The sequence below is a fragment of the Macrobrachium rosenbergii genome, chromosome 36, assembly GCF_040412425.1.
Source record: "Macrobrachium rosenbergii isolate ZJJX-2024 chromosome 36, ASM4041242v1, whole genome shotgun sequence".
Lineage (NCBI taxonomy): Eukaryota > Metazoa > Arthropoda > Malacostraca > Decapoda > Palaemonidae > Macrobrachium > Macrobrachium rosenbergii.
In genome coordinates this window covers 33,659,207-33,731,295 of record NC_089776.1, presented here as the reverse complement: position 1 = coordinate 33,731,295, position 72,089 = coordinate 33,659,207, and the positions used below count along the sequence as shown (strand labels likewise).

Genomic DNA, 72,089 nt, shown 5'->3' with positions numbered 1-72,089 from the left:
GGCAAATTCTCTATTCTCAAATTCATTACCATCGCTAATGTTTTGCAGTAGAATATGTCCATGTATCCCACCTCCTGTCAGTGTGGGATTCAGCTATGTAATTACTTGGTAAGTTACTTATGTAAAAGTGACGTTTTTATAATAAAATAAAGTTTTATATATACTTACCAAGTAATTATATTATATAATCGGAGTCCCCCCCTCTTCCCCTCACATGGACATAAGGGCTTAAACAAATTGGAGCTCTTTGCTGAGTTGTTCCTCTCTTTCTCCGAAAATGGGCGGGGCTAGTCACGTACACAAAACAAAAGAGCACTACTGCGAATTGCAAAATTTAAGCTACCATGCAAGTTGAAACTATAGCTATGTAATTACTTGGTAAGTACAGTATATATAAAACTTTATTTTATTATAGAAATGTCATATCTGCAGTGTTAATTCAGTCGATTGTTGAACCATTCTCTTTTACTTTTTCCTCATTATAAATCCTTGTCTGCCATTCCTTTCCTCTTTCTCCTCGAAATGCACTCGTTCAACCTTCTGCAAATGTTTCCCCATCCAGTTCTGTCACTGTTATAGAATCTTCAGTTTTCTCCGAGCTAAATGCCATTCTAGCTGCTTTACCTTCAGGAAGTGGTATTAGGTCAGTCGAGACTGTTTCATGTGAAGCTGGGGTGTCTGGTCTCCCCCCACCCTTCATTCCGACCTTCCCTGTTTTCTTTGGCACCTGATGGCGCTTAGGCTCTTCTTGCTCACCCACCTTGTCAGCTCTGTTTAGCTGCAGCAGTCTGCATTTACCTTGGTTCCCCTTCAGTAGAGCCAGAGGTTCATTTTGAGGAGCTGGCTGCTGTTGCCTTGTCTCCCTCTCTGGCAGAAGAGGAGTTTGTAGCGGAGGAGTCTCCTATATTTCAGTGCTTGTTAGTGTTGCGTCTTGCTTTATCACCATTTAGTGGAGGAAGGAGGTCCAGTAGGAACTAGATCCCTGTAATCTTAAAGCATTTTGGCTCCCATTAAGTCTTTAAAAAAACCCAGACTTTCTCCTTAGATTAAATGCATTTTGGTAAGATTTCTCGGGCTCTGGTGCATAAAGCTTCTTTCAAGAATGCCAGCACTTATCTTTTTTATTTTATAAAGTCAAGTAGAACTGCCTCTTATGATACCGGCGTATAAACCTCATTCAGTCAATAATTCAGATTTCTTTGCCTGTCTCCATCTTTTGAAGGGACGTGGTCTTGAGACTTGAGGTGCTTTGGATAGATGCTGAGGCAGAGATTTTCTCCAGGTTTCTGTTTAGAGTTATTGAAGTTTTATCTTTTGCTGAACTTTTGGTCAGAATGAGCACCTCTTTCCTGTGCCAACTAAAGAAGTTTGTGGCGCCAGCTGATATTAAAGCATTAGAGGAGTCATTTGAGTTTGTAACTTATGTGGACAAGGCTATTAGACACTGAAGGCAAATGTTTGCATGTTTATACTAACTCCGTTGTGAAGAATGAGGACAATATTGCACTTATCTTTGAGCAAGGGTTTCTCCTTCTCAGAAGATGGCAGCTGTTTTAGTTTTTCCTTTGGATCACCTCAATCCTACTCTTTTCAAGGTGACAAAGGAGGGTATTTTAGTGTAGGAAATTAGAGATTTTATGTGAGTGACTTACCAAGTAATTACAGAATGGGAGCTATGTAATTACTTGGTAAGTATATATAAAACTTTATTTTATTATAAAAATGTCATTTTTATATAAGTGACTTACTAAGTAATTGCATAGCTCCCATTCTGCAATTACTTGGTAAGTCACATATATAAAATCTCTAATTTCCCACACTTTAGCCACAGTAAAAAGAGTCAGCGAGTTACAAGCCCTGGACAAACAAGTTGGTTTTTTGCAAGAGACAGCTATTTGCTCAAATATTTTAGGCTTCTTAGCCAAAAACGAGTACCCGTCTGACCCTTGGCCTCATTCTTTTTCTGTCCAGAGTCTTGCAGAGCAGGTAGGACCGTCGGAACAAGAGAGAGTATTATGCCAGTTAAAGCATTAAGATTTTACATGGAGAGACCCAAGAATATCGGAGGGGATCCTCATAACCTCTGGTGTTCTGTCCAGAACCCTTCACGTACTCTCTCCGAGAATGCTATCTCTTTCTTTTTGAGAGACATTATTTTAGAGTCTCACTTGGGAATTCAGGAGAATAATGTACCGTTGTTAAAGGTAAAAGTACATGAAGTACGGGCAGTAGCCACTTCTTTGGCTTTTTAATGCAATCTCTCTCCAGCTACCATAATCCAATTGACTTATTGGAAGTGTTGCTCAGTCTTCGCCAACTATTACCTACGTGACGTTGAAACTGTGTTCGAGGACTACAGTGCGCTGGGTCCGATTCTCTGCGGCTGGCGTGGCACTAGGGAATGAGGGGTAGGAGTGATCCTCCTATTTCTCTGTCTCCTAGCCTTGAGTTGTTGAGTTTTGGGAAGCCGGGGGTACTTAGTACCTGGAGCACCCTCCAATCTTATGGATGGGTAATACAGGTATATGTTTTTTAAATGGTGTACAAGTAATATAGTTTTATGGTCATGTGTTAGTCGATGTCTATTTTTCACCCAGGGCAAGGGCAATTGTTTTGTTTAAGCTTTGTTGAGTTTAAGAAGCACTCCCTGACCACAAAGCTCCCACTGAAGTAGGGACAATCCTGACACTACTGGTCATGTCCCTACAGGTCGAGATGAGAAACGACCAAGAGTCAGGGTCTTTCTGCTCTTGCTCTCTCCCCAGGTAAGGTTACAACAAGCATCCCCACAATGCCAGCATTTCTTTTCTATTTCAAATGCATTTCTTTATAATGTTTTTGGAGTAGCACATGCCCATTCTTCCCACTTATCGATGTGGGATTCAGCTATGTAATGACTGTACTTGGTAAGTTTCATATATAAAAATGACATTTTTATAATAAATAAGGTTTTATATATACTTACCAAGTAATTACATGAACAGAGCCCATCCCTCCTCCCCACACAATGACATAGAGCATAAACGAAAGAAGGGGGCCCACTTACCTGCACCAAAACAAAAAGAGCGCTACCGTGAATTTTCAATTCTTAAGCTGCCGTTTAAAGTAGAAACTATAGCTAAGTAATTACTTGGTAAGGATATATAACTCCTTATTTTTTTATAAAAAATGTCATGTTTATGAATTTTATAAGAAGGTATGAAGGTTCTTTGTATATATAAACATTCAAATATGTTACTGAAGAAATAGTTTAATATTTATCACAATAAACCAATGATATCAGAAACATTAGTTGTCAGCCAATCACGAGCTACACATGCTCATATGCCACATCTTCACCTGTGGGTGAACAGTTGAAATGAAACCGACCATAGTAAACATCTTCCCTAAAGGAAGGGAGGTCAAGATACCGTAGCAGTTGGGATCCAGCTGCTATGGTATCTCAGTGTTTGGCTGATCCTAGCACCCTGCAAGGCACAGTCGTGCTGGGATAGGGACATACTGCTCTTACTCTGTCACAAGCAGGAGACTGTAATACACTGAGAAAAGTCAGACCTTAGCCCAAGCACTGGGTGAAGCTCCAGGACTTGTAGGTTGACTTGGTAGTGGCAAGTCTGTCATTGAGACACTTTGAATAGTCAGTTCAGGTAGGTTTCAGTACAGTTTCTATTGTGACAAGAACAACCAGCTCTGCTTTGGCTGCTCATTCTTGGTCATATGTCATTCCTGGAGATGCTTGTCCCACTTGGGCTTCTGCACCTGTGGTTGGTTACTTTAGTGGTGTCTGAAGCAACACTGGCTATTTGGTTCAGACCCTCCATCATTCATTTTACCTATCACCAGGAGGTGAAGGATGATCTGTTAGAGTTCTGCTGAATTTCCTACTTACAGAGATGCAGCTGTTCTTTGACTCATTGAAGGAAGGTGGGGTGCACGATTGAATAGCTTGCTTGTTTCAGATGTGTGGATGAGATGTGATTCACTAGCCTATCATTGATCTCAAGATGGGCATGGCACTAATGGTATAGTAAACATTTTGGGATCAATCAGTAGGCTTATTTTGTACAGATGAGTGCCAGAATGATTGTTGGGGCATATGTCGACAAGCAAGAGAGAACAGTCTCTCTCCCTTTGGCAGTTGGCAATACAAGTGAACAAGAGGGCAGCTTGTCATGTCATAAAGCTGTCAGCTAGGCACATCTTCGTTAGTCAGAATATAGTGGCAGATCAGTTCAGTTGCCTAGAGCAGATTGTAAGGTCAGGGTGGTCCCTACACCAGCAGGTGGTGGAGAAGCTCTCTGAACTTAGGTGAATGCTGGTCTATTGACCTGTTTACCACACATTTAAACAGGAAGCTCCTAGTGTTCTGCTCTGATGTTTCTGACCTAAAGATGGAACTGGATGTAAAGGAAGAAAGTTTCTATCCTCATAGGAACAAATCGTGAATTAAGGAAAATTTTATCCCAGCTCCAACCATCATTGCATCTGTCCATGTTGCCAAAGAAAAAATGGTTCTGGATAGTCAGGTGAGTGCCAGTACTCAGTCCTCTGGAGTAGGATGTGACTTGTGTTCTTTATCCCTTGCTGTCTTTTTGCTGCTTGTTAATTGCCTAATTACCATGCTTCACAGTCTGCCTTATTTGTGCAATGCACAGATTTTTTGACTGGACGAGCTTTTACTAAAGATATATCTGAGTAGAAGACTTCAGGTTTGTGTATACAGGAAAAGTGCAAGTTATCCTAAAACTGTGAATTCAAGTGAAGAGCCCACTGGAAAATGCAACCCAGTGCTCTTTTATAGCTTAGGTTAAAAAAAATAAAACTAGGAAAACAAGGCCATCTTGTTAAAAGTAAGTACAGTAGATTATTATTGCCTACCCACCAGTTATTATGGTACTACTGTAATTTCAAGTATGGCAGTGGTTTGTTTTTCATAAAGATATTTACCATGGTTTGTGAATTTACCTTGCCTATTTGTTAGGTATTTTTTTAAAATGTTCTGCTCTTAATTGTTGTTTCCTTATAGGTACTTTTATATAACCTTCCTTCGGGATCCAGTTCACCGTTATCTCAGTGAATTTAAACATGTACGAAGAGGTGCTACATGGAAGACAGCTCGTTTGTTGTGTGAAGGGAGGCCTCCTACTAGGGTGAGCATAGTTTTACTGCCTTTCATAGTCTTTTGAGTGTAAAGTTTTTAATGAAAGCTATACCAAGTTTCTTTGAATCATTTTATGTTTCTGTTAGTCCATATTCATACAACAAAAGTACTAAACAGTTTTACATATGCTTTTACAGTAAACCCCCTGTATTTGTGGTCTCTCAATTCGCTGACTCACCTATTTGTGGATTTCTCTATGTAACATATATACGCATTATTTGCTGAAAATTCGCCCATTCATGGTATTTTTCACTGAGAAATATTCACTAATTACTGTATTTTCATCTCGTTTTCAAGACTAAATGCATTTTTTGTGATAAAACTATTAAAATACTCAGGTAATGCTCGAGTTACGATAATTCACCTTACGATAATTCGATTATTGCAGTGGGGTAAGCAATTAATACCGATACGACAATATTTAAAAAATATTTTTAAATTTCACGAGAGAGAGCAAATTACAATAGACAACTTTTCCTCCATCTCTTTATCCCATCTTCTAGTTAAAAAAGTAAAAGAGAATGATAAAAGTACAGTATTGTTAGTAACGTTATACTCTTGCGTAAATGCGCACAGCCATAAACAACTGACTGTGAAACTGGTGTTTTGCTTATAACCGAATTGGATAACAAGAGCGTTTACCTAGTATTTCAACCATTGTACGGTAATAAACAATTACCGTAGGTTATAGGACAAATGACGTTAAGTAGAATAGGACTGATATATTTTTACGTTATACCCTTATTCGGTATGGATAAAAAATCTTCAAGGAAATATACTGCTAAATTTAAGCTGCATGTTGTAACTGAAGCTGAGAAAACATTTTTCAAGCTGCTAATGACTATGCTGTAGGTTATTGTGCATCGGCAACATGGATGAAACACGACCGTAATTAAAATTGGAGAGAAAGTATTTTACTCAAAACTACTGGACTTGAAAGAACACATTACTGATATTTTTACGCCGATAAACGATAAATATGAAATGCTTGTATTAGGATGAAATCAAGTGAAAATAGCGAACGGAATCTTGATTTTTTTTTTACACAAAACAAACGCCCCCAAACGGCCATCGTCAATCGTCATCTATTAACAAAAATATTATATAAAGTAATTTCACAACGAGATGTATTTTAGTTATATTTCAACTTAAAAACATGTTTTTTTATTTGGAAAATAACCATTGCCCCATATAAATAAAGTATCTAGAGATTCATTTACACTAACTAGAAGCAAGAAAAGGGTCTCTGAACTGAATTAGATATGGCAAAATAAACACCGCATAAACGATTTCCAAAACCAAAACATGATCGTATTTGAAAGTGTTGATTCGAAACAATTGGTTTTTAGGTGCATTTATAATACAAAGGCAATATAAGAATATATATACTTTAATATTATTGGATACAGTGAATTTGGCATAACATTTCAAAAGATCCTTGGAAAAGATGCATATTCGTTTTTTTATGTTGATGTTTGTATAATTAGGTTGTAATATTTTTTGAATATAGAGTACAGTATAATGAAGAGGAATGAAAAAACACGCGGTTCATCGTATATTGTATACAATATACCATAGTGTAGGCTAAGCTAATTTTTGTTTGTTATTCAATTTCTCTTTGTAGTGAATTATATAGAAGTGTAGGTAAAGTCACTTTACATGAACTTCCAGAATTAGCTGATATTAATAATTACTATATCGTGTATGTTTGGAGTATACTTTATAGTGAAATAGGCTAGGCTACCAGTTATATATATAGCTTAATGGTACCAAATACCCTAGTGTAGGCTAGGCCATGCTCAGATACTACCCGTGTGAGCATTTTTACTTTTTTTGTGTGTGTTTGAACTATCAAAATAGGCAGTTCTAAGTGTTTTTAGAAGGGTTCTAAGTATTCTTATAACATATCTGGTTTCAGCAATTTGAAAATGCAGTGTGTGGGATGCATCCCCTTGCTAAAGTCTCGTGGGGTTTACTGTATTGCCAACAATAGTTGGGAATGAGGATTGTATTTGAAAATGTTGATTTGAAACTAATTGGGTTTTTAGCTGCATGTTATTAATTTATAGGCACAGAGGGTGAGAGAATGAATTGATTGCATCCTTTGAATTAATTTCTGGTTCAGATTCAATGACATATTGTGTACCAATATTTCTCTATGATTTTTGTATCTGATTTGTGTTATATTGGTATGTGGTTTTTTAAATTCCTCTGTTTTTTTGATTTACATTAGGTTGTAATTTTTAATTTTTTGTAGGACCACATGATTAAGTTAATTGAGAGATGAGGAATGAAAAGAACAGTATGGTTCATCAGTCTTGGGGATTAGAATCAAACAATCACTACTTAAGCTAAGTACCTACCAAGCAATTACATAGCTAGTGGCTTTCTATACAGCAGTCTAATGCAATTAAAATTTTCGCTGTGGCGCTACCATTGCTAGTATAGGTAACAGGGTCCCACCCACTTTCGGGACTGACAGGTACAAATCAGCAGAGAAGATCAATTCATTTTCTGCCGGCTCCCGACTAACATCGGTAGTCTTGTGCAGTCATTGCTTCATCTTTTTTGGATTTTGTCCTTAGTTTGTTGAAGTATTCTCTTTCTTTTTTTTTGTGGTGGCTTTAAGAGGGCAGATTTTCGTTATATCGTTAGCTAACGTTATTTCTCAAGATAGTTAATTATGTCTGACTCCAGCTCTTCAAACATTCGTTACTGTAGTGAGGGGTGTAAAACCAGACTTACTAAAGTGACTTATGATTCAACACACTGACACCGTGAACTCATATATCTGATGTAGGGGCATGGATAAAGGAAAGAAGTTCCACAATCTTGCCTTTCTACACTTTCCAGGGCCCATCTTTGCTCTTTCCTGGCTGAAGAGACCTTTCAAAATGGGTCCCGGTCATTGCCTATTTCTCAAGATTTGTAAGAGGCCTTTTCATCTTTGGCCCAGAAAACCTGTAAGATTTAATATCTAAAACCCTCCTGCAGCACCTTCTAAGAAGCTCTCCTCTTCCAGGCACCACTCACCTTCCAGGCACCCAGTGTCTTCATCCGGGTAGATGAATGACCAGTGGCTTTCAGGGAAGAAGGAGGACCAGTTATCTCCTCATGCCTGGCACCAGCCAGACTGTCCAGCCTGGCACCAGTAACAAGACAATTCGACCTTTCTGCCAACCAAGCACCTGACCAAGGCAAAGGTTCTACAGCAACAAGTGTCTTTGATCTTCTGCACTTGAGACAATGGATCCGAATTCCCCAGGATTCCCATCAGGTTATTCAATTGGCAAATTTTATGGGGTTTTGCAGAAGATTGCACTCAACTTTTTGTCAATAAAGCAAAGGTCCTGAAGACCCTCTGTTGTCTCCAGTTTCGATGGCCAGATGAACCTCCAGGAAGTGGATCAAGAACCTTTTCCATCAGCAGTTTCATGTAGCGGCCTGTTAAGGTTTTTCTTGGCCAGTTATCTGACCTTCTTTGCCCCAGCTGATCCAGTTTCTCCTGCCTCCACCTTCCTCATGAGGAATCAGCCCGACGTCAGCTCTCGTCTGCCTAAGATGGTACTGTCTTTTTCTTCTAAGAAGGCTTAAAGGGAAGTTGATGACTGGCTCTCTCAGAAGAGGGAACAGGGCAGGGTTGCCTTTGCCTTCCCTCCTTTGAGACTTACACGCTGGGGATATCTTGCATATGCCATGGGAGAAGCTCCCTCCCTGGAAGTCGCTGCCCCTCCCAGGGGGATTTCTCAGGCATAATTGACGTGGTGTGTCATTTGGCCTTCTCTGTCTGCCAAGATTATGTATTCTGTGGCAGATTTAGACCACCTCATTAGAAATATCTTCAAGGTATTTGAGGTCTTAAGTTTTCTTAACTGGACAGTCAGAGCTCTAGCCCAAGAAGATTGAAGACTGTCTTGCTTGCAGAGGACTTCGCTGCAGACTGGTTAGGAGTATTGTCCTGCTCGTACAAGGCAATTAGAGACGGATCTCTTGAACTGGCTGCACTTTTCTTGGATGTGCTAAAGAAGAGGGAGCTATGGTGCTCCTTCACAACAAAGGGAGTGACTGCAGTGCAGAAATCAGCCTTACTCTTTTCTCCCCTGGACCATTCTTACCTATTTCTTCAGGCCATGGTCAAGGAAATAGCCATGGAACTTCAAAAGAAGTCCACACAGGATCTTCTTGCTCAGTCTTCAAAGCACCCCAAGGAGCCTGCTTTGTTTGGTGCTAAGACTGCCTCGCCTCTTCAGCCACAACCCTTTTGTGGAGATGGACAGAAGTTTTCCTCTAAGTCCTGTACGACTGTGTGGTTCTCAGCCAGATCAGTTAAAGAGTCCTCCTCCAGATTCTCAGCCAAGAAGTGATGTGCATGTCTTTCGTGCACCTGTAGGAGCCAGACTTCACCTTTTTTGGGAAAGGTGGAGCATCAGAGGAGCAGAGCCATGGATCGTACAAGTCTTGAAAGAAAGGTACTCCCCTTCAGGGCGATTCCCCTCTTAGTTACCTTTCCGATTGCATTGATGGAGTATTTGAAAGGCTCCACAAGGTATTTGGCCCTTGCAGAAGAAGTTGCTTCCCTTCTCCAGAAGGAAGCCATAGAGGAGGTGAAGGACGACTCCATGGAGGGGTTTTACAACCACCTTTTTGTGGTCCCCAAGTCATCTCGGGGTTGATGTAAACTAACTACAACAGTAGGTATGTAACCAAATAAATAATTTTATCATAAAAATTTTCATATTATACAATATCATTTTGTTATATAATGGTGAAAGATGGAAAATAATATATAATGAAGTTATGAAATTACCATGCACTGAATTTTTAGGTTAAGAATATTTTCATTTAAGGACAGAACAAACATTGTGCTCATCATTTAAGTAAGACTGGCTGAACTGAAAAGTGTACTTTACTATTTGTAAGTAATTTATTGTAATTAAGTTAATTATTTCCTTCTCTCCCAGTACTTACAGGATGAGAATTTTTATTTTGAAATTGTTTACAACTTTATATTTCAGGAGGAAGTTCCTTTATGTTACAAAGGGAGACATGGGAAAATGTTACCTTGGAAGAGTTCATGGCTTGTAGCAGCAATCTGGCAAATAACCGTCAAACTAGGATGCTAGCAGGTGAGCATACAGTGAACATTATATTTTTATGTCATCCATAATGGTAATGTATGAAACTTGCAGAAAATGTTGGATATTTAACATGAGTGCTCTGCCAAGATTGTAGGTTGCCTTGGTTATTATAACAGGAGCAGTTGAACAAAACCTGATTGAGCTGAAGAGAGGATTGTAAAGTTACTGTACTCAAACAGTTTGATAAGTACAGTATATAATTAAGGTTTGCACATTTTACATGCACCATGAAGTATTTATATACTGTATATGGTTGGTGGTCTTTTTAAGAGTGGCATTGGATAGGTACAGTAATACCTCAGACTACATTGTTAATTTGTTCCGAGACTCACGACGTAAGTCAAAAAACAACAAAGTCATATAAACCCTATGAAAAAATACCTAGATAATATAAACACTTATAAGCAACCCTTTGGTGTTGCTAATACTTTGTATATACATTAGTCGTTTTTAGTTAAGCATTTTTCTATCTTTGTAAAATAGCAAATATATATATGTTAATTTTACAAATTGTAAAATAGAAATTATATGTATGTAGTATTGTATACAGTGTTAGCAACTCCATAGCATCACTAATATTATAAATGTACTGTACAGTAAATTGTTAGATAGTAAAACATTTTGCTGTCTTTTTAGTTCATGTATAGTAAATTTATGCATGTTAAAAAAAATTTGATGTAAATACACCAGCCAGATGGGTGACATCAATGTGCTCAGTGGAGGAGGAAGGTAAAGGGAGAGGAGGAGACTATATAGATGATTTGGAAGCTGAATTTCTTTGTTTGGGTTTGTACATGGCAAGAACTTATCAAGATTGCCCTGAACTCTGTTGCTCTTCTCTTCATCCAAAATCATCCAGGAAGAAACAACTAAGTTGTGCATAGCTCCATTACCTAGGCAAAACATTCAACATTGGGGTCCATCTCAAAAAGTGCAAGGGCTTTGTCATTGTATGGAAAGGCTCAATGCATTTTGTCATTGGCAAAAAGTTAGGGTTCTTGATCTGGTTCCTGGTTCTCTGCGTATCGCTGCTGCTTGTGAAGCTCCATCAGCTCTTTGTTCTTGAATGATTGTTTGTCTGCCTCCGATAACAAGATGAAATCCTCCTCTCCAAGTGTGTTTCTAGCTAACTGCTCAGTGTCACCAGGGCTGTTTTCTTATCCACCTTGGCAAAGCCCTTGAAATCATGAACAATTTGAGAGCACAGTTTCTTCCAGATGCCATTGATACCCCTGGCAGATGTTTCCTTCCAAGTGGCATTTATTTTCAGGACTGCCTTGTAGAAGTCATAGCCCTTCGAAATATCAAGGTTGTTAATTTGTCACTGATGTTCATTGCATCTACAGCCTGCCTGAGTGTTCACTGTAGTTAATGTTGCTTGAAGATGGCAGTGATCTCCTGGTTGCAAGATAGAGGTGGTGTTAGGAGGCAGATAAACAGTATTATTATCATTATTCAGAAAATGAACCCTATTCATATGGAACAAGCCCACAGGGGCCATTGACATGAAATTCAAGCTTCCAAAGAATATGATGTTCATTAGAAAGAAATAACAGAAATACAGAAAGAAGAGATCACTTATTAAAAAAGAAAAAAAAAATTAACAAATTAATAAATAAATAGATAAAAATTTGATAAAGTTGATAATGTTATGAAAAATGAGATATTTAAAGAACCAACAGTTAAAAGAGCCTTTTCCCTTGTAAGACAACTTAGTAATTACTCTTTATAACAGTGAGCTGTTTGATGTATTACCTAATTTGCAAATAGTAGCAATTGGATACTTGATCTTTACTCTTTTTTACTAGACAAATGTAATGTTACAGTATTGTACTTTTTCTCCTCTCTGTTGCTATGGTCAGGTCTTGAAATAAAAACAAAAGGTCAGGATCTACGATCTTTCCTTTCACCTTTTCCTGCGAGCACTTCTTATATTGGAATACAGAGCTAATTGTATTAGGGTAGTAATGCATTGCATCATCGCTTGAACTTTTGAAGTGCCAGTTGCATGAAATCATCAGGGAGGCTGTTACACAGTTGAACAGTTAAAGAAATAAAGAACCTCTGGAACTGAAAAGTTTGACATTGTGGAATATTTACTGCATATTGGTGCTGATGTTCAGCGAGTCTAGTTGCTCTTGGCAGAAAAAGATCTGGGATCAATTGTGAATGTGAAAGCTTTCTGTTAAAATACAAATTATGTAAAAACTGACAAACAAGAGACCACCTCAGTGGTTCAAGTTATAACTGCTAATATTAGGAAACAGAAACCTACCACCACAAACCACTCTACCTAAAAGAGATAAATCTCTGGGAGAAGCAGGCATCTACACTGGAGAGCGGTATTCTAGTAAAGGAAGGACAAATGACTTAATACTGGTTGCATTGATTTTATCACTTTTATAAAAATGAGGCTTAATGTACAATACATTAGCTTAATCCGTGTGTTGAATTTGGTCTGTTTGTCATGCTAAGCTCATCTACATGTATCATAAGTAGTGATGTTTAGATGAAAGTCAACGATGTTTTGTGGTTGGCCACGATCACTGTCCAAAATAAGAATCTTGAAAGGGATGTCCTTTTCCCCACAGTATTTCCCCACTGCTGGTACACAGTGGTTGAAGAATGAATTTTCAAAAATTAATGACCATCACCCAAGCCTTGAGATTCAACATCTGCATAACTGGGAGAGAGGCCCTGGGGATCTTCTTCGATGCTCAAGGTTACCCTGCATAATAAACCAGCAGCAGCTTTAGCGTAAAGTCACCTGCACAATTTCCTCCCAACTTTAGAGTCAAACAGTCTCTTGCAACATTGAAGCCTGGCATAGCCTTCTCCTCATTGGCTATGTTTCTAATTCTGGACAGAATTTATTTTGTTTTTTGGGGGGGTTTAATTTTTGGGTCCTGATACATGTACTCACTCCTTTTTCAGTGTTGGAATCAGCTGTCTTAAACAGGTAGGATTCACATCAAAAATAGATATTTTCCTAATAATATTCATTTTTTCCTTTTGTCATGAATTATCCCCCCAAAGGCCCCACTCATGTGGACAGAAACAAAAACTGAGAACATTAGATGCATGGACCACTGTTCTCCTGATGGGGATGGGTCAGCAGATGTTATAAATAGACAGTCTGGATAAAGTTTTTAGTGTATATACCCTGTAATCCTGCTGATTGTGTTGGAATATATAGCTATCATAGTGGAGGTAAGTATTTAAAAGATATACTGTAGTTGAAAAATTTTGAAAAATTTACATTTTTCAACACTAACTATCAGGAACCAGAGGCACCCTGTGTACATTCTTAATGTATTGGAGCCAGTTGATATTTTTTTTTTTTTTCAGTTTAATGAGATGTATGGGATGCACAGAATAGTATAAATTAAAGTCATGGATTTTGTATCAGGAAAAAAATTAACAAGTACATTTTTGTTTTATTCTGGGACATGATAAATTATTAAATTGTACTTTCAGATCTTTCCTTAGTGGGATGTTACAACACATCATTTTTGGACCCAGAAGATAGAGGGAAAATGCTGCTGATTTCAGCCAAAAATAATTTGAAGAAGATGGCCTTCTTTGGTCTAACAGAAGATCAGGAAATAAGTCAGTATATATTTGAGGAAACATTTAATCTCAAGTAAGTTCCTAGTTTTTATTTCATATATATGATTGTGGTTGCTGAATGTGTTGTAATTTGCTGTATAATATTAGATATCTAGTGAATATGTTAGCTAGAATATAAAATGTTGAAGATAATTTCTGTTTTTTGATAATATACAAACCAAAGCCTTTTGAAGTATTCTAAGTGAAATGGAAATGGTTACTCAAGCGTGATAACTAGGTGGCTAATTGGTGGTTGGTAAGTGAGTGGTAGGGCACTGCCACTCGGTAGAAATCCAGCACTTTTCCTCTCATATCTGGGATTGTGCAGATGTTTCGGGTGGGATTATGATAAAAGGCTCTGGTTTTATATCTAAGGTATGTTATCTTCAAAATTCACTTTTTGTTTCTGTGATAATACAAACCATTACCTTTTATATAGGAAACTAACTCTTAAGGTGGAAGGGTTGGTCCCTTGGAACTCACTGGTGTTGTTTCATCTCCAAAATTTCTAGACATGAAAAATAAGCAAGGAGAAAAAGACTCTGTAACTGCTTATATTGGTTTGCATAAGAATGCAAAGGCTGCCCAGAGCCCAAGTGTGTGCGTTTAGATACTCAGTCTAAGAAATTCAGGAGCATCTTGCCCTTCCTACATTGGAAGAAAAGTACAGATCACTTGGTAACTGTGTTATCCAAAGTTAAGCCAATTATAAAATAATGGGTTCAGATGGTCATGTTCTGTCCCCCCCCTTTTTTTTTTTAAAAGAAGAGCTGAGGATGCCACATATTTTGAACCTCAGCTTTAAGATAAGACATTACCTTAATTAACTCACTTGCAACATAGCTCATTCCAGTACAGAACTTGCAACATAGGTCATTCCAGCACAGGCTTAACCTGAGTGTTGCCTTGTAAGAGAGAAAGGATGAAGGAATCAAGTACCCAGTCACTCAGCCATTCAACCCTAGCCTTATTTTACCTTGCATCATAAGCAAGATGCTTTTTTGTCCTTGTGGAGCTTGGGTAACTGTTTTGCAGCCACTGCAAGTCCTAAGGGGAAGGTGCCCAAGGATTTCTGTAACATCCATCAGGTAGAATGATGTATAGGTTATTTGTTGACACCAGACCCCTTCCCTCATCCCTTGATAAACCGAGAAGTTCCTCCTAAATACCTTGGACAGGGCCAGTGAATCTGACTTCATGAGCTTCTGCCTGTACTGAAAGATTGTTTCTTTTGCTGGCGTGCCCATGCACTTGCTTGATGGTTTCATGAAGCTAGAAAGAATGAGTTCATGGATACCTCCTTTTGCTTGCTGGTACTAACAAACAGCCAGTGAAACTTAGGCTTATGGTTTTGGATTTTATTTAGATAACACTGCAAGGCTTTCACTGGACAAAAGAGCATCTTATCCAAATACCCACTAACCAAGTTTTAGAAGTAGGGGCTAGGGAAACTCAAATCTCTCTTCAGAAAATGACAGGTTCACAGTCTTCACTTTGAACTTATTAATGACCAAGAATGAGAGCAAACCCCAGCCCTCTGAATGCTGAACTTAACAGGAAAGGCCGTGCATATTGCCTGCCTGCTGTGCCAAAGCTAAGATTAAAAGAGAAAACACTCTTGTGCAAGATGTCTCTATCTGAAGTCTGCCCTAGGAGCCATTATGGTAACTGAGACTTTGGAGACCTAAGTTCATAGGTTTGGCAAGACTTTTTAGATCCTCATGAGCAATGATAGTTCCTCTGTAGTGAGATGACCTGGATCAACCTCATACCCACTGAGTACACCATTCACTAATCCGGTCCACTTATAAGTTGAGTCTTTACTACTGTATACCTACAATTGTTGCATCATTGGCATACTCAACAGTCTTGTTTTTCAGTCCAACAACCATATCACTTATATACTCTAAAAATAACAGCTGACCAAGAACATCAAAAGCAACTTGCTGCTGCCTTACTATGAAGAAATCTTGACTCATTCCTTAAACATATTCACCCACTCCAAGTTTCTTAAGTTTATAAATAAGGGCCATGTGATTTACTAAATCGAAAGCAGTGTTAAAATCTATTTGCATTACTCTACATTCAAAACCAATATCAAGGTTCTCTTGCAAATGACCTGTCAAATTTGAAAGAGCATTGCAGGTACTGTACTTGACTGCAAAATATTTGCATATAGACTATCAGCTAACAGTCCTTTAGATTCCACGTACCTATATATTGGCTTAAAAATAAGTTTTTCTGCAACTTTAGAGAGTACAGGGGAGTAGAAATTGGCCTGTAGTTACTGCAGTCTGCACATACATGCCACTCTTTGCAAAGATGCTATGTCAGCATGAAAATCTTTAGAATCTACCAGTCTTAGGAGACAATACACTGGAGACCTTTTTAAAAAACAAAGAGAAGAAACCATCAGGATCTTCTCCACCCAAGCTATCAACACTATCAAGAATTTTCTTAACATCCCTAGAGAGAAATGCCAAATTTGTAAGAATAGGTTGAGGATGACAAGTATCAGGAAGAGGGACATCCTCAGCTGATTGCTTAGCTTCAAAAGCTTAATGAAGCTTTTCAGCCTTTTTGTTAGGACCAGTAACCAATCTGTCATCAGCTGTTAGTAGTGGTGGAATGGAAGACAAGCCTGACCCAAAAGTAGATTTAGCCAATGGGCAGGGGAAGATTAGATATTTTATTCAAGTACTACACTAATGATTTAATGGAAAGAAACATTACAGGCAGTCCCTGGTTATCGTCTGGCTCGGTTGCGATTTTTGGCTGCCGATTTCCGCTTATTGGCGCCAATAATCACATAATGGCGCCGATACATACCTAACAGAGGTGCCAATAACCGAAAGTTGCTGAAAAAGTGCCAAAAATTGCCGATTTTTTATTATCAAAACGGAACCCCCTCCGATAACAGGGACTGCCTGTATAGAGCCCAGTTTTATAGAAGAAAGCTTTTGGGTGAAATATGAATATCAGTCCACATGTATAAGTTTGATTGATTAATATCAAAAGAAATATATACAGTGCTTAGATTTTAAGATTACAAAAAAGTATTGCTAAATTATACTTCACTTAGAAACTAATAGTAATGATGTCGGTAAAACTCATTCTGCTATTGATTTTGAGAATGTAATCATTACCAGAATGCAAATGGAAATCGATTACAATATTTATATTTTTGAGATGAAACTCACCCTGTCATTTGCTTCATCTGCAACTACTTGGCACGGGTTCAACAAGTGTTAAAATTGAAACAATCGTTAATGGACGCTCCCGATAGCTACACCCACTCTTTGGAGGGTAGGGGTCAGACAGCAACTGGTTTGGTTTTCATTCTTCCCTTGTCATTGAAACCGGCAGGTTATATAGAGAAGTTCTCTGAAATTTGGGTTTGCTTTTCTTGGTTAATGAATTGGATCATCTGGCTTTTGGTTTGTATTTGACAGTATGGATTCTTCTCAATCTTCCCTATGAAAATCTATTAGATTTTGCAAAGTAAGTGTTTGTAAGACCAGGTTGGGTTAACTGAAGTATGATACAGACAGTCTCCGGGTTACGAGTTTACGATGCTTTTCAAATATATTCATAAAAAAATTATGATGTTCCAGGTTTACTGACATTCACAACGCCGGTTGACGGAAGAAATATGGCTCCAGAATGGCAGAATGGTCAAATTTTGGAGGTTTTTTGTTGAAGAACTCAATATAAATGCAGGATGCATTGTTTTCAAGACACCCAAAGGATTAAAAGAAAGGTTTTCCTATGATTTTCAACAGTATTTTGGACAACACCAGTCTGACGCCGATCGGAAGAAATATGCATCCAAAACAGTGGAATGGTCAATATTTGAAGGTTTTTTAATGAAAAACTCATTAATAAAAATGCAGGGTTCGTTGTTTTCAAGACACCTAAAGGATTAAAAGTAAGGTTTTCTAGAGATTCTCGACGGTAATATTTTGGATTGATTAAGAGAAATATCATGTAATAATTTTGTGATTTTTAGTGACTTGAGAAGCGCTATAGAAGCTATTCGACGTTACAAACCAAAAATTAATATTGCACAACAAATTAAGTTATTACTCCATAATTTATATAATAATGGGAAAAATGTAGAAATATATTGGATCCCTGCCCATATATGGCTCGAAGGAAATGAAGAGGCTGATAAAGCAGCCAAAGAAGCAACCCATATGACAAGATCAATGATTATGTAACACATAAAAATGGGTATTATAAGTAAATGGCAAAATATATGGAGTGAAGAATCAGAAAATGAAAAATTAAGACAAATAAAACCTGGTGTTAGAAAATGGAATTCATCAAATCAGAGAGAGAGACATGCACAAGTAATTCTGACACGTCTCCAAATAGGCCATACTCGTCTGATGCATGGACACTTAATGAGCAGCCCACATAACCCTGCTCCCGAATATCCAGAATGCAAAGTGATAACAACAATTAAACGTGTTGTGTCAGTGTCCAAAATATAACCAACAACAGTTACCAAGTTTCAGAATCTATAACATTTTCAATTGTTCAAATTTTAATATTGATGAGGAGCTGTAAATTAATTGAAAAAATAAGAAGTAATTTATGAAAATATGGAAGCCCATGGGCCGGTTAATAAATAAAAAAGTAAATATGAATTTTAAAAATCTTAACTTATTCTGATTTTTCTCATTAGTTTTTTTTTGTGGAGATGGAAACGTGAGTAAATATATTTAATGTGTGCGTGTGTTCAGTGTGGAAGCATATGCCTTTTTGCATGTTTATTTTTAAAATTTAATTGTCATTTGTCGTTTAGTCTCAGTGCTTGGCCAATGGCCTAGACCTGGTACACCATTTCATTTTAATCCTTTTGGGCTAGCCATATGAGAGCCATTACGCAGCTTGGTGGTCTGGTTAAACTATTTTATTAATAATAATAGTTCTTGCAGGGAAAGTCCTTGGAGTCCTTGAGCCCAGACCTCTTACTGTACGGTATTCAGTCCCCTCAGATGAGAATTGGGTGTGTGGTTATCTGGAAAGAAGTCATTTCAGGGGTGTGGTTGCCAGTAGAAGTGAGTCTTCACGTTAACTGCAAGGAGTTGTTGGCTATCCAGAAGGGATTTAAGACCAGGATGAGGGTGTCCAACAAAATAATTTCTGTCTTCTCGGATGTTTCTCTGGCTTATATAAGAAGGCAGGGGGGCATGAAGTCTGAAATTTTGGTAGCCATCGCTAGGGATTTAGCCTTTGGAGAGTGGAGAGGAATATTATCCATATGCTTCAGTTTGCACCTGGTGGACATGTTAAGTTGTCCAGGACAGGTACTCTCCCACGATTGATCTTTAACTTTGTAGTTTGCGAGGTGGTTTGGAGTGTTCAGCCAATCCCTCATTGTTATCTTCACAACGAAGCTGAATCATTGTCTCCAGCTGTGTCTCTCCCAAGTTCCGGACCCTGTAGCCTGGGCAGTAGACGTTATGGTTCAAGATTGGACAAACCTATTCATGTATAACTTCCCTATGTTTTCGCTGTTGCAAGGGCTACTCAAGAGTTGAAGGCTACCAGGAACACCACCATTATTCCAATCGTGCCTTGGTGGCCAAGGAGGAATTGATTCCCAGTCCTTCTGGATGTTAATAGAAGTTTCCTGACAATTACCTCCATAGACAAAACTACTTTGTCAGATGGGGACAAGGAAACTTCATGGAAATGTCAAAATGCTTCATGTAACTGCATGGAAACTGTCAACAAGCTCCCCAGCCCTAGCAACTTTTCTAAGTTGTCTAGGGACTTTTTTCTTACAACAAAGGGGAAGTCCACTAATTTCTTGTTCAGTACAGTGGAAGCTTTATAGATCATGGTGTAAGTTAAGTGGTATTTCCTGTCTTAGTACCAATATTAACAATATAATAAAGTTGCTGCACTTCTTGAGAGATGCCAAAGGTGTTTTGGTTTCCTTTATCAAGGCTATAAATCCATGCTGGCTTTGTATTAAGGCATTTTGGGCTGGGTATTTCAGAAGAGATTGACAAAGGTGAAGCTATTCGCTTATTTCAGCTGGGAACGTTGAAGGTTCTGCTGAAGCTGCTTTTATGAAACCTATTCATTGGCTTTTGACACCTTAGAGACCCTCCTTTCGAACCCCTGAGAGAGACTTCTCTCAAGGCTCTTCCTTAGAAAACACTCTTTCTGGTTAAGTATATCTTAGTTTAACCAGACCACTGAGCTGATTAACAGCTCTCCTAGGGCTGGTCCGAAGGATTAGACTTATTTTTACGTGGCTAAGAACCAATTTGTTACCTAGCAATGGGATCTACAGCTTATTGTGGAATCCGAACCACATTATAGCGAGAAATGAATTTCTATCACCAGAAACAAATTCCTCTTGTTCTTCTGGCCTTGTCTGTGGCCAAAAGAGTAAGTGAATTACAAGCTATATCGGTGTTAGTAGGGTGTTTACTTACTGGAGCAGAATTATCTTTTTTGATATCCTTTCATACTAAGAATAATGTCAAGGCCAAAGCTTTTCCAAATTACTTTTCTCTATCCCTTTGCTACAGTTATAACTCTTGAGGAAGAAGAGCTAATTTTATGCCCTATTAGGACTCTAAGGATTTATACATCCCATTTTAACCATTACGGAAGCAGTGTAGGAACCTATTTTGCACTGTCAAGAATCCTGAGGTTCCTATGTCTGAGAATACCATGGCTTTCTTTATAACATCCTTAATCCTAGAAGCACGCCATGCATTGTATCCAGAGGAGTGTCCCCTTTTGAAGGTGAAACTGCACAGTGTCAGAGTAGTAGCTACAAATATTAGTTTCCATCAGCACTTCTCTCAAGACTGTCAAGTTTGGCAGCACAGTGGAGGTGTGGCTCTTTGTTCACTTCTGACTACTTGAGGGCTGTCTAGATCCAGTAGGAAGACTGCCTTACACTAGCACCAGTAGTTCCAGCAGGGGAGATTTCTCCTAATCTTCCCCTTATGTGTTATGAACAGGTATAGGTTCTTGCTATGGACCACCATCCTGAGTAAGTGAGGAACTGCATGTGTTGGAGTTCGTACATGATAATATCGTACTCTACTTTTGTTTTGATTACGTTATTATGCTCACAGGCAGTCTCCTGTTATTGGTGGAGGTTCCATTCCCAACAGCGTGACGATAATATTGGCGCCGATGTCTGGTTATCGGTGCCACTTTTAAGTGGGGATTGGCACCAATAACCGGAGAGCGGTGCATGTTGGTGCCGAAACTCCAGTTATCGTCATTGCTAGACAAGTGCCGTAAGACCGGATCGCCAATAACCAGGGACTGTCTGTAGTTGCATTTGCTTTGTTTCTCTTAGGTAAGGGCAAACAATAGTTCATTAGAATAAGCAGTTTTGGACTTATGTTGCAGAGCCATTGGTCCTTACAGTATTGGAGAAAGCTACCCTAAGCTGATTAAGAACCACCTTTTCATGCAAATTGGTATTGTTTTGGATGTGAGGTGCCAAAGCAACTCAGTTAGGTAGGTGGTAACTCTTTAGGGATCATGTTTAAATGTGGTTTTAGTTCCCATCAGCTCTGCAGGCTTGAGGCACAGAGACCTAACTTGCCATTTTGCATTGCACAATCTCAACCATTGGCTATATTCTGGGTCCATGTTCCCCCTCCTACAGTAGTGGATCTCACCTGATGAAGATCCTCATCTGACAAGTACTTTCCATGATCCTCATCTGACAAGCACTTTCCATGGGATAGTATTCATCAGGTAGGCAGGAATAAGGATATTTCTAATATCTGATAATTTGATTGTAGGGAAATCTCTTACCCTCCTCCGGCACGCAATGTTGGTGTAGGGAAATCTGTTACCCTCCTCCAGCACACAGTGTTGGAGATAGCAAATGATAGAGGGTAAGTTTCACCCCAAAATAACAATTTTTATGATAAAATAAAATCTTTAGAAGAGTACGTACCCTCTATCATTGAGATCCCTCCTCTCCTCTTAAGAGATTAAGAGAAAAATGGCAACCAAAGCAGTGGCTGTCTTACCCCCACCCACCAAAGGATAGGGGTAACAATCAGGAGTATTCAGTAATGTTTGTTTCAGTTTTAACACTTGTCGAACCCGAGCCAAGTAGTCCCAGATAAAGCAAATGATAGCGGGTAAGTACCTAAAAAATTTATTTCATCATAAAAATCATTATTTTATATGATGATGATATATTCTACATAATTAGATAAAGTAAATCAACAGTTTTATAAAAAATTATTATTAATGTAGATCCAGCTGTAGTATTTGACTTTTGCAAATGGATAGTTAGAATTTCAGAGCACACTCTCCAACAATTAAATTTCCGACCTCTCAACTCTTTCAGATTTCGTGTCCGTTTTGAGCAGCACAACCAGACCATATCAGATCAGGCTTTGCATAAAATAGATCCAGAGACTTTGAGACGCATTGAAGAGATCAACTACTTAGATGTGCAGCTCTACAAATTTGCAAAGCAGCTCTTGCAGAATCGATTTAAAGTTATGTCTGAGCAGGACCCTCACTTCAAGGAACACTTTGAAAATATGGGCCGTAGTCAATTTTCGTGGTCTGAAATTGAGAATACATAATGAAAGTTATGTTGAATAATGCTTAAGAAGCACTTTCAGCCTGACATCAACAGTTACACTGATGCAATTTAGTTTAGCAGCTTGTTTGCCTTTCTCATATATGAATGTAACAGTTGATTGGTTCCCCACTAACCAGAATATTGGGTTCCAAGACACTTGGCTAAAGTGTTATTTTGCTCTTTGAATGAACTTCCCCCACCAAACCCCCACACTCATTCATTCTTTATTAAATCAAATTTGGCTTCTTCTTTCCTATTTTTGCCTTTGTTAGTATGCAACATTATCTGAGAAAAAATTACAAATAAATATTGTAGCTTGAATATGCCAAAAGTAAAGGCACTGTAATACTGTATTTTTTTTCTGTCTTTATATGGAACTAAAGTCAAAGTGACTTGTTCAAGGGTCTTCAAAAGATCTTTTATTTATAAGGTTCTAGTTGCTGAGGTGGCCTAAAAGTTTGCCCAGTGATTTTTTTTTATACTCAGGTCGTGTTTATGTTCCAAGCACTAGCAAAATAATTGATATACTGTATGTACCCTGTTGTTATTTATGAAAAAAATTTACTAATACCTGTTATTAGTAAGTTTTTGAGGAGTTTGTACTGTATTTAACAGTATTTTCTGTTTTATAAAGGATGTGAGTATCTATGATTCCTTTGTGGAAATTGTGGGGGCTGGTTAGCAGTGCTGTTAGTAGGGTTTTTCTGTTAAATGTCCACAAATTGAAATACTGTATATTCTTGTAGTATATAAAGATTATTTTATGTATTAGGATCAAAACTGACTGCTGAGTTGGTGAGCAAACTTTTTCTAGTCTTAATGCTGTTGGACATAAGCTGCCAGAGATGATTTTATTGTAAGTCATAAGAAGCTGCAAACACAACTCACATAGATTACTAATTAATTAGGTATAATATTATTACTCTTATTTTAATATACAAGCCATACTTACTAGATTTGACATGCATGCATATTGTCTTTGGACAGAAGTGCTTGTCATTAGCAACTTGCTGTTGAGGCATAGAGCATGTACCAAGTAGAGTACAATTTATGACTTACTTAGATTGTAGGCAACTTCCTGACTTGAAAACCTTAAGTTAAACTCAAACCCAGAAGAAGAAAATGAAGCACTGCTCATTTATTTCACATAAGAAGTATTTTGAAGAAATACTTGTAGCTTCAGTTTATTTTAATCACTGGCATAAAACTAGTGCAGTGTCTGTTTTTTAAAACTAAAAGTTTTATTGTAAATTTAATTTTTATAATTTTATTATACGCTATACCTCAAATGGTAATGCTGTTGTCATCCTCAGTTTTTAAACATTTTTATTAATGTAATTTATAAAAGATTATGTGTATTATATATCATTCTTCATGTACATTTCAATTTTTACATATGTGATACATTACTTTAATTCTCACAATTCCATAAATAATGTAAAGTAAGTGAAAGCTGTGTCATAGCCTCTAGGTCAGGTAATTGAGAGAGAAAGAGTGAGTGTTTTGCCAACAAAAATACAATCAAGAGATTGAACATAATTTTGTTAAAACTTCATTATAATTTGATATCTTGAAAGCTGCTAGAATAGTACTATCTTTTTAAAGATTCCACATTGGAATTTTTTGCACATTTAGTTGATAATTCCAGAGATATTCTTGAAGCTTTAATCTTCCTGATTCATCAGGAGTTTCAAGAACATTTTGTCTTGAATACTTTTTGCGAGAGACCCCAAGGGTCTTACCCTTGCTCTAGGCTCTTTTAGTGCCACTCGATATACGAAGCTTCAAATATTGATGCACTGATGAATATGTAAAAAAGCTAGACTCTCAGAAGCTCAACATAGTTATGAAAATTTGAAGATGAAGCATACTGGTAAAGTTACTGAACTGAGAGGTATAAAGAAAGGCTGAAATTATAATCCTACAAGTTTGTTCTTATTACATGTATACTTATCATAAACTGGGAGTATGAAATCTTGAAGAAAACCATAGAGTGATTAGGGGAAGGGCTTGTGTGGGTTGTAGGAATGAAAGGACATACTCCACTTGAATTACAAGCAGGCTAAGACATATAATTAATGTCTTATCTTAATGTCATCCTGGCACATCTTTGGAGTTGGTGCTAAGGATTGAGAAGGTATTCATTTCCCAGGGCTCTTCATGTGATTGACTATTTCTTATTCAGAAAAAGAAATAGCTTGCCCACATGAGTGATTAACTAAAAATGAGCTCATCCTCTCAGGTTCTTCAATCTCTCATCCAGAACTCTGAACTTTTCAAAGGAAATTTTCTGTAACCATGCTAACTCTTCCAAAGTAGGACCCAGTGGAGTCTTCTGTGATCCCTTGAGTACCTCAGGTTAACATGCTAGGCAAGACTCAAGGAATTAAACTGGGGCACTCTTCTTGGTGGCCCTCACCCTTCAAGGAACTCTATTGCCTCCTGACAAAATTCAAGTTAGGTTTTTGTTCAGGAAGAAGAAAGGAGATGACACATTACTGCTGGCCACACTTACGCTAATGGATTTAAGTCATGGGAATGTCCAGAAACTGCGGGCTAAGGTATACTTTAATCTTTTTCTGCGTGGGAGAAATCATTTCCATGTTCAGTGATTTCTTTGTATGGTTGTAGATCAAACATACAGTATTTGTTTCATGGTTATACACATACTTATATATAAATGTAGTACATTTAAGATTTCTAGACAGTTTCTAATACTTTTTAGGTAACTGTATTACATTTCTTATCTGTAGAACTGGATGTGTAACTTGAGGAAAAATCCCATTTCTAAAGCTGTTGGTATTCATAAATTTGATGGTGAGTCTCATCCATATGAGAGTCTAAAAATGAGACTTGCTGGTATTTATATTTATTGGTTAATTGTCATCTAACAACCGTTTCATCGTAGATGTTTTAGGGTTTCTTTTTATAAACAATTGTACATACAATTTGGTATAGTAGAAATGCTGATAGAATATTGAAAATTAAATTCTGATAGTCTGGGATGGTGACAGAATTAAAAACATCTGTTTTCTTAATTTTCATCAAGTTTGTTCATTTGGTACTTCACAGTTCTTTGTGTAGTAGTCGCTTCAGAGCATGTTGTGGTGGTTTGGCAATTATATTTTTGTTACTGTTACCTTGATGCCTTTTTTTGTCGTGTTGGCTGACTTTAATATTTACAGTTGGTACTTTTTGTTTTGTATGCTATGCTGATGGACTGTTGGGAGTTGTAACCCTCTTATTCAGTCATTTATAGAGGAATGGTTTGTTATCTGCTATAAGAATTCTGTATACCAGAGACAGAAATAGTTAAAAAATATTATCATGAAATACTTGGTTAGGTATATATAATTTACTTTGTTTTTCAGTGAAAAGTCGTCATATTGGAATATTGTTTTTTCAACGAAAAGTCATCATACTGGAATATTGTTTTTTCAATGAAAAGTCATCATATTGGAATACTGGAGATTAAGCCTTGCAGAACCTTGTGACTTTATTCCAGGTTCTCAGTGCATCATTCATATTGTGGTAAACCGGTTAGACCTATTTAGTTATTTCTACTGATCATTATTTCCTTGTATGTTTGATGATGTTTTTACTGGGTGGATTCACTCTGAAGTTCTTATTATAATGCTGTTCCCAAATTGTACTGCGAATGATTCAGTGAAGGATGTGAATCACCAGCTGTATGATATCACAGACAAGCATAAACAGGAGAATACTCTTGTGGTACCTTGAAAATATGGCTGATCTCTTCAAAAGTGTCAAGAAGGTTATAATTTTATGTGTGGTATCCTAAGGACATGGATCAGCTTATATGTCGTTCCAGAAAACAAAATCTATTTAGGAGGAGTGTTTAGTCAAGTGCATTTGGTATACTGCACTAACGAAATTAGATGAGGGTTAGCTCATATAATACCACACAAAAGTATGTGGATCAGCCTATTTAGGATGTTTGAAAAATCAGCCTGAAATTTTCTTGGTCAGGTTAAAAATTTTTGAGTGAATTCCATTCTTTGTTACTTCAAAAGTTGATCTAGGATTCAACAACTGAAACTCACCATGCTGATTTAAATCTGTGGGAAGTGTCTTTCATGTATTGACAGCTCAGGTGATTCCTTGATAATTAGATCTGTAATTAGTTATGAAGTAGTTTACAAGTAATGATTACACATACCCTATCTTACAGCAGTCACCACACTTCCCACTTGATGCTAGAGAACCTTCTTAATGGAATGTTTTGTGCAACACTAACACTTCTGAAAACTTATGAATCATTAACAGAGCATTTACATAATTGCTAGCTATTCCTAATAAGGAAACAGTCAAATCTTAAGATAATGGAAGTAAGTCTTTGGATTGGTAATGGCTCACTGATTAAATCTTTTATATTGAATTGTTGTTTCATCCAACCTGTCACTTACACAACCCATATTTGTGGTCCTCTAATCACCTCAGACTGAAACTTTTTTCCGACAGACAGAATTAGTAGTAGTAGTAACTACTGAACAAGGACCATTTGAAGCCTCCAATTTTCTTCACCCACCAGCATCATGAGTCACTTTTTCATGGTCTACAGCACTGTTTTTACCTTCAGTGAGGTACTGCTACATCATCCGTTTCATAGGCAAAAGCTTGCAGCGTCTTGCAACATTTGAAACCCACTGATTTAGTCAATGTGAATGATTGGTTTCTTTGAAGAAACTAATTTTTTTTTTAAATAACTTATCGACTGTGTTGTATAAGAAGAACAAATGAAGAAGATAGGAAATGGAGAGCCATATTGTGATAGACGGGTAGGTCGTCAAAGAGGCAGAACATTACTGCTAACTGAGGGAGATGCTATATTGTGAAAGGGATCAGAAAAACTTGAATATTGTATTAGGAATGAAGAAGTGGCAGAGAGATTGAGACGGTTTGTGTATGTGATGAGATTAGATGAAGTACAGTTAGTCGTAAAATCACTAATATGAAATCAGCGGGAAAAACACTTCGTAGGATAGTTGAAGACCTAGACCTGAGAGGAGTTAGGTAGAAAGTGCACCAGACAGAGAATGAATGGAAAACTCATTGTTTGTTTAACCCCATGAAGGGAAAAATGGATGTAAAAACTTATGATGATGATGATTATGTGTTGTAATATCATTACCTATCCATCATCATTATTGTAGCATTTTAATTTATATTCTGATTTTATATTTATTTCAGCATAATCTAGTAAGCACACAAGCACCATAGCCTTTTACAGACTTATAAAGAAAGTGAGCAAATCTGTTTTGAAGATGAAGCTCCATTTTACTGGTACTGTAATTATAAGAAGAATTGCTTCGTTCTTAATGTATTTTAGAAGTTTTTGCATCCCATCCTACATGCTTGGTATTTGAAATGCTAAATGCAATATAAAGTTTGTATATCTCTGTACAACAGCTGCTTTTAAGTTATTCATACCAGTTTTTTTTAGAACTATGATCTCGAGTAGCTACAGTATCAAGAATTTACTAAGGTTAATAAATTAACCATTTTAATAAATTAAAATACTTCTTTTTAACCTGGGACTTGTTTACAAACAAGTTTTGTAACAGTTTTAATTAAGTCATTATCTTAACTTCTCTTACTTTAGCTTAGCAGGCACCATTTCCAGAATAAACAAAACTTTAATCACTGAAATGGGCCATTTTCATTTCAGTGTTATTGTTAGAGTAAGGACTATACATCTCTTGAGGAAGTGTAAATTCAGTCATTGTGTATTACATGGAAAAATATATGAGAAAACAGAATTCAGTAAATAAAAAAAGTGATTTGAATGGATACTCTTGCTCTAGGTCTGAGGTAAACATGCAAAAAATGGGCCCAAGAGTATTATCTGGTACCAAAATATGCTTGGGGATTGATAGGTCTTGACATGAGCTCATGGTGGATCAGAATATGTAAAGTACTGAATTTTTGACAAATGTGCTAAACTGGGACATAAAAAAGCTGTTTTCTTGTGTCTGGGAACTTGACAGACAACAGCCTTATTCCCACTCACTATATGTACTGTGCTTACCCTATAAAATATTTTTACTAGGTGGCCATTACACCAAACTTTTACAGGATGAAATTAGTTTATCAAAGTTAGGAAATGTAGACCATCATGCTTTATAAGTATTAGGAAGTGCATGTGTGTATAGATGTAGAAAAACAACTGTTTACTTCCTTGGATTTTGGAGGAAAAATGTTTTTTTTCTCTGTAGGAAAAATACCACCTTAGGTAACTCAGTGCATAATATGCAGCTGGTTGAATGATGGAAGTAATCACTAATATTTTATGTGGGGTTATGTATTGGTACCTCACTTTCAGAACCTTTCCACTCATTACTAGAGCTTTATTTTGAATAAATGAAAACTCCAAAGGGTTTAAGACTTTTCCCACCATTTTTATGCTCAGCAGTCAGTGGTTCCTTTTTGTAAGACTAGTCCAAGATACTTAGATACAGTAACATATAATCTTTTAATCTCAAATATTTCTGTTTTGCATAGGTGGCTAAAATGGACAAATCCCTGTCCTTATGTATTTTACCAAAATGAATAAGAATGATCTTAGCATTAATTTAAATGTTTTATTGTATGTTTTTATTGCATATTGTGCATGTTCTTTTACTAATTAGCTAGTGTATTTTTTCTTCTCATCTCTGAATTGTCACAATGTATTTTACCTTTGGTATTAGCAGTTCTTCCCACTGACTGTGCACATATGTTATGTACCATAATTTACAGTGCTGTATTGAAATGATGGTAATTTCGTAGGGTCTGTCTTTGAAAGTCCTTTTTTGGTTGTAGAGTATACAAGATTTACTTCATGTTGTAATGTCAGTAAGATTATAGGAGTTTTGTTTTGCTGTTCTACTGCACCTTTATATTACATATGGGGTGGATCTTACAAATCCATCTTTACTAAGTGTAATCTTGACTAAATGGAAATTGTTGATAGTGTACTATACCAAGTCTTTTATGAGGACATGACCTTGTTTTAAGATTGAATTGATTGGATTCTTGACAGATATATTGAAAGAATTATCATGTTTGGTTAAGGACTAAACTCTCAGGACTACTGCAGAAGCAGCTGTATCCTACTATTTTACAAAAGCTTTCAGCATGGCATACAAAATTCTGCAGCAGTGCTCTTTGCCCTTTTATTTTCAGTAATTTTCTTCACTCTGTAACTAAAGTGACCTTTTTCCTGTTTTTTCTTTCCACGTCAGGTTAATGAATTTCATCCTTAATTGGCGAAACACTTAAAGACATCTGCATGTGGATTTTATCCTAAAAAAATTTTCATCTTTTTAGAGAATATAGTTTTTTTCTTGATTGATGGAAATACATGGTAACTCTTGTGGAGTATAACATTTCTGCATCTTTATAAGGTCAGTTTGTAGTACTTTTATCCCCACATTAGCATCTATTTTACATTTTTCAGAATCTATATCTAAAAGTGTAAGCAAATATTACTCAAATGAGGTGAACTGTCAATATCGGTTAATGTGACCTTCTAGAAATAAATTTATTTTCTTAGATTGCATGACATGTGGTGACACTTTTCTGGAATAAGTACAGTATATTTAGAAACAAATTCTATATTATGTGCTTGTGAATTTTTTATTGTTATAAATCAAACAGTGGTAATTCATAGGGTACTGGTCTTTGTTATTGTTACTTTAATAATATTTTCTAGTAACTTGTAAATTTTTAATGTGAAATTCAGTATATGCAAGAGAAATTGGTTTGGTAGGATACTAATTAGAACTACAGTACCTCCCAAAGATGATAAAATTGAGACATTCATCCTTCACACAGTAAAGTAATCTTCATAAGATTCTGGTCACTTTTTTTTTTTTTACTATCCAGCAGTTGTGCGGTACTTCATATTTATTAAGTTGGTCTGTACTGTAAGCTATATTATATTTGTAATCTGTCGTTAAAGGAAAGGAAAGAATTCTGTAGAGCCTCTGGTAAGTGTTGATAGTGAAACTGTCAGTTATGTCCGAGTGTTTGAATAGTCCTTAAGTCATTCTGGTGAGATGCAAGTTACGAAATGATCATGGTTAAGAGTTATATTATTGGTGTGAAAGTGAAAATGGTGGTCATAATGAAAGGAGAATTCATCATGACCAATTTTTTTTTTTTGTATTTTCACACTGTTAACTCTTAATTATGATAATGTTATCACTTGCATGCAAATGATAAATTATCATCAGAATTGCTCTTACAGGATACTTTTAGAGCAAGAGCCCATGCTGGCATAGAGCCACTGTAATGGATAATTTGTTTGTAAGATGATGAGTCATAATTAATATCAACAATGGACTAGTAAAATATGTAGATTCTTCTTGTGTGGCTATGCTTCAACGTGAATGGCTCAGAATGATTAATTTTCAAAATTTCAAAAATTATTTAGAAAAAATACAATCGTTAGAATATAAAAGTAGTGGTGAGTAAAAAGCTTACAAATGTATGCGAATTGGGTTTCAGACATAAATGTGGATTGACTGTATGATTAACACTGGCAGTACTGCTATTATGACTATGGCATGTAACATTTCTCCTGTTCTCTTAGGAGGTTAGCCATTGTATTCCTTCCCATCATAGAAGGCCTTCATCTTCTTTATTATGGTCTCTGTTTCATAATGATATTTTATAACACTAATGTATTTTTTATGTATCATCTCAATCAGTATCTTTCCACCCAATGTTGTGAGTCCATTGGTAATGATAATTTATATCTGTTAGGTGATGGTGATTGATAATGACTTAATTGCAAAAATATTAAGTAATTTCAGTTCTTTTTGAACTTGATGATGGGTGATAATTTGCTTGTATATTCTGATAGGTGATGTTGTTACAAAGATTTAGGTAACTGATGATTACCTGATAATATGCAAAGCATCCATGTGTCAATGTTTGGAAGGTGTAGGAAAGAATTTATCCCTGTATTCTTTATTATCATCTTAGATTCTTCGACTTAGTGTTCTCAGTTTAAACTATAATTATGTGCTTGTGTGTTCCATTACACACTCACAAAGCCAGTTTTCAATGCATATTATGAGGATATTACAAATAATTTTCTTGTATTTTCCTTTTCACCACCTGATAGGTTTCAGTGTGGAGGCAGTGTTGTATATGGTAAAAATAGAAACTGTTTTGCAGTCTCCCTTTTAAGTTTAGTAAACTGCTAAAATAACTGATTTTATGCAATGGTATGTATTAAAAGATTCATTCCAAGTAGCATTAAGACAGATCACAAGGTGGGAGTGATAATATAGCAGTCCTTTGATCTCTACATAGACTGTTTTACCCTACGAATTCAGCTCCATTTCACTCTTATTGATGTGGAAAGTCTCAGAAATAGTAGTTTACAAGTATGTAATTTAGGAAAAAAATTAAATTTTTCATACAAATCTGTTACCTATAAGTCAACTCATTTTATAGTGAGTAAAGTCCCAGATGCATTGTTTCTTTTTAAAATAAAGAAAAACAATGGCAGTTAGCCAGCAGTAGTTAGCATGAGCAGGGGGGATACTGAGGTCATAGGCAGCCTCAAGAGGGCAGTGCACCTTGAGGTGAAGCGATACATCAAAGAAGCACAAGCTGCAAAGGATAGATCTATTGCCTTTCAATTCTTTGCTTGAATAACTTCCCTTTAGAGAATGTGCAGCTTACTCACTGCTGTGCAGTCATAAAACTGAAATGACTGCCTCTGTGCCACTGAAGAAGCCAAGCTAAGTCCATGTAGTTTTAACTTGAGAAGGTGTGAGCCTATAAACTCTTATGGATAAGACTTACAAATCCACGAAGTCAGCTAGGTGTGTCGTAGTGGTATTGAATGAATAAGTGCTCCTTGACTGCACTATTCATAAATGCACAATCCATAAAATGTGAGGTATAACTCAGTGGTCTTATTAAACAAATTTATGAATAAGATAATAAATACAGTACATATAATACAACATTAGCCATATAGCGTATGAATTTGCTGACCTGATGAGCAGTGGTAATTTTGTAGACTTTTAGGAGATCAGGATTTCCATGATATAAAAATTTAAAGTGGGTATTGGGGAGAGAGAGTGTGCATGATATGGTTCTTAAGGCTAGAATGGTCTGTTTTGCATCTCTGGCCACTGGAACAGTTTGTATCATGGTCCTAATCAAGTAGGACTCATAGTGGCTAGGATTCTTGCCACTAGAATGGCTGTTGTTGGCAGCACACAAAGGCAGTGCTTGTGGTCATCGAAACAGCTCTGGTCACAGCTCAGGCCATGGAGTTTAGTGTAACTCTGGTAACAGCCCTAACTTGATGCATATTGATACTAGTTCTTCTCTTGAACAAACAAGAAAGGCTCGCTTCAAAAGTTCTTAGCGAATTGCTACCGACCAGAGGAAACTAGTTAATTGGCAGTTATTACCTCTGCCCAGGACCAAAGAATATTGTTATTTACTTTATTGCATAAGTGAAATCACATGATTTAAGTATGTAAACAAACTAAAATTAAAGGACTGAGTAAAGAATTCTTGATAATTGAAAAGTAATCACCAAGGCTTGGGAATGATAATAGTTCACTGAGCTACTGGTACATGAATGCTGACCCTTGGGGTTGCCCAATACCTTAGGATATACCTGCACGCGCACACACACAATACTACTGACTAACTGCCTTTTTGTTCGCTAAGAGGGGCTGAAATGTATGGAACAATGTTAACCATTAAAGAGGGTAAATTATCAGTACATACAAAAGCAGTCTTTAATGTAGTGATTATGGAAAACTTCACATACAGTATATAAATCATATTTAAAGGTAGCAAGCACATCTATAGTACTGTACATGATTTATATTTCTATTATAGTAGAGTTGCTATGATTTGAAAAGGAATTTGTATTTTATGATTGTTAAAACATTTCCTTTGTAGGGAATCCAGATTCTGAAGAGAATCTTTTGAGAACCGTAAATAAGGCTGTGCCGTAATGTTAGGAATGACGTTATTACAGCTTCTTGCTAAGTTGAAAAGTGGCTCAAAGCACTGACTTTTTCAAGTGAATATTGCCTCAGGCAAGGTTGATAAAGGTATACTGTATTTACATTAAATGTTAATGCCTATGAAGATTGAGATCACATTAAGTCTGTAACTTACCAGTAAATACTTTGCAGTGTATATAGTTTTATGCAAAGAGGGATTAGGTTTATTGGATGCATGTTGCCATTATGAATAGTTCATGCTATACTTAGGGGTTGCATAAGTCTGCAAATACTGAGCAAAGACAAAAAGATTACATTATAGGAAAAAATCTTGGATTGAAAAGAAGTTATAGCATAATTCATAGCACAAACATGTTTGAAAATATGATCAAAGACAATCCTTGTATGGATAAAAAATGTGATACTAAACCTCTGTACACTTACAGGGGTTGACTAAAAACTGTAGTTTACATGTGTGCAATAATTTTCTTAGTGCTAAAAATATCTCATTCTTTCAAGTGTTACTGAATCCATAGATATATCATCTCCCTAGTAGATTACACCTGTTAACATCTGACTGGTCATCAGCTATTTTGTTATCAGCTACTTTGTTGTTAGCTCAAGATTGTTCGCTAAATACTGTACAGTAGTTAAGAGCTTCTGAGATTCTTGGTTTTTATTTCATTTGAGACTTTTCTGTGTGTGCTTATCTCATGATCCTGTTTGATATAAGAATGAAATACTGTATTCCATTCTGTTCATGCCTGGTATTTCTGGGTGATATATTTAAAAATAGAGTAAATATTCTAATCAATTTATCTGTAATGCATAAATGTTTCCTCTTTATGCATATAACTTTTATTTTCCACTTCTTGAATTTTTTTCATGTGCGTATCAGATTGCTATTTTTATAAATTAGTTTGAATGTTTTCCTCTTGACAAAGCTTGTAATTCCTTGGATTTCATTTGTACAAGAAGTTGTGGGGACTTTCTAACCATAATGTCACTATTGGGTTTCATATCAAATGCAATTAATGCTGTGCAAATTGAGCAAAGCATTAGTGTACCAGGTATGCTGACCATTTGTGCATAGCCACGTCTGGCATACCAATACTATTGAGCATTTTTACAGTTGATATGTTTGTATGAAATACTAGCTTATTGTATAAGAATTTTGTTTGTTCATAACAGTCCTGTCAGTCAAGTAAATGTCCAGGTTGCAGACCCTTGATGAGATCATTTATATGATTGATAGCTTTCTATTAAAAACTAGATTTATACTATCAGTACTTTGTTTGAAAACTATAGTAATTTTCTTCTTGTTCAGGTAACCATATCTTTGCAAGAATAGATATTTTAAGGCAGATTTCTACTCAGTCATAATGAGCGGTGAATATCAGAAGCATACGAGGCATATTGTGTATCATTTCTTTTATTTTGCATCTGAAGATTTGATGCCTTTTATTTTTTACTTCATTTATATTATGCAGATACAGTGGACTGCTTTTCATCTTTATTTTGAGTTTGTTTTTTTTTTTAACCCATTTTATTATTGAGAATAGTTACATTATCAGGTGCAGTAATTAAGTTGTGAGTGGATATTGACCAGAGAAATGTTGTCCAATTGGTGAATGAAAGTTTTGAAAGAAAGGTTATGTTGTTTAAATTGCATTACTTTAGGACTAGTCCCCTAAAGTTGAATTTTGTCTGGGATTGAGCTAGAGCATTTCTTCGGTTCACTTATTATGCTTTTGGGTGTCGGAGGGTTTTTTTCTTCGTATATTTTCTTTCGTAAATGATTTTCTTTCTGTCCATCTTTCATAATTCGCATGTAATTAACTTTCTCATACCCCAGTACAGTATATATAACTATGTATCACGTTGGTAGCATATAAGACCCACATATTTTTACTCCAAAATAAGGCTCAAGAATGAGCTCCTGGGTGCCATAGACTCCTTATCAATCCTTGTTACCTAACCCAACCGCAATAAATACATTGCAGGAGGAGACTAAGATTATTTTCTTTTTTATTATTATTATTATTATATGTAAGGATACAGAAAAGACCTTAAAGTTTTATGATTCTTTTTACACAGTTATTAAAGAGATAACAAATGTATGGGGTAACAAAGTTTAAAATGAAATAAAGCATCATGAAGTGCAGGGAGTAAAATGATATACAATATTGAAGGCTAAAAAAAACTTTTTACATGATCACACTGGAAATATATTTACAGAAGAGGTGTTAATATTTAATGAGGGCTGTGTTTTTTTCAGTTTCAGTTGATTCAAACATTCACGTGGTTCCAACATCTTGAGACTCTCACAGCACATTAAAATTGTCCAAGTACATAATGTACTTAGAGGACTATGTCAGATTGCAGGGACATTACCTGTTTGAGGTGAAATGCTGAATTGCTTTTAAGCTCTTGATCACAATTTTTTTTTAAGCTGTATCCCAAGTAGAGGGTTCCACAGTTGCCACAGGTGTCATAGCACATACATTCTTGTGTGTATCCTTAAAAATGAATGCTCTAGTGTAGGGGAGTACTATGGCATTTTGTGTTGAACAGGAACTTTGCTGGCAAGGTCCTTGCAGTCTAGCATTAGGGAACATACAGAGTCCTGTATACCTGTACTGTACACTACGTACTTGGATAGTTTTAAAATATTGTAAATTTCAAGATGTTGGAACCATATTAATGTTTTGAGTTAAAGAAAATTAACCAAATACTGTACTTCATTAAATGCTGAAGCTATTTCAGTAAATATTTTTGAGGCATAAATACATAGGAAAATTCTTTTTAAACTTGTTAATATCATATAATATTTTATGTTGTTTTAAACTGTTACTAATTAGCCCTTACATGTATTATTTCTGTACAGTATTAACTGCATGATAAGAATCATGTTTTCTTATTTCAGATTTTAAGTGATAATGAATTTTAGTGTCAGACTGCATTAATGACTAAAAGAAGTTAGTTTTTTTCTATATCCTGATTGAATTTTAGTGTCAGACTGCATTAATGACTAAAAGAAGTTAGTTTTTTTCTATATCCTGATAATTATTGCAAAATTCAAGAGTCCCACATATCTCCTTATTTTTGTTCTTATTATTTGCATTGTACTCAGAGACTTAATGAAGATGTTAAACAATGGCTAAATAGATAAAACTTGGACGTTTCGTCATCCCTCCTACCTTATCTCATTTTACATTTGGCATTTACAGCATACATTTGTTAGTAACAAATGTCATGTGAGAGGAGATTATATTGCTCATCCCAAAACACAGCATATTTATCATTTGAAGGTTTAATATTTGGTTGATTTTGTGCTGTACTTTATTGTCGCAAAAGTTTATTTTTATTATTTTATGTACGTATATTTTTGTACACAATAAGCAAAGATTTATTACATTAAGTTTCTGTAGAACTTTAAAATGAACTATTGTTTAATAAGTTTAAGCCAAGATTTAGCCTTGGACTCATAAGGTTATGACAGCATCCTTTGTATAATTCATACATTTCAGATCATCTTTAAGGCATACTCCATTGAGTTACATTTTTTGTATTTATGAATCATTACTTTTTCTGATATCTGGTAGCATTTCTGAAGATATGCAATATACTTAGTAGTACTGTACATGCTGTGCGGATTATACGTTATTTATTGTTAACTAAGTACTACAGTACACTTAGCTAAGACAAATCCCTTAGACCAGGCCTGTGATAACTAAATATATAAGCTTAGTGGTCTGGTTAAACCACTTAATGGTAATATTTATCAAGTTAAAATTCATTCCTATGAAAAAGGAACAAAATGTTTGCCAGGATGTGTAGTCAATGTACATCTTTGGAAATTAAGTTTCTACTTTGGTATTTATAGTCTTCCAATAAAAAATCAGTCTTCTTACAGATTAACATACCATTCACATTAGATAAGAACTTGACAGTACTTTAATACAAATGCATACATACAAAATATGTGGAACCAAACATCTATGTGGAGTTTTGTTCAGATGAATAGGTTAGGCCAGCATCTAAAGTCTTAGCAACCACATCTTGAATTAAAAATTTAAATGCAAGGTTTGTGACTACCACAGTTATGTCCGATACTGTATAAGGCATGTGGATGCAAAAAAGGACTCCACGTAGCTGAAAAAGAATTCCTTGTATGGGGGGCAAATTGTATGTTCAGATGGATGTACAGTAATAACTATGGGGTATGCCTAGACTAGCCTAGGAATGATTTAAAAATTTTTATCTTAATCACTGCAAAAAGTGGAGGGGTTAGCTTTCATGCCCACGCTCAATCACTGCAAAAAGTGGAGGGGTTAGCTTTCATGCCCACGCTCAATCACTGCAAAAAGTGGAGGGGTTAGCTTTCATGTCCATGCTCATTTATTTTTATTGCTTGATATTACTTGATAAAAAGGGTTTCCCATCTAACATATCCAATGGGTCTCATATGCTACTAAATACAGTACAGTAATAATACATAAGCAAGACACAGCTATTTGCATATTTTACTAAAAGATCTGTTATTTCATATCAGCTGCTTCTAAATGTAATAGCCCCAAACAGTACTGATGAATCACAAAGGCATACAGTATTCTCTGCCATTTTATTGTTTATGAAGTCTCAATGCAGTTGTAGAAACGGGAACTCATGCAATTGTAGAAACAGGAAAGCTGTTCAAAATTTCATGTCTAAAACCTAATGAATTCAGAACACTAGAAAAAAAATTTCTTTCTGCTGGGAGCATAATACCTCATTGTTTATCCTATATTTTTATGCTGTCATTATGAAATTTATTCTTCGATCTCTGTGCCATATACTGTATCTGTTTTTATATTTGCATTTTTCATGACCATTCAGGTATTCATAATTCTCATGAAAGTACTTACAATATATGTGAACAGTTTTATATCGGTCTTGCAAAGCTTATTTCAGTTGTATTCTATTTGAATTTCTAGGTCATCCTGATAAACTGTTTTTTTCTTATTTATATTTTTGATTCCATAGACATACAGTATTGTTAGTTTGGTCTTTTATATATACAGGAATTATTTGCAGATGAATGCAAGTTCATATTATATTTATGGAACATCTACTAAAATACCTGTGTTACTGTAATAAGCTGTTTACAGTACTGTGATTGGTTGTCCAGTGGTGTTAAACATTTCTCTAGATTGTGGTGTTACTGAAGGGAGAGTGATTTACATAATCTCATTTTTTGTACATTTGATTTTGTGAGTGTTTCGTTTTTAAAGCCGATTTTAATATACAGTACTGTCCATAATAATAATTCCCTCCTGACAGACATACAGTACTACTGTACTCTTTGAATCTTTTATGGCTGTCGTAACTGTATCCTTCTCAGATTATTATTGTTATTAGAAAATTAATTACTTTATAATGATAATAGTAATAATCATGATAATGAATAATTTAAAAAAGCATTAGTGTAGATGATTACAAAATTTAGAAAAGTAAAAACAATTTTCATGGAGCTGGTAAAGGCATGTATCATATATTATGTTCTCTTTTACTGATAACCCTCACTTAGCTTTTACCTGCAGATGAAAATCTGTAGCAGTTGAAATTCTTGTGATGATTTTTAAGTGATGTTTCATAGATGGTAAGGAAAATTTCCTGACAAAGAACAAGTTTAATGAGATATTAGTGAACAGGGAACATTTGATGCTAATTTTTCATTCAGTTTAATGAATGCTGTTGCTGGATGAAATGCTATGTACAGTTTGTGCTTACAGTTCTGCTGATGATAGTTGTTCAAGAGGACACTTTCATGACAAAAACATGTAAGGGGGGAAAAAGTCACACTGCTTTGAGGCAGCACCTCTTTAGATCTGTGGCTCTTCATAACAATAGCTGTTGTTACAGGAATGAAGATACAGTGTCTCCCTACATCAGTACCTGTCAACAATAATCTCCCTTTATGGACTTGTAGATGAATACAAGAATGTTTATGATTTTAGGTTTTTACTGTGATATACTGGGTTGAATAGAATGAACAGATGCTTAATAGGAAATAGACCAACACTTGTAAACCTCTGTTTTTGTTTTCAGTGATGACCATAGTTAGGGAGAATGTTTTGAGGCAAAAGAAGTCCAAGAATGTCAAGAGTGGTGGCTAGTTAGTTAAGGTAGGAAGGCAGCTGTAGAAGGCATTATAATGTTGATTAGCTATTTTAGGGGCAAAGTCTGTTAACATCCAGAGCTTAGCTTCTTACATCAGGAGATATCAGATAAGTAATTATGACTGCTATTTAGACAGTGATAGCCATGGGTGCTATCCAGATAACTTTCATGGTTGAAATTTGTCATCATGGACTGATATTGACATCTGCCAACTTCAAAGCTTGAAATTAGCCTTCACCTGCTGCAAAAAATCAGTAAGGAAGTAGTCAGGATGGACTAGCCCTTCTTATTGTTTGAAGTGGAGTTATAACTACCTGGTGTTTTGGAGTGTGGTTTGAAACCAGCTAATGTTAACAGTGTGCATGCTCTTCATTTTACTTTAATAGTTATCAGATATTGAGTTTTGCTAATGATTAAATCACAGTGCTGCTATAGTTTTACAAATATATGTAACCTCACACTGTCCTACTCTTATATTGGAAGAAATAAATGTGGTATTTTTTCACAGAGATATAGTTTTGCAAGCTAATTTTCATGCCAAGGTGACCCATGGATACTGAATTTATGTTTTATTATTGAAAGGGAGCCAGTAAATTTTAAGACAGTAAAAATTAGTATTTTATTAAAAGTGTTGAGGCAGTAAAAATTAGTATTAGCGTTAATAATGGGTTGAATGATACTAAACTGTTATCCATATACAGTACTGTACTGCATTTGCTTGTGTAGATATTTTTTCTAGAGTCATTTTGGTTTGTAGAATATGCAGTAGGCTGTATAGGATTTCTTAAATGTCCTCGCCTTCCTGCCAGTGAAGTTAACTGCTGCAAGTCTACTTAAGTACTGTACCAGGTGTGTAATACCACTGAACAACTAATTTATGATCAAGTGACCCTTATCTGTAAATGGAACTCTTACTTGATGCTACAGATATCAAATTGTTTTGTGTAAAGTCAAGGTCGCTGACAAGGCTTAGGGGTATGTGAATATGAAAAATGTAAATACTTACTGCAGATTAAGCGTAGCAAGTAATGTACAATAATTGAAGAATTTTATTTTGCTTGCCAAAAAGCCTATCACATCTCATCAAGGTGGCTGGCTAGTCAGTGCACAAATGATAGTTTTAGGACTAGATCACTTACAGCTGCTGTGTTAGGATGTACAGTTGTTGAAGTTTGACACCAACTGGTGGATTTCCACTGCTTGTGAATTGGTTATTTTATTTTTGATGTAAAAAGTAAAATGGAAATGATATTGGACAGAGTACATCATTTAGTTCTCTTATCCAAGTCAAAGACAAATGTCAAGTGATCTTTGAAGCACTCACATTGAAAAGAACCAGTGTTCCTTTTTATAGTTAATGTATGCATTGATGAAAAGTGCAAGTTTTGAAAGGGTTTAGTGTTACATTCTTTGGATTCTGTAAATCATTTTCCATTTTATAGGGGTGTGTAGATACACAGTTACTTCCAGCTGGAAAACTTGCAGAGGACAAATGTTTTATGTACTGTTTTTCATAGCTATAACAATTAAAATCATGTAGACTGGTTTTAAGTCCCCAATTTGTACAATATTCGTTATTTTCTTCCATTATCGCGATAAGTTTTACTTTTAAGAGTCTCAGAGTAGTAGAACTTCAATGCTTTTATCGCTGTTTATGCACCCAATTTTGTTCATTCCCTTACTCGAATGATTAATGCTAGTATTATTGAAAGTGCCATTCATTTTAGTTAGGTTTTGTGTATTATCAAGAACAAAATGTTTAATAATGTATATTAGTTTCTTAAACAGATTTATATTTGTTTACTCATATTTTTTGTTCACAAAGGTTAGTTTTTTATGTTTTATGATACACTTGATTTTCATTTTAATTAGTGTAGAACGATCTAAACTGTTGATCCTCATTTGGGAATTTAATTAAAAACCTTGTTTTGATGTAAAGTAATCATCTTACTGTTCTTTCAAAGTATCATTTTGTCCTGGTTATTCTGCACTGCTTGTGTAGGGACATTTTTTTCAAATGAAATTATATTTCAGAGTAATGATGCATTTATAGCCAATAATAAAGCCCTAAAGCTTATGAATCTGTTCACTTCCCTTTGTGCATAGAGGTACTAGTAAAATTGGACAGATATAATGAAGAGGTCTGCTTGCAATCATTGACTGATGGAATCAAATTGGTAATCTTTGTCTCTGCCTGGGGAACCAGAAGAATGTCTTAATGTAATTTTTCCCTTGTTTCAAGTCGTACTTCATTACATTTAAACATTTTGATGTTACATTTTTTGACATATTATCTTGTACATCTTTTCATGTTGCTGAAGAGCCTGAATGGTGTCCATAAAATGTATAAAACATATATCACCATGCATGGAGGATAGCCATCAGTGGACAAAGGGAGTCATGAGGTATCCCTCCAAATCAGTATCGCTTTGCTTCCCTTTGATATGGAAGTAATATATACCTAATCAAATTGGTGTAATATTCAGTAATCAGTCTTAACATTGCACTACTTGGTGAAACAGAAATTTTATTTTTTGCTAATTATTCTTTTTGCACCTTGGTTATTTCTTTAAAGAGTGTTGTCTGATATTCACCAGGAATGGATAATTCATCAAAATTGGTTGGCTCAGTATGACCAATCTTTTTGTGTGTTCCTTGCGAACTTCTTGATTCCAATTTGTGGTATGACGGGAGAGTTGACCAGAAACCCAAGTCAGCAGTCTACATCTGACATCTGTTAATGACTCAAACTTCAATTCAAATTTAAGTAAAACATAGCTACATAGTTATGAATAAAAAAAAAAAAAAAACTTCAGTAATACGCTTCCTTGTGGTCTCTGTGTTTTCTGTCACAAAGTAGGTTTACAGATACTCAAAAGACTCTTCACTAATACCAATTGACTCAAAATTATTTAGAAGCAGCTCATGAACAACTGTAGCAAAAGCTGCGCTGAGATCGAACAGCATCAGAATTACCATATTTGCCTTCATCCACCATTCCTGTAGAATATAAAGCATTTAACCTATCCAGATGATTAGTTACTCAAAGATTACATACTCCAACATTTTGGATGTTAAAGAAAATTCGAAACTGGCTTGTATGAACTGAAACTTTGATCAAGTGTAACTTTCAAGATTGGTTTAAGGACTGCGATTTTCTCCGATGTAGAGAACTTGCATTCAGAGAATTGACATTTACATTTGTAAATGAAAACGTGCATATACCAAAAGAACTGAATACAGAGACGGACGTTGTAAGTAAATACTGATGATCGGATGATGTAATATCAAATAATAACTATTTGTCTCCTGCTTCCAAACCTCTACTGAATAACTTGAAAACCAAGCTTCTCATTTGAATAACAATACCTAATGACGTTATCTAAAGGAGGCCGAGAAATTTCTCATACACTAAAAATAAACCTCACATTCGACGAGAACAATTTTACTTTGTACTTTGTGATTGATATAAAATTAACTAATTGATGAAAATGTAAGTTTAAGCAATGTAATTATTTATTGCCATGACTCACTGGGAAGGGAATGTGTAAGAGATTGCCCGATGTACCAACCCAGGCTCTGCCAGGTACAGTAATAATAACAATATTTAACAAACATAATGATAAGAAATTTGTCATTTCTACTTCACACAAATGGTAGATGCCAAAACTTAAGTTATTCACGTCCTTGGCGGGAAAACTCCATTAAATACTTGGTCTTCTGAAATATATAATAAAATACTAATCGGCAAACAATACTAAATACTACCATAAAAATATATTTTCGTTTGTCTTCGATACTTTCGACAAAGCTTATTTCCTGTGTGTTGCATTTTAAAATTGTCAGGCCCAAAAATTGCTGGTGGAAATTCTTGATAAGATACGTATATTTGGTTAGAACGTGACATAACACTGAACGTCGCGGAAATGAGTTGGCCAGCTCATTTTAGGAAAGTTCTCTATGCAACGCACCCCTACAACACTGACACGTAATACTTTGGTAAATGGAGAATGTCCAGGAAACTACGGGTATACTGATAAGAAGAATTAATTTAAAAATACCGTGTAATGGCCAAAGGAAAACAATGAAGTAGGGGCGTTTTTGAGTTTTAGAGGCAAATTAATATTACAGATCTATTTCACGGTTATCTGAATGAGAGTTTTACCATTTCTCCCACTTCTGAAAACGCAATGAACCCGGAAGTACGTAGGGTCTGGAACATTCTCTATATTAGCACCCGGTTGTGTCAGCTGAAACGTCAGTGCAGCAAGGCCGCGCCGTTTGATTTCACTGAACGCTCATATTTACTACACAACTCCACATAACCGGTACCAGTAACGTAAGTTTGTTAATAGTAATTCTCTTCGGTAATAACATTATATGTGTCTAGGGAACTGAGCTTGCAAGGCTGCGGTTGTAGAGGTGTTCATCCGCTGTTGTATAGGTTATCTTGCTTGTAGCCCAGTGTGAGGTTGTTTTGCAAGAGACTCGAGGCATCCTTTAACACCTATGCCACTGTTACGAAGCCTCTCGTCCTCAATCGGGAATAAGGCAGACCAATGGCTGTTCAGTGAGAATTAAAATATCCTAAACTTAGGCTTGTAGCCTATCCTAATAGCTTGTAGGTGTAGGAGGTGGGTAAATTTACCAGGTTAGGACAGTACGATAAAATTTCGTAATTTCAGACAGCAGTGTTTTTCCAGGGAAATATTTACCTGATAAATTGTCTAATGGGTAATCCTACAGTTTATGGGTCCAAATTCACTGCATTACGTAAAGTCAAGATCAGCACAAAGACGTATAAAATATTGGTAGAACTATAGGGTAGTTCCGCGTCGCCGACGGCACTATAACTTGACTTTTTCTACAGTTTTTTCGTTGCTAATTATGAATTTACCCTTCATTATTGGCGCTCGAGTCTAATTAACCTGTAATTAACCCCCGAAGTCCATCCAACAAGGGGTTTCCATACACGATCTTCACAAGACAGAGCACGGCTACGTGTGTTTCAAATGGTTCACATCCCGTCCGGCAAGTGTAATAACTTGTTAACGTATGGGTACCCAACCCCCCCCCGGGCCAGTAGTAAACACGGCGAAGGGACATTCCATCTGGCTGACAACAAACATGCACCACCAGTATCAGAACCCCTAAAAGTGTAGAAAAAACCAGTTGAAAAGGTAAAAACAGGCACGGAGCTAATATATAGAATTACCAAAATATTTATTGGATAATGGAAAACAATGAAAAAATGAGCAGTTTATCTGCTTACAGAAGCAGAGATTGTAAAAATATCAAGGGAATAAAGCTCTGCATCTCACTCGAATGGTGTACTGTGTCCGCAACTATTTATGTGGAGTGAGCGCTCAGGAACCAGGTAGGAACCTGGCAAGGGCTATTGCTCACCAGCAGCCACTTTTTGGTAAATCGGAAAAAATGAGCAGTTTATCTGCTTACAGAAGCAGAGGTTTACGATTTTCTCAAAAGTTTATGGGTCCGTATCCCCTAAGACATGTTTCTGTGTTCCCCTCGAGACTTGTTAGGCTATTGTTTATCCTATGTGCTAATAACGTTGAAGCAGATAAACTGTTCATTTTTTCTTTGTTTTGTATGATTCAATAAATATGTGATAAATCTGTGTGCTGATCTTGACTTTACGTAATGCAATGAATTTGGACCCCTAAACTATAGGATTATCGTCGAATGATTCTGGTGTTATGTTACAGATAACTCGTATGAGGATTCCCATCCATGAAGGGTTAAGGGGAATGCAGACTTTCGAATTTCAGGGAATGATGAAAATTGAGTTATTGATAGTTTTAAACTGTATTAGGCCTATACCCAAATAAACATATCCTGAACTGTTATTGCTCAAAAAAATTTTTAGATGGGTTTATTGACAATTTTGTTCGTCACTTTTATTGAACTGTGAACGACAAATTTTAGCAAAACTTGTAACAAATTTTCTAATCCCATTTAGTTAAAAATAATTGATATACTGTACTTGCGTTACCCACTAAAATATCTCTATTCTCTCTAGTGATAGCATCGAAGAAAACATGAGATAAGAGTAGCTCACTCAAGAGTTCCGTTCCTCTTGGGACTTGCAAAAGGGGCACCATAGATGTTCTGTGCCAAACAATTTACATGTAATGTTTTATATTTCATAATATTGCTCTGTTATATTTCTTGACATTTTATATTTCTTGAATTATTGTTATAGTAAAATAACCACAGCATGTAAATCAACATGCTATAGGCTATACAGATATAGGCTACCCTGTGCTGACATGCAAATGAATAGCAATCTTCCTCATCACCATTCACATATACAAAACTTATTTTACAAGTGAAGTCATTTACAAGTCAGCTTACAGTATTTTGTTTGACAAATGTTTAAAATAGAATGAATATTATGTTTTATTTCCTCAGGATATCTATACAGGGTGTCTATTCATGAATAAAAATATGTAAGTACTCTAAGGCAACATTTCTGTAATGCTATAGATGTGCAGTTGTCTGGTTGGTATGGATGGGAAGAAGAGAAATGATTTGTGGTTATTCATTTTACATTTGATGAAACTCATCCTTCACTCCTAGGAGAAAGGTCTAGCTCTCCTCATCTTTTGATGCATTACAAAGTCATCCCAAGAAATTTTCATAATTTACCAAGTGACGTTTTCTTAGCAGTGTTTATGTTGTAGATATGGGTCAACAAAACTTATGCGATGTCTGGGGAGATAATGTGCTAGAAGTTGCTCGATGGTCGCCATGCCGTTTGTTCCCTCCTTCCTACAAAAATCTGAGGGATTAGTAGTTAGAACATTTTTGCAACATGCTTCACCCTTTCTTCCTTGTCTTCTGTCACTGGTAAACGACATGACCACATAGTATGTCCAATGATAGCTTTCTGGACTTGCCTATGAGACCAGATACTTTAGGGGCAATGCTCTTGTACTTAAACTCTTCACGAGATGAACGAAGAAACAGATACAGAAATTGGTCCCTTTTGGCTAAGGCAAGTGCTTTCAGAACTTTTAAGTAATATAATGAGGTTGGCAAAGCTGAACAGACAAGAAGGTTAGTCACAAGTTGTAAGCACTGATCTGTTCTTTAACACAAGTGGTCTAATTTTTACTCATCTGAACTGGTAGTTGTGATGTGCCATATCACGTACAGTATTGGGAAAGAGGTTACAGGGTAATTATTCTTATCTTCAGCAGTCATTAGTGGCACCATCATGAAACAGTTTTCCTAGATTATCGGTTATTATTTTGAAAGTGAGTACTGTATTCTACTAAAACTTCAGTTTTGAAAGCACTTTTTCTTTGTGGTTTTGTGTAAGCTACTGGAGGGGCTTATGATAAAACAAAATGAAATGTTTCAAAAACAAATTTTTTTTTTATTTCTAGCCCTGTAATCATTTAACGAATGTCCTCATCCCAGTCATTCAGATATTACTGCCTCGCATACATTACACGAAAAGTGAGTTAAATGGTTAGTACATAACTGAGAATTCAGAGGGTGTTGTGTTATCACTAATTACTGTACTGTACTTCTGTTTGTCAGATAAAATATGGTTTATAATTCAGTGGTAAATTGTATGAAGTAAGTTTTCACGAAATTTTTGCCCAAACAAAATATTTAACAAGGTCACCAACTACATTAGCTATCAAACCAGTCTTGAATGGACAGACTGTGTTGTAATGACTTTTCTTACTGTAGTTCAATGCAGTTCACTAGCATCTTTGATGAAGGCTTGGAACTCATCTCTTTCAAAAGTCTCTATTAATTTGTGAATATATTTTATGAGAATATAGAACCTTTGAAGTAGTTTTATCACTGTTATTTGGAAATGCATTATTACATTACTGTGCTATGTTGTGGGTAAAATTTCTCTCTCTCTCTCTCATTAATACTGTAGATACTGTCTCTCTCTCTCTCTCATTAATACTGTAGATACTGTCATTTACTCTGTTTTTTATTTCATAATTCAATTCATTACCATGATATAGTATTGAATGTTTTCAAATTTTAGCCCAATTTACAGCATTGTTAAAGATACAGTATTGAGTTTTATTATTAAGGCTAAGCATATTTGTTGTATGTGTAGCATGGTTTTGTTGTCACTTTTTATGGTTTTGCTATGTAAGGCTAGCCACCTTGGTATTCTTAGTACAGTTTGTATATCCTGTAGGGAGTTTCAATATTATTTTGACAACTTTGTTTTTGCAGGTTGAAAATGGAATCCACTCTCTTCCGTTTATTATGCTTGGTAGCTGTATTTGTTTGTGTATCTTCACAAGTTCCAAAATCTAAGGTATATTTTCTTTTCTTTTGTGTACCTTTGATATAAAATATACATTATAATACTTAAAATAATTTTAAGATTAGTGATGTTAGGCTTTTTAATGTAAATGTTACTCTAGGTAAAAAATATGTTTTACTAAAGTTCTTGCATGTTAGTAAGTGGGCAAGTGTTGCTTAAAGATCTTGCACGTTATTTGTATTTATCAGGTAATTTAATGGACTGTAAAGATTTACATAATTTTTTTATCTCTTGCACATTATTTGTATTTATCAGGTAGTTTAATGGACTGTACACATTTTTTCTTTACATAAATCCACATTGAGTCAGTAAAGCCCATTACTTCACTAGGAGAAAAATGCCTACATATAAAAAGTAGAGAATATAAAGAGTAGAATTGTGAAAGACAGTAGATAAAATAATAAATAAAAGAAATGTATAGAAGATGGATTAGAAGAGGAAAGAGTTTGTCCAAGAAAAAATAAAAGTAGGTCGATGTTGAGTTTATTCTTAACACACTTAGCTGTAGATTAAGTACAGTAGTTGATGATGTTTTGATTTGGCGCTTGTTTTTCATCTTAATATTATCATCCCTGAAGTATTATGCAGCTAGTAAGTTTTTTTCAAAATGTGTTTGAGCATTAATAAAATTGTGGCTTTCAAATTCCAGTTGTATTTGTAAATACAGTATTATTTATATTGCCAGCTGGGAATACTTTATTTTCATTTTTGCCTCAAGGGCATTTCAGCTGTATTCGTTATACCTTCAGAAATATATAAAAAATATGGCTTTAAGTACTCTTAGATGACATTGGGGTATTGCTTGAATTTTGTGTTTTATAGATTTTTGCAGTTGTTGATTATACTGTGGCATTGCCAACTCTTGTATAGCATTTATAATAAATTGTTTGGATAATGCAACTGATATCTAGAAAATAGGAGGGACTAATAAGAGGGATAGGAAATTGAGAGAGTTTTTTTATAGTTCAAGAGTTGAATATTCTCAGCTTGGTTGTATACAAAACACTGTATATAATGTATTGTTTTTATACGAAACTAGAAAAATTAAAAATTAAACATAGTGATCAAATAGAAGACCTCTTGACAGGTTTGAAAAAACATGCAAGTAATTGTTGCATAATTTTAAAACCTACATGTCTTGCGGGCACAGTGTAGAGTCACTTTATCTTACTGATTTTGTTATCTTTGCATTTCAGATTGTTAAGTGTGCAGTGTGTAATAGTCTGGTAGATGAACTTCATGCAGCAATTGATAAGGTACATTTTGGCTTTAGTATAGCTTTTGGAACTGTAAATTTTGGTTATACCTGTATTATCAACAGGTTTAGTATGATGTACAAATTATTATCGTAGTAAAGCTTATTACTCTTTGTCATTTTGATATATAAGTATCAAGGTGTTAGGTTTGGTTTTCAGGAGATGAAACACTGAAGTTTGCATTTCTAGGTAAAACACACCCCACAGTTGGGGCTGGTTATGAAAATAACCAGATCATTGAGCTAAAAAGAAAAAAGTGGAGTTATAACCACTTTTTAGTTTGAAGCCTATTGTTGTCCCTTCATCTTCCTTGCACACTTGCCTAATACAGAAGTCTAATTTTAAGAAAGCATTTTTATATAAGTGACTTACCAAGCAATCACATAGCTACTAGCTCTCTACATGGCAGTCTAATGAAATTCAAATTTTTGAGGCGGCGCTACCATTGCTAGTGTAGGTGACGGGGTCCTGCCGACTTTCAGGACTGATAGGTACAACTCAGCATAGAACTTCAATTCGTTTTCTGCCAGCTCCCGATTAATGTCGGTAGTCTTTTGCAATCACTGCTTCACCTTTTGTGGATTTTTTGTCCTGTATTTTTGGTGAAGTTTCTCTCATTTTTTTGTGGTGGCTTTTCCTATCTTAGTAATATCATTAGTTAACTTTATTTCTAAAGATAGACAACTATGTCAGACTCCAGCTCTTAAGCATTCGTTATTGCATTGAGGGTGTAAAATTAGACTTGTTATAGTGGCTTATGATTTGCACACTTAAGTGTGGCAAGTGTAGGGGGCAGGAATGTAGTAGAGAGCTTACATGTCCAGTGTTAGGTACTATCTTCAGAGGACGGAAAAGATTAGAGGACCTTTGAGCAACCTCTGGTGCTCTGTAAGAAACCCAGTTTGCCTGCTCTCCAAAAATGCCATATCCTTTTTTCTGAGAGAGTTAATATTAGAAGCCCACTCTCAGATCCAGGAAGAAGCCTTTCCATCACTTAAGGTTAAGGCTCACGAAATTACGGCAGTAGCAACTTCCCTCACTTTTAAACACAACTTGTATTTTTCCACGATCCTACAGTTGACATTCTGGAGATGCAAGTCCATATTCGCCTCACACTACCTCAAGGACATAGAAACCGTGTTTGGAAATTGTAACACTTTAGGACCTTTATCCGTGGCTGGCATGGTGCTGGGAGAGGAAGCATAGGGAAACCCTGTTCCTTTGCTATCCACTTGCCTTGACTTAAGGTTTTGAATTGATGGGAAGCCTGGGGGTACATTGTACTTGGAGTACCCACCAGTTTGTTTTTTTTTTATTGGTAATGGTTGGGTTATGGTTTTATTCTGTGATGCAGGTGATAGTGTTGTCATTTTGTATTCTTGTCTTCGCCCAGGGCAAGGGCATCTTTTAAAACTTTGTCAGCATACGTCGTACTTCCTCTGCTGCAAAGTTCCCACTAATGTAGGAGCGACCCTTGGCTACACTGCCATGCCCACTACAAGTTGAGAGAAGCGCCAGGTTGGGTGAGAATGTTTTGGGTTTCATGCAAGAAACCTTTAGCTCATTTGGCTGAGTGGCTTTTGTCTAGCTGCACTACCCACCATCCTCTTCTCAATGTGGGAATCAGTTATCTTTAACAGTAGATAAGACTTTATCCTAAATAATCTAAATTTTCATAATGAAACTGAATATGTTTGGATACTTACCTACTGTTAAAATAGACCCTACTCAGCCTCCCTACAACTTGAGGGCTGTCAAGGAGAATTCTGACAAGAACTAAAACATTCAGAACACACCTGCTGGAGAACAGGCATTTGTTTGAATGCTGACTCACCTATCGGCTTGGAGATATAAACTATCTTTAACAGTAGGTAAGTATCCAAATAAATTTTTTAATGGAAATTTATAGTCTTATCTTACCTGTAACCTTTGGTCTGAGGGTGCACATACACATACCCAGTGCTACCAAGCAACCAGCAAATGATTTAACTGTTTTTTGGGAATGGATGGGCTAGGATTTAAGACTACAAGATGGTCAAATGTAATTGATGTGTTTGTGGTCAAATGAAAGGTTTTGCTATTGGCAGCTATTTTCCTCTACTTATGATGTGAATGAATTGCAATTCAAGCTGTTATCTGAAGAGATTAAGTACTAAACTTTTTTGTTTGTGATTTTTTTAATGCCTTGTAAATTAAAAACTAACTAAATGATTCTTATTCTTTGCAGGTAGACCCTAGGAAAAAGATTGATGTTGGATCCTATCGATTAGATAAGGACGGAAAGCAAAAACTGGCATCAGTGCAATATGCAGGATCTGAAGTAAGTACTGTACAGGCATGTGTATGCATTTGTTCATATTGAAAAATATCTTTTGTTTTGTTAAGTTGTAGATTGTTAGTTTTTGAGTCATTATGGGTAGATAACTTGGTAATCTTAGGCTTTTAACTGTGTAAAGTTTCCATTTGGATGTTTGCGCATTGTTGAGTGGACACACTTCTCACCAAATGTATTATTCAAAGGCCATAGTCATGATTGATAGGAAATGGTATGATGGCTCACTGAATTGTTGGTTTTGATATTTCTGTGAAGCACTCATGGTGTCAGATTAGTAATTTTTTGTCTCGAGATGCTGAGAAAAGTTGTAATGTTCTTCAGTGCAGTGATAAAAATCTTAGAATTACTGATGATGATGATGATGATGATTATTATTATTATTATTATTATTATTATTATTATTATTCAGAAGATGAATCCTGTTCGTGTCGAACAAGCCCACAGGTGCCACTGATTTGAAATTCAAGCTTCCAAAGAATATAGTGTTCATTCAGAAGAAGTAACAGAAGGTATTGGGAAATACAGAAAGAGGAGATCAGTTATTAGAAAAGCAGATGAATTAACAAATTAATAAGTAAATAAATAAAAATGTAAGTAAGTTACTAAAATATAAAGAGAATTTTATTAGGGTAGTAATGCATTGCATCTTCACTTGAACTTCTGAAGTTCCAGTTGTGCATCCCCAGGGAGGCTGTTCCACATTCCATCCAACAGTGTGAGGAACACAGGACCTTTGGAACTGAGAAGTTTGACAGCGAGGCACATTTACTGCATGCTGGTGCTGCTGTTCAGCAAATCTTGTTGCTCTCGGCAGGAAAATGGGGATCAGGGATCTAGTGTGAATTTGAAAGATCTCTGTTAAAATACAGCTCATGAAAAAGTGGACAAATGAGACTATCCGTTGATGGTCCAAGTCATAACTGCTATGTTATGAAACAAACCTACCACCAAGAACCACTCTATGTAAAAGAGGTAAATCTCTGGCAGGAGCAGAGTGTTCTAGCATGAAACATAAAAGGGAAAAAATTATTCTTTTGAATGCCATTCCCTGAAACATAGAGCAAGTAGATTAATGAATTGTTTCATTTCATTTTCATTTGTGTCATACCATTTCAGTGCAGTTGATATTGTAGGCAAACATTCTATATATTTATCTAGACAGTGGATGGAAAATCTTTTCGCTACTGCTACAATGTGCTCCATGACTTTGTCATCAAAAAAACTTCTTAAAAAAAACTTCACAGGATTTCCCCTATCCTGAACACTTAATTTCACACCTTTGGGTGAATGAAAAGTAAAGTGAACTCCACAGGGTTTCCCTTATCCTGAACAAAAAGTTCGTGGAATCCACAGTACTGAGTATGGAAAAGGCACCCTTATTTCTTTTATTGTAGTCATCATTCTCTGCAATGAGTAGTGATAATATCTCTTCAGGCAAAAGATTTTTCTTTCGCTTTAGATCGCTCATTACGGGGGGATAAATGGGATCAAACAAAAAGAGATCAGTTTTTTTATCAATGAACGCTAGAAGTGTAGCCGGAGGTTGAGGTTGTCATCTTCTTGTCAGACTCTCTTTCCCCTACAAAAGAGTTGCCATATACCACTAATTTAGCTCATAGTGTTATCAACTGATATTCTTACAATTTGTATAAGAGGGAAGAGCATTTCAGACCGAATTCAGCAGCGCACCAATCTTGAAAGAGGTAGGATGTGTTACTCCGTTGAAAGTGGTGTGATATGGGATGCGGCCGACCGAGATATGCCATCGGTGATGCTTAATAGGTTAATAATAAGGCCTTTATCTTACTTTATGGGTACTGTTTGTTAATATAAATATACTTTATAGCAAAAATGAACACAGAACGACTTCAGTATTATGAGAAAAACAACTAACTTAATTAGTTGTCATACTTCTGTAAGACATTTATTTAATTTGTATTAAAGATTTATTTAATTTATATTAAACATTTTATAGATATTTTGCTGTGTTTACATTAATATTAACATTTCAAATTAGTAAATCATTGTTATAAATAAGCACTTTATTGTTGGTGTATATACTTAAGAGTAACAGTTTTAGGAGGGTAATATAAGATGACTTTGGGTGTTTTGGGATGATGATTTGGGATGTATTTTTGTTTGAACTGATATTAATTTGTTTCAGTATGATAATTTAAGGTATATTTTTGTTTGAACTATTAAATTAGGCAGTGAACTGTAAAAATAAGCTGTTATAAGTGTTTTCCAGTAGTTTAAGGAGTACTGTACAGGGTATAAATATATCTGTACTCTATAGCAAAAACACGCATTCACATCTATATACAACATATTGGAGTTTCTTTTATAGCGTGGTAGGCTCAGACACTTTAATCTGTTATCTTGGTGAGCTACTGTACTTTGAACTCTTGTTCCTGACTTATTCTGTCCCCATTGCTCCATTTGGGTAACTGGGACTTTGCAAAAGTCAATTAGACTTTTGCAAAAGTTCCACCTAAGTTGAAATTTAAGCTTGGTATGATTGATGTGTTTAGTATAAACAAATTATGTTTTAGACTTTTTTTTTTTTTGCAAATCTATAAGTCGTATAAAATTTGCCCCCACTTCCTGTCTCTGCATTCTTGTTTCAAGAGATATTAGTTGGATGTAAGTACCTTCATAAAATAGATGATTACTAATTTATGAGAGATAATAAATTTCCATGTTTTTTCCTCCCTTCAGATGCACATGCTAGAAGTCTTAGAGTCTGTGTGTGACAGTTTCAAAGATTATGCCCAAGCACGTCACAAGGAAACCGGAAAGCTAGAGGCTATTAAGTTGGTGGTAGATGGAGTCATGAACCCTCGCTTCAGTGAGTATGAGATGGTTCAGGATCCTGACCTCAATAAGGGTTTGAACTTTCACTGTGAGACAATAGTTGAAGAGTATGAAGATGATATTGTGTCACACTTTAGAAAAAGTTCAGAGTTAGACAAGGAATCTTCTAAATTCAAGTTTTGTAATGAAGTGACTAGTATATGTAAAGATGTGAAAGAAGAATTATAGAAATTTAAAATTAAAATGTTATACTGTTTCTTTTGTAGTGTGATACAGATTTTTAAAGCACAAATGATGCTTTGACAATAGCTTTATTTGTTATGTCTACAGAGATAAATTTGTTATTCTCAAGATTCCAGCAAAGGTTGTGAAATTAGGTTCTTAGCTTTCTTTTGTGATGTTTTAAATCTATAATGAACTGACTTATTAATGTTGAAACTCTTGACTTTTAGGTCCCTGGTGTTTTGGAAAAGCACTGGGTTATGGTAAACTTTTAAAGTCATGAAGGCATTGTTTATGCACAAATTAATTTATAGTTTATTTAAGAAAAGTATGCTAACAGGTCAGTAAAGAACTAAACATTCCAGCCAGCTTTGTATATTTACAAAAGTTTATCACCATATTTAATTTCTTGTGTACGATAACATGAAAGTTGCTATACTTGAGCCTAATGGAACATAAGAAATCCTCTTTAATAGAAAATTACTTTTTCATAGTGCTTTTTTAAGAATAAGTGTCATAAATGGTTGCAGAAAAATTTGACATGTTCTGAGAATCCACCTGTATAGAGAAAATTGGTTTACTGGACTGGGTAGAAATTAATCAAAACTTTTGAGTGAGTTCCTTCAGGTGAAAGTAGGAAACTTTTTTTGATGCCAAGACAAAGCTTAAAGATGACTTACAAGTGTGTTCTTTGTGTGCAACTTGGTATGTATAGCACCTGCTTGTAAATGTTGCCTATGCAAGCTTTAGAGAATGAGATATTTGGGATGAATAGGTTTTTTAGTATTTATAGTATTTAGTTAATGAAGTGAGATGAAAGTTAATCCATGACACCCTACGGTCTTGCAGTCTTCCAAGGTGATTTTGACAATGTTTTTTTGTTCAATCAAACTATGAAAGGTGTGTTGTAGATTTGAAAAATGTTTGGTAATTTTTGTAGGACTGTGGTGAAGTGAAGTCTGTCATTGTGCAATATCCAGAAACAATGGTAAGGATCCCATATTTCCTAATTGGAATACCTTTGGCCAATCTTGAATATTCTGTAGTTTTGAAATGTTATAAAAAACTGCAAAATGTGCTGCGGAATAGCTATCCTTGAGAAATTTTATATCGATCGCAGTGATACCACATAAAGTTTTTAAATAAAGTTTGTTTTATTATTTTGAATTTATGATATCCCTAGATACTGCATTTTAAGAAGGTTACAGTATCTGTTCTTTATTAAAGTTCTATATGTATATCTCTGTTTTCAAGTTTGTATTAGTATGATGAAATCTGTGTGTTGGGAATGATATTCTTGGGATTTTCTATATTTTAACACCTCAGGTTAGTTGAGTTTGATTTAGTTTTTGAATTTATGGCAGTTTTTATTAAAATAACAGGGAGAAATGTTGAGTGCCATAGCAATAAGGAAATCCACAAAAAAGTCAAATGACAAAAACAGATGTTTGAGTCTACATGTATAAAAAATGTTAGTGTCTACAAATTAATATACAGCATGAAGTGTATTGTAAAATCATTGAAAAGCTCAAAAATGTTAGAAATATTTACATGACATTGGCTGTATACGGTATGCACTATTTACTTACAGTTCTTCATACATAGTTCGAGCCTTCAGTCACCAGTCATAAAAGTATAAAAAATCAGTAGGAAAATGCCTGATCATATAGAAACAAATGTTAAAATATAGACAATTGTTAAAGTATAGAAAATAATAACGTACTTGTACAATGTTGCAACGCATGCACAGAATATAGCAAATTTTGAAAGTAATTTGTATTTTTCTGTACATACAAATCTGAAGGTCTTTACATAAGATTTAGCTTGTGGATGCGAGCTGGAACAGCTGTTTAACTTTCAGACAATAACGTTAGGGGGTTAGTGCCGTCAGTGCACTTCATGGGGTGCACTGTAGGCATTACTAAAGGTTCATTGCAGCGTCCCCTCGGCCCCTAGCTGCAACCCCTTTCATTCCTTATAGAGTACTGTAACTCAATTCATATTATCTTTCTTCCACCTTGCTATCTAACCTCTCCTAACAATTATTTCAATGTGCAACTGTGAGGTTTTCCTCCTGTTAAACCTTTCAAACCTACCGATTCTTAACTTCATTTCCAGCACTGAATGACCTCATAGGTCCTAATGCTTGGCCTTTGGCCTAAACTCTATACTCCACTCCAACTTTCAGTCAAGGTCGTTAACTACTGACAGCAATGGAGAAGCCCTGCCCACTCGTCAGTCTGCACTCCACTTTACCTTTCGCCCCAGGTATCAGAATGAGGGGTGGCCGAGGTGAGCCGTAAATTACACAAATACAAACCTATGGTCTTTACATAGGAGACTTACTCATTAGAGGTGGAGTCTGAGTAAATCTCTGAACCGACTGGTTGGTTCTACCCACCCTGGAATACCTTCCTGGTCTGGAAGAGCTGAGGAAGGAATCCTACACCTCTGGCTTGTTGGACACAGGGAATGTTGCAACTGCTAGACTTCTGTTCTTAAAGTAATGAGTTGCATCATTATTTTGAAAAAAGGCTTAGAAGAACCCAAGAGTCTTGGAGACAATAAAAATTGCTGATAAGTCCAATGGGTTTGTCTTATTGTTCGTCCCTCTCTCCCTTTGTCTAGAGAGAGGGCAGGGGGACATGCATCCAAACCATCAACACTAGATGAAGGGCAGGATGTCCCCATCATGTAGTCACCCTCAAACTTGACCGTCCAGCACGTTATGGCCCACTACCTGCCTCTGTCATATGTAGGCAAGATGAAACCAAACAGGCTGTAGCAAGTTCACTGACACCATTGAATGAGTGTGTGCATATGTACTTACCCTCCACACAGAATTGTGTTTATCTTTTTGTGTGTGTTACTGTACTTAAGCACTGATGTAAATGTACCTCAGTTATTGTTCTCTCCCCCTCTTTCCACACTAGGCCTCCCCCACCCCCAAAACCCTTTCTCAGTCTGTTTGAGTGTAAGCATTATTACCAACATTTTCTTGAGGCCACACAGCATTGTCAAGTATCAGAGGATGGTTTTCAAAATTTTTTGAAATTTATATACTGTATATCATAATCTTTGGGGCGTTGTTCTGGGTGTGTTGGATAATGTAGTGTCGGATAATTGAGGGATTACTGTATATACTGTAGATGCTGAATCTCAAGGCTTGGGTGGCTTGTCATTATTTTTGAGAATTGGTACTTTAATCACTTTATACCAACAGTGGAAAGGTATTGTAAGGAAAATGGCATTCCTTTTAAGATGCTTCTTATTTTGGACAATGCTCTTGGTCACCCAAAACACCTTGCTGATTTTCATCCAGACATCACTTGTTTACCTGTCTCCCAACACCACATTCTTGCAACTGTTGGACTAGGGATTTGTTGTCATCCATTACATTTGGAAAAACACTTAAGCTTTAGATGCAACAAATGTGCATGAAAAATTAAGTCTCAGACTTTTGGAAGAAATACAACATCTACAGTACAAGGCAGTCCTGAATATAAACGCCGCTTGGAAGGAGTTTCAGCAATGGGTGTGACTGGTGTTTGGAAGAAACTATCCACTCTGTTTAGGATTTTGAGGGGTTTGCTGAGATGGACATGAACAAAGCCTTGGTGATATTGTGCAATGAGTGAAAAATGGACCTGGAGGAGGAGGACAACTTCTTGTTATTTGAGGCAGATAAGCAGCCACTGAGAAGTGATGAGTTGATAGAGCCTCATGAGTAGCAGGGTTACAAAGAGGAGCTGGCACCAGAACCAGAACCACAATGCAATGCCATAACAATATGCAGCAGGACTTTGCACATGTTGAAAGAGCTTTTCAAGAACATGGGTCCCAATGTTGAACACTGCCACGATTGTTTGGTTATAGACTGATTTTAGATGGAAAGATGAGCAACTGAGTTCAGGGAACTCCAACTGACCTTGCTCTGTACAAATCCCTACAAATCCTTTTTCTTCCTCCACCTTTCTTCTCCAGTCCATCGAGCACATCAGCATCACCTATCAGGTAGGTACAGTATACAGTATATGTACACACATTTTTTCATTACATTCTTTATGATTAATAAATATAAATATTGTCAAAAGGACAAAAATGTTTTAACCATCACTAGAGTTATTCTATATGTATTGTGGTCTTTAGGGTTTCAAGATAATTTTTCAAAATGCTTATTCAATTTAGGTCATTTTCGGACTCTTGTCACGTCTTTGAACAAATTAACAGCATAGGGAGTGAGGTATTACTGTGTGTCATTTAAATTTCATACACAGTAAGTTCATTGTTGGTGCCATGAAAATAAACATGATCCATTGAAATGATGGAAAACTAATGTTTTTGTGTGATGAATGGGTATCAGGTCGTGTACCTAAGATTTGTTATTGTGAACTGATTAATCATGAAAGATCTTGCATTGTGAAAAGACCCACAGTGCATGCATAACCTGCACTCCACTGGCCTTTCAGGGAAAGAAGGCATAGTTCTTCAGCCTTGCTCTGTTGGAGTTGTTTGTGCTGTCATGCTTCTCAGGGATAGTGCTTGTTTTCCCTTTATTGTAATGTGTCATTCATTATTTTTTCTTTCAAGCTTCACTTTGATGTGTTGTGCCCAGCACTGAGCTCATTTGTCACTAATTTCATGACTTTTGGTCAGAGGTATGCTCACTACCTATGTGTTAATGTGAATACTGTACTGTACTCACTTTTTCAGTTTTTAAGAGCTCATCATTTGTTTGGCATTTTTAAGTTAGTATCATTATAATTTTTTCTTGATTTGCTCAATATTTGCTTAAGGTTAACATGGAAACTTTGTTGAGTTAGCCTTGTCCTTTCCTTACCCCTGTACCAAAGGTTGTTAATTTATTTCCATTTTCCCCAGGAAACAGAACAGTTACTGTAAGTTCTCTGTTCCTGACTCAGCTGTTCAGTGATGCATACGTGTTATTTCCACTTAACTAATACAGTAATCCGTTGTCCATGAGCACTTTTCTTCAGTGCGAACAGGCTTATGCACATCACTGCACTAAATGGTAAAGTTTGAACATATTCACACTTTTTATGGCGTAGATAGAAGTGAAAAAAAATGTCTCTTCCCTGCCAGGCAAACTAGCTAAGAATTGTTCGTATAGTGATTGGTCCAGGAGAACGGCATATACTTTGGGTTGATTAATGAGGAGGGATGCAGAGAGGACAGGACTAATTAGAATTGTAGAAATATGCTCCATGCTCCATGAAAGCTGTTGCTTTTGTTTTGGTGTTCTCTGTGCTCTAATAAGAGAGAGTTGGGGGAAATTGTTAGCATAAGAGTATCCACTGTGAATGGCATCCACCATGTTGCGGTTGAAATGTTTAAAAAATTTAATTATTGCAAAGTTGTCAGGGATAAGATTGCCAATTGACCTTCATAGCCATTCCCCAAATTTTAACAATAAATACATTGTTAAGAAACAAAATTGAATCAGTTTAGGAAATCTGGCATCATTGTTCTTTTTTTATTCTTCCCTGCTCAGTATCCTATAGTAGAATATATTTACTAACAAATAGTAAAGTAGTTGGGTTTTACTACACTTTGTTTCTAGTCAGAGAAGTACAGTACATCACTTACTGGCTACAATACTAACATACCCTCATAAAAAGTACACAGAAAAACAGTGTACTACAGAGTGACTATAACTCAGTCCAATACATAGAAAAAATTTACCATTGTTAAACTATACTCTGCTTATAGACTTTCCTCAGTGCAGGGAAATGCTCCAGTCAGGTGATCATCTTCTGAATCCAGTGTTAACCACGCTTTCACTCCTTGATGTTGACTGGAAAGGAAAATTATGTAAAGGGATTCTCAGTGTTCTGCGTGTTGTGAAAGTCACCAGGGGTCGGAATTATGGGGTCTGCAGCTCATTCCCAACACTGATATTGCTAAAAATAATAATAAAATGATACTAAGTCCTCTGATTTTGAATCTCTGGATGTGGTGCAAACGACACGAATTAATGTTTGATAGCTGACTTACTTAATGAGAGAAAGCTAGATTTTTTGCCACCTGGTTAGACAAAAATTAAAGGACAGTTTGTGTAGGAATAAGAACAAGGAGTCGTTGAGTTTGGGGAAGCTGAAAATGTAGAGCTAGAGAAGGTCTGGCGCTTGTAAGTGTCGGGATGACTGTGGGAATGGATGAAAGTGCTCCTAGGTGAAGGTAAGCGGTTACGTTGACCAAAAATAGGAAAATGTTGGTGTTAAGCTGTCTGCAAACTTCTTAAGTAACCAAAAGATAGCCCGTGAAGTGCATGAATTATCATTGTGTAAAGACTACAGCACGACAAAACTATGCTGATTGAAATGATGGCAGGTGTAAGTTGGTAAGATGCTTTCTGACAGGGTCGGCTGGAGTTATAAGAGAACAAACAACCCCCACCCCCAAAAAAACCAAAAGTACTATTTCATCAAAAGAGCAAAATACAATTTGGCAAAAAAAAAAAAAAAAAAAAATTGAACACAGAGCCTGCGTTAGTCACAGTGCTTATCCATGGGGAAATCTTGTCAATTTGCAACATAAGGTACAGTACCACCAATATTTACCCCTGTCCTTCATCCATCTTGCTGTCCGACCTCCATAGCTACTACTTACTTGTGGAACTACGAGGTTTTCCAGCTTTACCTTTAACTCCGTCTATTCTCAGGGTCATTTTTCACTGTCTTAAGTGATGAATGGCTGAAAATGCTCCAATGTTTGGCTTTAGAGTCTAAATGGCATGATTCACTCATTCCTTTGCTATTCTAAAATGCATATCGATTCTCAGATATATATAAAAACATGATCTAACTTGAAATTTTCACAGTTAAAAATCTTATTTTAAAAATCACATGATTCTAAGAATGGGAAAAATTACTTTATACACTCGAACATGCAACAAACTTTTGCAAACTCTGTAGCTTTAGGTAATGATTAAAAAAAAATTTCTTCAGTTTAGATCTGGCATGTTAATCCAAACTATATATTTCAATAGACAAAACATGCTTTCAGATACTTTAACATGAAATTTAACTGAGGCATATGGTTATCATCAAAATTTCATGAAAGTGATCTTCTGCTCAGTCAGTTTCGTATAAAAATGAGTTTATCAGTCCTTAGTTTTCTCATGACGGCCATGTACAGGTACGTAAGTAAACAGAACCCAGTTGATTTCGGAACGACGGCACCCATGTGAATTCCACATTAGCCTATAGCATCAGGTCTAACAATCCAATATATGCATAATTAATTATGGCAACTTTTCATATATACAGTATATACTATATATATATATATATATATATATATGTTATTTTTCACCCACATATATATATATATATATATATATATATATATATATATATATATATATATATATATATATATATATCAGGACCTTTGTCAGACTACATGTATGGGAGATCTATGTGAGTAAAACTACCTCTACTAGTTCGTGAAGTTAAGAAAAGTATGTAATCTATTTATATTTTGGCATATTATACTATTATTAATTGTGCGTGATATAGGTAAGGGGAAGAAAGCCCGTATAAATCGTAAGACAAGGTTCCTCTTTCTTATTCTTTGATTCCAGATTGTTCCTTTGTCATCGCAACTGACTTTACCCATTCATTTCCTTAAAAAATAATTGACGAAAGAAAGCAAAGTTCAATGTTTATTTTTCACCTACAAAAAGTAGGTATCTAACAATGAAGATTTTCTTTAGTGCGCATACATTGGTGGACCCTAACAACTTCTTTTCATGTTTCGTTGAAAACATTGGAAATTGCAAAACGACGTATTAATGTAAAGAAATGGAAGTTGAAAGAAACTAATAGATGGCGTTGTGCGCATTTCAAGGGTGTTAAAGCAACCTTTGAAATATTACTCCTCTAACTCAGGGTCCTTGATTATTTCGAAGCTACATTCCGGATTATTCGGCAAATCATATCTATTTGCTGCTTTTAGGCTTACGTGAAATATTGTGAATTATTGGATATACAAGTTGTGAAAATGTAAGTAATCTTTGAGAAATGGTGACAAACAAATTCTGGGAAATTAACAGTTATGAGAAATTGGCTTTGCTTTCGGCTGTGTTAACTTTCTTTTATTGGAAAGTTTTATTTTGAAGACAAAATAAAACGGGACAGCGAAGGTAACAACTCGAATTGAAGCTGGAGTCCAGTGTAGTGGATGCGGTTTCTGTTTTTCATAATATAGCAGAGGAATGTTCTTGTTTTGGAGGCTTCCTTTTTTTACTTTGTTTTTGTGGTGGCATGTTGATAACTTGTACAGTGGTGAAATTGTTCGTGTCTGTTGAATAGTTCGGCACTTTTATCAAGTTGTAGATCAAATATTTTTTGGTATTTTTTTCATCATCCGGAAACACTTGAAAATGTGGTAATTATACAGAAAGCTCCCTGAGTGACCGTTAAGTCCAGTCCCTCGGGGATGAACGTAAAATCATAAACAAGAGACGGTAAATTTCTTATTCACTTGTACTGCATAGTGTTCACCCTTTTGTTCTGTCACAAATTTTTATTAAATATCTGCGTGCGAAGCTCTTCTGTAGATTAACCGGCATATGCCAAGTACTTAAGTTCTTTTGGTGAAGGATTATCGAGCAATATTTTATTTATCTCTGCTGTAGGCTTCTTACCTGATCCCACCCCACTGAAGGCTCCCTGCAAGACCCACTCATCAAGCTTTGATGCGTTGATATTAGTTATATCACTAGAGGGACAGAAATACAATTCCATTCGACACTAAAACTTAAAATTTTATTTTCGTATTAAGTGTTATCAGTGTGTTTTTTTAAAGAATATTTGTGACAATTTGCCTGTGTAAGGTGCATATGCCATTAAAAATATGTATGCTAAGATAGAAAGTTTCCAAACCACAATGACGTTAGCATCACAATTTTCATCGTCATATGATTTTAAAGTTAGTATGTTATACAAGTTTCCGCAGCTACAGTTTGTAAATTCCTGATAAATGATAGTTTCATAACTTACTTCTACTGTATCATGTCAATAAAAACAGTTGAGCCAAGTTTACTGACGGTAAAGCGTCGCAGCTTTCGCTGGTAATTATATTGAATGACATGAAAAGAAAATCCCCCCAACAACAAAAATTTTTTTTCATTGCAAATAAAATTCTAATTTAACAATGTTTTCAATAAAAACGTCTTAAGCATAAATTAAATTTACCCAACCCTTAGTTTATTCTTAAATGTGCAGTCATTTGTCATTGTAAATACTTTTATTTAAGACCCTGCAAGTGAATTTGGTGCAGCATACACGGCACATCACCTGTGGTGAATTACCGATAATCCACTATTTTGGTAATGCTATGATGATTTTTCTCATGGACATCTCATTAAATAGCACAAATGGCTGAATAAGACTTCTGATGCCCAGGGTTAATGTTCTGAACGAGTTCTGCACCTTTTAAATTTATGAAATTCTTAATGAAGTCTTAGACATCTAGAGCACACGCCCCACAGAATTTCTTAGCCAAATGAAACCTTAAACCGGCCCTCGGATGTTTTCAGATTCTCAGTATTCCTTCGGAGGCCAGGCACCAGTAAGAGAATGATTAAAAAGGCGTGAAAGCAGTCTCAAAATGCTGTAAAAAATATGTAAATATCACCTTTTTCAAAAATTTGGGTCTCCAACGATAATTTCAGTTAAATATCCATATTTAGTTAGGTAAACCCTTGATTGTGTATGTATACATTAACTAAAATGTCTCTCCAATCCTTGGACACGTCATTAGTTGACAGACGCCAGACCTGACAAGAGGTGCTCCGGCAAACAGTACAAAAGTACCACAGTACAAACTACCACCACTGCCACTCTCAACTACCACCACCATTGCTCGAAACAAGACGACGGACGGCAGTCTCGGGTACTATTACGAGAAACTTGAAAGATTATATTTGGCGGTCGGGTGATCAGTATCTTATTTCCGCACAGATTTGTTGATGGATAGTTTCCCGGAGGTCCTGATGTATCAATGTGGCTGAAGGAACGTCTTTTCAAGTCATGGATGTTCGTAAGGTGTATGAAATTGAACATGACCAAATAAGCGCTTTGTTTGGGGTCCGAATGAAGGAGCGTTCATGGTGGAGGAAGACGGCGATAGTGCTGCTGGCGGCCTAACTTACGGTAAGTTCATGTAATGCAGATCCAAGGGTGTTACGTGTACAAAGTAGGCGAAAGTGAATTATACGCTTACAGATTGATGAGGCAAGGACCTTTATAAATTTATCTTTAACCTTTAGAGAGGTGATTAACTTATTGAAAGAGTGAATATCGTTTGAGATTTAAGCTTCTTAGTCTTACAATCTTTTGGGATTTTGAGTAAATCCGATTTTGTGTTTGCAAATACTTCACCCCCTACAATCTAGCACTTTTTTTTCCGTTGGTTAAACTGAACTCTGAACCACTCATACCGTTAAACAAGTTTTAGGCCTTTAGTAAAGCAGTCAAAGTTTTGAGTATTTCCTTCCTCTTTGTTGTTAAGTTGAAACGAAGGTTAAAACTGACGAGGAATATGTCCGAGAATACCTCGGACGAACAGAATGAAATGGCTCGTAGCACAATTCATCTTATGATACATGCACGAAGAGCTGCCTTTCCTCAAGTTTATGATAAGTGGTTACAGGTAATTTTCTGAACCCCTTATATCGCAGTTATGTTTATTTCTTGATGAAAGTGGACTTATTCGGGTACAAAGAGAGTTAAGTAAATTAAAAGCCCCATACGATGAACGGTGGCCGATACTAATTGGTAAAAATTGCATTGTGGCTAGAAGTACTGTATAATTTGGGGTACCCACGTAAAATTGCGACACGCTGATATTAACAAGACTGGGTATACTAAGGAAACGGTTTTGGATTGTAAATAGCTTTGTAGTTGTAAAGAAGGTTTTAAAAGGCTGCTTGATATGTAAAAAGTTATCAAAATGCATATAGAGATTTCAGAATAAGCCCAGAGACGATTCCGTTTAGGAATATTTGCATCGACCATTGTGGACCTTTATTAGTCACGGACAGAAACTAACGAAACTACACGGTATATGCACTGGTCATATCCTGTTTTTGGTCCAGAACAATCAACCTGGTTGTATGAAGGCTGACTGATAAAAACTCCCTTCTCAGGGCATTATAAATGCATATTTTTTAGTACGGTTTCCCTTCCCTAATAGTGATAATGGAAGCACAGTTGTGGCGGGAATAGAGCAAACCATCTCCTATCAAAATGATGTAGAAACCATAGACCCTTAAAATCGCACAATATCAAGATTTTAAAATTTCATTTTGTTAAACCAGGAAAAAGACAGCCTGTTCAAAACTAGCTACGAACCCGTTGCTTTAAGCTCCTGCCTTCGTAAAATTATGGAGAAGTTGGTATACGTTCACCTTAGGTGGTACTTAGGGTGTAACCATTCTCTCTCCCCTGCCCAGTGCAGACACAGAAACATGCATTCCACCACAGGTGTGCTAGTCTGTATGGAATCATCTATATATGAGGTATTCACACCGCAACAACACCCATGTTAGTTTATTCTTTGAGAAAAGGTATATGGGGCATGGTATTTTGCAGGACTGCTATGATTGCAGTCTGTATGGGGAGTTACCTCTATTCAAACTTTTCTATTTTTTGGGTACCGTATTAAGTGTTGCCCTTTTTGAACTTGCTATCAGTAGCATTGCAAAACTAATCCCAGAGGATATAATGTACATACGATTTTTAGATAATTTGCTAATCCCAGAGGATATAAGATTCGATTTTTAGATGGTCTCTCAATCATTTGCAGCCTCAAGAATCATGACGGAACGGCAACTCCAACCAAGAGTAAAAAAAATAATGAAATGAGCAGAAATGTGTGGTTTTAGATTCTCTGCAGCAAAAACTTAATTTTTATGAATAAGGAGTGTTTTTATCCAGATCAAGATTGATACATGAATGGACAAAGGATTATCTGTGTTAGAGAAGTTAGAGTCTTTGGGTTGATATGAAATAGTAAGCTCACATGGAACACTCATTTTCTTGATCTTAAAGCCAAATGTATGATGTCCGTGGACTTGTTGAGGGTACTATCTCATACCTCCTGGGTTGCTGACAGCAAACAGCTACTGTACAAAGTGGCATTCCTTCCAAAATTGTGCTATACACTTGAGGTATTCACATCTACTTCTCCACATAGAATAGAAACACTAAATGTCATTCATGTAGGAATCTGTATAACCACAGAAGCTTTCTGATCTCCTATTGAAAGTATGTCGGTGAATACTGGTGGCCTCTGGAACGTCATTTCCAGATTGTGCTGCCTCGTAGCTGGATGGGGTTCTAGAGGCTTCCTGGATCTTTAACAGGTACCAAAGTAAGGTTGGAAACATATTTTGTTTCATGATGCTTTTTCTCTGCATCATCACGATCAATATTGTATATATTTTTCCTCCCAGATCTTGCCACTTTCCTGCTCTTTAATCTTTAAGGTCTTAGTTACTTTAAAGTAACTGAGTCAGTGATTTTAACCGGTTTTCTTTCCCTCATTTTAGTCAAGAGTTTTGTTAATTTTGTCATTATACTTCATTATTTGGATATTACGTAGATACTGAGGCTTTTACTTGTTACATAGGCTTATCTCTTATTCATCTCTGGCTTGAAAAGCAAACATATGACGTATGCTTAGGCATCAATGGAAAACCATTTTATTGGAATAAGAAGAAACTGTAGGTTATGATGCATGGCACATGAAAAAGTTCTAGATCAATTTACAGAGGATAATAGTTTGTATATATGAAACAAAAAGTAGTTGTATAATTTTCCTAGGAAAAGGAAAGTAAAAATGACAGGTCTGCGTTAAATGAAAATTATAGTGCACTTATTTTTTCTTTGAAACAATTCAGTGTTTTCAGTGTTAAAGTTTATATAACTGAGTTGTATGACTTGAAAGTGGTTTTTATGAAAAAGCAATGTATAGCTGCAACAAGGTTAGTTTATTCCCAAGAAAAAGAAATACTTAAGGATTTTAGTTATGGTGAAAAATGTTTTTATAGTTACAAATGTAGAAAATTGTTTAATGTGCAGTGCAAATATTTTTTCAAAGGAACAATAATTCTGAAACATACAAAGTTAGCAGTTCCAGATAATATTCACTTCCGATTGCCATTGAATGTTTCAGGAAAAAGATAACGTAAATATTCCATAGAATTTTGATCTCGCCAACTTTCATGAAGTGATCAGTCAGCTGGTACTGAAACCAGAGGAAAATACTTTTTGACCATTTTGTAGACTTGAATTTTGTTTGTATCATATATCGGGTGCTAAACAAGTGGGTCTACTTATAGGTGGTTTCTGATAGCAAATTAACATAGATTCTGAATTCTCCTTTCAGGCACTGCACTTCGGGATCGGAATTATGACCATTCAAGCATAGAATGGTAAGCAGGTGTAGAGGAATGGAATTATGACCTGCAAGCAGTTGTAGAGGATTGGAATTATGACCTTCAAGCATAGAGTGGCAAGCAGGTGTAGAGGATTAGAATTATGACCTTCAAGCATAGAGTGGCAAGCAGGTGTAGAGGATTGGAATTATGACCTTCAAGCATAGAGTGGCAAGCAGGTGTAGAGGATTGGAATTATGACCTTCAAGCGTAGAGTGGCAAGCAGGTGTAGAGGAATGGAATTATGACCTTCAAGCATAGAATGGTAAGCAGGTGTAGAGGAAAGTGATGGATACTGTTTGAAATTTCCCACAGGAGGATGCAAAATAATTTTGAAAATTTATCAAGGTTAGGGAATTATTTTAATCGGGCAATAAATTTTAAACGTAATATATTGACTTTAGTTGTCGCTTCTTATGGGAAAATATCACTGGTTTTAAAAATCAATTTGCAAATTTTTATGATTCATGGGCAGACATCTTGGCCTAAGAAATTACCCTTTAGACATATTTAGTCATTATTTGTGCCCTTACGGTTGTTATATATGAACCTTTACATTTTGCCAGAAAAACCAACGTTTTTATTATTTTGTATTTTCTTGGAGCCGTCTCCTGTCTCCGTATTTCAAGTCAAGTCAAGGCTCCTCTTCCGTAGCTGTATGTTAATATCTCAACTAATGGTGCTCCTCTCGGAAACTATGTGAATGGTGAGTAGAAGGACGTTTTATTATGATATCCCTCTTTCCATTTCTTCCTTTTTATTCCCGCGAAGCTTTCATGTGTCTCACTCTTAACCCTTCATTAGTTGAATTTATCATTCAATATACAACGGCGAAAAGTGAAATAAAATAAAAACTGAGCCCCGCAACATTGTTAATGTGTAACGAAACTTATAATCAATAACACGCCACAATGACCAGCACCAGAAAATCACTTTATTCAATAAAGATGGCAATGGTGCAATTAATATAAAGCTAAAATTGTCCTTTGACAACAAGAAATTATACAACTAAAAATTTTCCAAAGGAAAACCCGAGGTATGGTTGTTCAAAGTTGTCTTTAAGGACTCAAGACTGCATTTCAGATGCATTTCAGATCGATGATAACTTCTGTGGAATATGATGGAACATTTATTTAAGTTGACCTTTTAATTACAGATGTCCTCGGAACGCTCCCTCACGGCAGACTTGAGGGGCCTAGCAAGAATATTTTTTTTTTTTTTTATCTCAAGCTTTTTTTTTATCTCAAGCTTTTTCCCGCGTGTCCCGGTGTTTTAGCGACGAGGGACTTTATCTCTAGATCCTAAATAGTTGTTACTACAAACTGCACATTTAAACTTGTAAACGGTTTGAACACCATTAATGAAGGATGTGGTCTTTGCTGTGGACTATTTTTCATCTGAAAGTAGATTTTTTTTTTTTTACATTACTAGGGGAAATGTCAGCATATGATGTCCTTTATTTTCTTGCATAATTGTTCTCCTTGATGAGGTGGTTCCAAATACATAGTTTCTTATTCTACTGTGCTTGTTACAGGTTTTATGAAGATTATCTTTCAACTGGTTATCGAATATTCTCACTGGTTAACCATTGTTTGTGAATGTTCGTAAAGAATCTTTTTATACGCTTTTATATAGCTTTTTATTTTTTGTCTCTGTTTTTCTGGGTCAAAAATATTGTAACTCAATTTTCGACCTGTTCCCCTCTTCCGATGGACTTGAATAATTTTTTTTTTCTTTTAATTTCTTGTAAACTTTAAATAATTTTCCCTTGCATTTAAAGGAAACCGAGATCCGACTAAATAATAATTTTCCCTTGCATTTAAAGGAAACCGAGATCCGACTAAATACAGTGTCTTTTTTGAACCAGGATACTTCCAGTTTCCTTCGAAATTGTTTTAGTTACATGATTTCATATTGTAAAATAATGGATATCTCAATATATTTTAATACTGAACCTAATAATGGCTATTTCAATAATGAACCTTTTTAACTTAGTCGATGTACGGTTTACCATCATCATTGGTATATTGTTAAAAAATCATTTGACCATTATGGCATGTCATATTAATTGTATGTTGCGTTTTTTATATCAAATATTATTAATTGTATGTTGCGTTTTTTATATCAAATATTTCTAATTGTATGTTGCGTTTTTTATATCAAATATTTCTAATTGTGATCTTTTTTTATTTGTGATCTTTTTCTTTGACTGCTCACTTTTGTGTGTGTATATTGAATTATAAATTAATTTTGAAATTAGCTGCTAAGCCCATAAAATTTTGATATTTAACAATTAACTGTAAAGTTACAAAATTGAACGCTGCTTGTGAATAAAATAGGTGGAATGGAGAGAGGATACTAAGAAATTATACGTTCTGTATTCATGTTGTGTACTATTTCCGGTAGGGGGGATCGCATTGTAGAAATGAAAATATATTTTCAGAGAGGGATTAGAGAAAAATAGGTTAGCCCCATTTATACGCTAGGTTTTCATTGAACAAAAATATTTCACTGTAAATTTATTTATTCACTTTTGTTTTTACAGAAAATTCTGCTGGGAAAAAAGCCATGTTAAAAGCTCTGTATAGTTTTACTCTTCAAAACTGGATGAATCTTCTAGTACCAAGCTGTTTCAAGAGATTATCAAACAAAAGTCAGATGGGACATAAATAGTGAATTAGTCTATGGAAGTTTATTAAACCTACAAATACTATGTAGTGAATGTATTTATATTGATATAGTGACGCTATAAGAAAAATTAATCCATGCCTGGCGTTGTCACATAAGGGCAATGCTGGTTCACTGAAGTATAAGGCTAAAGAATTTCCCGTTTAGGCCCAGAAGTTACAATAATACTATTCCTCTGCATGCTGAGATATTTATTGGGAAAACCGTTGATTTAGTAATGCATTAAACAACAATGAACCGGAGTGGGAATGACATCTGCAGGACGTGTTGCGTGCATAGTTTCCAGACCAGACGACAGCACAACAATGGACTGGAGTAGGAATGACATCTGAAGATGTGTAGCGCGAATAGTTTCCAGACAGCAGCAAAACAAGGAACTGAGGTGGGAATGACGTCTGCAGGATGTGTTGCGTGAATAGTTTCCAGACCAGACGACAGCACAACAATGAACTGAAGTGGGAATGACATCTGCAGGACATGTTGCGTGAATAGTTTCCAGACGAGAGCAGTCGAGAGCACAACAGTGAACTGAAGTAGGAGCAGGACGTGTTGCGTGAACAGCTTCCAGACGACAGCACAACAATGAAATGGAGAGTGGAAATGACAGCTGCAGGACGTGGTCTGCAAATTGTTTTCCAGATGACAGCACAACAATGAAACGAAGTGGGAATGGCACAAGCAGGACATGTTGAAGGAATAGTTTTCAGACGAGAGCACAACAGTGAACTGGAGTGGGAATGACATCTGCAGGACGTGTTGCTTGAATAGTTTCCAGACGAGAGCAGTCTAGAGCACAACAGTGAACTGAAGTAGGAGCAGGACGTATTGCGTGAACAGCTTCCAGACGACAGCACAACAATGAAATGGAGAGTGGAAATGACAGCTGCAGGACGTGGTCTGCAAATTGTTTTCCAGATGACAGCACAACAATGAAACTGAAGTGGGAATGGCATCAAGCAGGACATGTTGAAGGAATAGTTTTCAGACGAGAGCACAACAGTGAACTGGAGTAGAATGACATCTGCAGGACGTGTTGCTTGAATAGTTTCAGACGAGAGCAGTCTAGAGCACAACAGTGAACTGGAAGAAGACAGCAGGACGTATTGCGTGAACAGCTTCCAGACGACAGCACAACAATGAAATGGAGAGTGGAAATGACAGCTGCAGGACGTGTTGCAAATTGTTTTCCAGATGACAGCACAACAATGAAACGAAGTGGGAATGGACAAGCAGGACATGTTGAAGGAATAGTTTTCAGACGAGAGCACAACAGTGAACTGAAGTGGGAATGACATCTGCAGGACGTGTTGCGTGAAT

The 72,089-nt window shown here is 35.9% G+C and overlaps 2 protein-coding genes across 6 annotated transcripts in view; both read left to right on the top strand.

Annotated features, from left to right (window-relative positions):
- Hs6st (heparan sulfate 6-O-sulfotransferase) overlaps nucleotides 1–22,647 on the top strand; it is a 27,645-nt gene extending 4,998 nt beyond the window's left edge. Inside the window, 5 exon segments of the mRNA XM_067081126.1 lie at nucleotides 5,027–5,150; nucleotides 10,177–10,198; nucleotides 10,201–10,287; nucleotides 13,777–13,942; nucleotides 22,265–22,647. Of these exon segments, the coding sequence (XP_066937227.1) occupies nucleotides 5,027–5,150; nucleotides 10,177–10,198; nucleotides 10,201–10,287; nucleotides 13,777–13,942; nucleotides 22,265–22,508 (643 nt within the window). The 3' untranslated portion in view covers nucleotides 22,509–22,647.
- Nucleotides 22,648–43,458: 20,811 nt separating this feature from the next.
- sel (canopy family protein seele) lies at nucleotides 43,459–55,763 on the top strand. Of its 5 annotated transcripts, none has more exons than XM_067081121.1 (5): nucleotides 43,459–43,999; nucleotides 47,896–47,980; nucleotides 49,186–49,245; nucleotides 51,473–51,565; nucleotides 54,299–55,763. In XM_067081121.1, exons 2-5 carry the CDS (start codon nucleotides 47,903–47,905, stop codon nucleotides 54,620–54,622), a joined length of 555 nt encoding a protein of 184 aa, XP_066937222.1. In that variant the 5' UTR covers nucleotides 43,459–43,999; nucleotides 47,896–47,902; the 3' UTR covers nucleotides 54,623–55,763. The 5 variants fall into 5 exon arrangements, with proteins under 5 accessions (XP_066937222.1, XP_066937223.1, XP_066937224.1 ...); XM_067081122.1 differs by having other exon boundaries at nucleotides 43,852–43,988; XM_067081123.1 differs by lacking the exon at nucleotides 43,459–43,999 and adding an exon at nucleotides 44,050–44,294.
- Nucleotides 55,764–72,089: the final 16,326 nt, after the last annotated feature.

Coding starts and splice junctions, on each gene's coding strand:
- sel (XM_067081120.1), top strand. Junction 47,981..49,185: donor CACAAGTTCCAAAATCTAAG/GTATATTTTCTT, acceptor TTTGCATTTCAG/ATTGTTAAGTGTGCAGTGTG. Junction 49,246..51,472: donor TTCATGCAGCAATTGATAAG/GTACATTTTGGC, acceptor TATTCTTTGCAG/GTAGACCCTAGGAAAAAGAT.